We start from the raw sequence: 72,089 nt of genomic DNA, 5'->3' as shown, positions 1-72,089 counted from the left end.
CCATTATTACAATCGCGTCCTATTTTGAACCTACTGAATTCACCATGATACTTAGATACGGTGTCTGAAAATGTTGCTATACCTTGTAGTACAGTTACACAAGCTCGTCCTATTGTGAACTCATTGAATTCACCTGAAATTTTGAGTCCATTCGTGAAAATTTTTCTATATCCTAAAAAGTCCACTTAATACTCTTGCGACATACTGGGAAGTAACTGAATTCAGCAAGTAATTGAGATTCAGCAGGGAAAATTTTGATAAATCTTTAAAAGTATACTTCTTACTGCTAATGGGAACTACCTGAATTCACAAAGTTTCACTTTGTTAAAATGTTGATATATCTTGAATGGTACCATTATTCTTTTTTTTGGTTCTTTTTTTCGGAGCTGGGGACCGGACCTTGTGCTTCCTAGGTAAGCGCTCTACCACTGAGCTAAATCCCCAGCCCCGAATGGTACCATTATTATAAGCTCATCCTATTTTGAACGTACTGAATACTTATGTTGTATTTACCTCCAAGTTCTGGGAGCCGGGTGACTATATCTGGTGAAGGACTCACGTTGCCCCCTAACATGGCAGAAAAACAAAAGGGCAAATGGGCACAGATCCAAAAGACAACACAGCCTGCTCTTGTGGCACCAAATGGAAACATCACGCTTTTTACCGCAAGTTTTCATGGGTACAAGATTTATTCAAACCACTGAGCACAACTTCCTCACTGAAGTAATTCTTCTTATTCTATGGGGTCCATCCAAGTAAAGGTGGTTGCTATAGCGACAATGTCCCTGTAACCTCAATCGGGCAAGCATCATAGTTTTGTAATCTTTGCATTCAATCAGAACAGGGCATTTGTCCTGGTCACAGTTTCATGTCTTTGAATATATGTGTTTTTAGAAAGTCGGTATACATCGTGATCTCATGTTCATGCCCTTGTCCCAGTTTCTCCTCATTGTTTTATAATAATTTATATCACCGAGCCCTTTTCCATATATCACCAAACATTTTACTTTGCTATTTGTCAGTGGATGGACTGCCAGACTGAAGGCCGTCATGAGAGAACTGTGCTGCTGTGAACGTCTGTATATGGGCGTATAGAAGATTTCACACAGGCATAGTTTTTAACTGTCTTGAGTACATGTGGGCATTGGCATCTGCTCAGCATCTGCTAGGGCCTCTGTGCTGGGTCCAGACATGGCTCCGTTTCACTCGTGGGTGCCCCTTTAATACCCGAACAATATATTACATATTGTCTCCTTACTAATCTCGCTGCACTTGCCCAAAATTCTCCTCCTGAGACTTAACCAGAGAACAGAGTTTCTGCTGGGCTTTTCTGAGACGTCCTTTGTCTCTGCAATGAATCTGAGTCTTCACCTTAGCCTCAGGCAGACTCTTGAGACAGGGGCAAAAAGCAGCCACATTCTTCACCAAAACACCACAAAAACAATCTCCGGGCCACACCCTGAAATTATTCTCCCTGAAGCCTCCTGAGCCAGGTCTATGCAATTAAATTCACTCAGCCACAAAGTCTTCCTGCCAGGATGGCTCATTGGGCCCCACTCAAACCATTTCGTGGCTTTCCAAATCCAAAGTCCCAAAATTCACGTTCTTCCAAACAAAAATATGGTCAGGCTTATCAGTAATACCCAGGCCTTAGTATCAACTTCTGACTTACTCAGGGTTTTACTGCTGCGGACAGACAGTGTGACCGAGGAAGCTCTCACAGGGACATGTGACTGGGGCTGGCTTACAGGGTCAGAAGTTACCTGAGTGCCCCTGAGGGCTTCAACTGATAATAAAGAGTTGCCATAGCCAATGCCATAGCTGAGCAGAAAGACAGAAAGACAGGTCATGGGATTGGGAGAGAGGAGAGGATGAAGAGAGTCACCATGATCCAGAGTTAGAAGGATCAGATTTAAGAGCTACAGGAGAGAAAGCAGCCTATGATGTAGGTAGAAGGGAATAGGACCCTATTGGGGGAGTGGGGTGTTTCCCAGAAGGTAACAGGGCAGCAAAGATAAAACATAGATTTAAAGGTGTGAAACCTGGGATGCTGGGTGGAAGGGAGATGTATGGTAGCTGTCAGGAGAATTAGAAATGTGTCTTTCATTCTCAAAACCAGAGAACTCTTGGGCAGGTGCCATGACTGTACTAAGAAGCCAAAGTTGTTTAATTAATTCACTGCTACAGTCTGGTACATTGAGGTCCCAATTGAGTGTCGCATTACCCTGGACACAGGTTACACAGCCCTGTCAGCCAATGCACAGTTTATTCAGTTTCAACTTCTTTTAAATGCAAAGCAGGATAAAAGTTTCCCACCATTTCTAGTTCTCACCAGCTGCTATTTCTCTAGGAATAGCCATCTTGGATCAAAGTGACCCAAACCTCCTTGGAGACTGAGAAATCTGTCAGCAGTCCAACTCTTAGACGTGTTAGAGGTGCTGCTGTCTAGTTAAGCTATAAACAAAGTTACTTTCTCATGAGAAAATGACCATGAAGTCCACGTCCTCAGGTTCACAGCTTATTTGGGAGACAGAGCACCAGGATCCTCTGCTTGAGGAAGTTGCCTCCTCTGTATCTCAGTGTGCTGAGAGTGACTGAACCATCCTAGGGTGCCCTGCAGCTGGCAAGCTAGGAGCAGTTGCCTCATGACATTTCTCTAAATTAAAGAAAAATAGTGTCAACCCTAATCCCTAGAGAATGGCTAAGCAGACAGAGGGACCTGTGGCCCTGAATAGCCAGAGAAATGCTGCCCTCTGTGGATTGGCTGCCTACCTTTGGGCTATCACAGGCAAGGGAAAACTCTCAATATTTGCACCAGATCCAGTCTTTTCCAATAGTTTGGCCTGTGCCCCAATTAACTTAAAAACACTTAATAATTTTAGTATTAATAATTTATTCCACATTTCAGCTACATAAGTCAGTCTGGGCCTAAAATGGGAAAAATGAAAGGAAGTAAATTCTTAGTAATCTCAGATGTAAGAGTCAGGGACTTTAGAGAATTATACAGCCTTTGTTGTATAACTAAACCGTCAAGAAGTTCCTCTTAAACCTTGAGTGTAACCAAGCAAGACTGAGCCAGAAAGCAACATTCTGGTTCACTTTTATACTAGACTCAAGGATAATCATATACATACACACATCAATCACATACACATAATACATACACACATCAATCACAGACATTTTTTTGTCCTTTCCTGCTTACATGGAAAGCAATGGAGCCAGAAACTCAGATGATAAACTTCAGTCCAAACACAAGAAGCCAATTAAAATAACAACAACAATAAAGAAACCTGGTTTGATGGCACACACTTTTGCTGGGGGGACAGAGACTCCATATCCTCCCTACCCAGCTAGCCGGGCTAGGTATTAAGACAGATTAATATTCCTAGTCAAATGAAAGCTCCCATTTTATAAAAACTGGTGAATGGCACCTGAAGAGTAAACCCCAAGGTTGTCCTCTGCCCTGCACACATGCAAGCTCACATATGCAGAGCCACAGGACCAAATTAGCCTGTAAAAGGTTTTTCATGAGTCAAGAAGATAGCTCAATGGGTAAAGATTCTTGTGTGGCCAAGCCTGACATAATCAGTTCAGTACCTGGGACCTACACAGAAACCTGACTCCTACCAGATGGCCCTGACCTCCATGCTCTGAGGTTTGGTCTGTTGCTCTGTATTGTAATGCTAACTGCAGGCCTCCATGGCCTGATTGTCCCAGAGACAAGAGAGTCCACATGTAGACCCAAGTGATACTACGTAAACTTGTGTCCCCAAATTATTTCTGATAAGTGAATAAGGATTCCAACAGTCAACAGCTGCGCGCAGGCAGGGTTTAGCATCCCAGGACTTCAGGCATCCAAGAAGAACCATGAGTAATAAAGAAGGTGAAGGGAGGAGGAAGCCACCATGGGTCAGGTGGGTTGGTTAATTGGAGTTAAGAGCAACCCAGATGAAACAAAGCAAATTATATAGTGGGATTATTATCAGGGAGGGAGACACAACAGCCAGAGGATCCATATCTGCCCACCTCCTGTGCTGATTAAGGCTTAATGTAAATATGAACCTTGTGGGTGTCTTTTATCTGGGAACTAAGTGGTCAGAGGCAGGGGAGAAAACCTGGGTTGGGATTAAATAATTTCTACCACATCTACACTCACAATTCCTGCCCCTCTACACACACACACACACACACACACACACACACACACACACACACAAATAAATGTAATTTTAAAAAGGAGGATAAGTAACTTGTCATCAACCATGGAGATCCAAGTTCTATTACTAAAACCCGTGTGGTAGGAGGATGATCTCACTCATTGTCCTCTGACCTCCATATATGCACACTAACACATATGTGCATATGCACACAGAATATGATAATGTACCAATTAACGGATTAATAAATTAATTAAAAGTTTTTCAAATCATCTGTTCTTGGCCCCCGCTCACTTCTGTCTTTGGTTTACACAGCTCACTTTCCCACATCTGCCTCTCCTTCTCGCATGCCTTTCATGCTTGCATGTGTGTTTCTCCTCTCTTAGTGTCCATGTTTAAATCTATATTCACTTGTTTATAAACTACAGATCTGGTGGCTAGACACATGGTTTCCTGGTTAAAAGAACTTGCTGTGTGATCATAAGGCTTGGAGTCCAAATCCCATCATCCTGCAAACACCAGCCACTACATCTGCCAGGAATCAGACAACATCCTCTTGGGCAGAAATAATGAAATACTGCCAGTAATTTGGAGGAACACACACTTACAAATATATGGCAAAAATGCAAAATTTGGGCAGCAGCTCTCTGCTCCCAAACCCCATGGGAGAGAGACCTCACCGCCTGATCAGGTGGGCACTCCTGAGGCTGCAGAGCGGAGACCACCAACACTGCCCACCCCTGCCCACATCCCTGGCCCAAGAGGCAACTGTATAAGGCCTCTGGGTTCCCGTAGGGGAGGGCCCAGGAGCGGCAGGACCCCTGCGCCTGAGACACCGCCGGAACCTGAAGGAAACAGACCGGATAAACAGTTCTCTGCACCCAAATCCCGTGGGAGGGAGAGCTAAACCTTCAGAGAGGCAGACACGCCTGGGAAACCAGAAGAGACTGCACTCTGTGCACATCCAGTCGCCAGAGGAAAACACCCAACGTCATCTGGAACCCTGGTGCACGGAGGCTCCCAGAAAGAGCGGCGCAGATCTTCCCAGTTGCTGCTGCCTCGGAGAGGACTTAGGCAGTACCCCACGAGCAAACTTGAGCCGTGGAACCACAGGTAGGACCAACTTTTCCCCTGCAAGAAACCTGCCTGGTAAACTCAAGACACAGGCCCACAGGAACAGCTGAAGACCTGTAGAGAGGAAAAACTACACGCCCGAAAGCAGAACACTCTGTCCCCATAACTGGCTGAAAGAAAACAGGAAAACAGGTCTACAGCACTCCTGACACACAGGCTTATAGGACAGTCTAGCCACGGTCAGAAATAGCAGAACAAAGTAACACTAGAGACAATCTGATGGCGAGAGGCAAGCGCAGGAACCCAAGCAACAGAAACCAAGATTACATGGCATCATCGGAGCCCAATTCTCCCACCAAAGCAAACACGGAATATCCAAATACACCAGAAAAGCAAGATCTAGTTTCAAAATCATATTTGATCATGATGATGGAGGACTTCAAGAAAGACATAAAGAACTCCCTTAGAGAACAAGTAGAAGCCTACAGAGAGGAATCGCAAAAATCCCTGAAGGAATTCCAGGAAAACACAATCAAACAGTTGAAGGAATTAAAAATGGAAATAGAAGCAATCAAGAAAGAACACATGGAAACAACCCTGGACATAGAAAATCAAAAGAAAAGACAAGGAGCTGTAGATACAAGCTTCACCAACAGAATACAAGAGATGGAAGAGAGAATCTCGGGAGCAGAAGATTCCATAGAAATCATTGACTCAACTGTCAAAGATAATGTAAAGCAGAAAAAGCTACTGGTCCAAAACATACAGGAAATCCAGGACTCAATGAGAAGATCAAACCTAAGGATAATAGGTATAGAAGAGAGTGAAGACTCCCAGCTCAAAGGACCAGTAAATATCTTCAACAAAATCATAGAAGAAAACTTCCCTAACCTAGAAAAGGAGATACCCATAGGCGTACAAGAAGCCTACAGAACTCCAAATAGATTGGACCAGAAAAGAAACACCTCCCGTCACATAATTGTCAAAACACCAAACGCACAAAATAAAGAAAGACTATTAAAAGCAGTAAGGGAAAAAGGTCAAGTAACATATAAAGGCAGACCTATCAGAATCACACCAGACTTTTCGCCAGAAACTATGAAGGCCAGAAGATCCTGGACAGATGTCATACAGACCCTAAGAGAACACAAATGCCAGCCCAGGTTACTGTATCCTGCAAAACTCTCAATTACCATAGATGGAGAAACCAAGATATTCCATGACAAAACCAAATTTACACAATATCTTTCTACAAATCCAGCACTACAAAGGATAATAAAGGGTAAAGCCCAACATAAGGAGGCAAGCTATACCCTAGAAGAAGCAAGAAACTAATCATCTTGGCAACAAAACAAAGAGAAGAAAAGCACACAAACATAACCTCACATCCAAATATGAATATAACAGGAAGCAATAATCACTATTCCTTAATATCTCTCAACATCAATGGCCTCAACTCCCCAATAAAAAGACATAGATTAACAAACTGGATACGCAATGAGGACCCTGCATTCTGCTGCCTACAGGAAACACACCTCAGAGACAAAGACAGACACTACCTCAGAGTGAAAGGCTGGAAAACAATTTTCCAAGCAAATGGTCAGAAGAAGCAAGCTGGAGTAGCCATTCTAATATCAAATAAAATCAATTTTCAATTAAAAGTCATCAAAAAAGATAAGGAAGGACACTTCATATTCATCAAAGGAAAAATCCACCAAGATGAACTCTCAATCCTCATCTTTGGTTGGTTTATATACAAGTGTGCAATTTCTAGGCTTGAAAGTAAAATGATGCTATCTGGTGCTGGATAGAGGAGCCTTATTTTTTATTATGGCAGCTTGCTATTTTTGTAACATGGTGATTTGGTTGAACACAATAAAGTACAGTAGTAACTGATCTCCCCTTCTTCCTGGATGAGTGAGGAGATGATTAAATGTCGATGTCAGCATCCTTGAGCATATTCAGATGAGCTTCTGCTTCTGTTGAAAAGGATGCTGTGTTTGATTGTGGTCCGAAGCTTTGAAGCACTACTTGGCATCTCCTTCCTTGGAGGTCTCACTGTTTAAACATAACAGATTTGATAGCTTGTTGGTAAGGTGAGGTCCAGCTTGTCTCCACTAGGTCATCTTCATGTGAATCCGGTGGTTATACGGTTTTGTTCTAGGGATATTTCATTTTTTTAATAACGGTTTTAGCTGACATTCATGGAGAGAATGAATCCTTAGAAGTGTGCCACTAGTGAAAGGAAATCCTGTCTAGAGTATGTTTCTTTACAAAGCTGTGTCACACCATCCTTTGGGCCCTCTGCTGGAAAAGTAGAATCAAGTCTCAAATAATGCCTTTTAAATTGTATCCTCTAGTATTATAGATGTAGGACAGTACTGTATCATACCTCTGTGGATGTAAAATAGCTTGTACCTGCTTTATGATACGTAGTAGTGACCGTGCTTTATCAGAGCTGTTTTTAATGATGTTGCTCAGAATGTTTTCTTTCCAGATGATGATTGAGAAGCTAATTAAAAAAAATGGTGCCAGGTACCACAAGAGTAACAGAACTGTGCTGTTTTCTCAGGTTTTGTTTTTTTACTTTTTTTTTTTAATGGCGTGTGCTGGATGTCTCTACAGTTTTGTTCAGATGACTGCAGAACCTGGAAAAGCTGTTGCTGCTGTTGATGCATAACACACTGCTATTATTGGTCTTTTTATATAAATATAAATATATATATATACAGATATATAATTTGAATTTTTTGAAACTTTACCTGTGCTGTCAACTTTGGAAAAAAGTATCCCCGTTTATTGTGTTGAGTTGGCACTGTACAGAAATTAACAGCCATATTGGTCTAGAAATGTTGAACTTAAGTTTTTTCCATTTGTACAGGGGTAACACACTGTATTAAATATGTAAGGTCTTATCTACGTGGGTTTGATTACAAAAACTAATAAAGTATTCTCTAAATTTAAAAAAAATGTAAAATTTGTCCTTTTAAAATGTAGCTCACAAAAGTGTTAGGACCTGGGTTAGGAATCAAAGGGAAGTAAAAATTCTGGTTCCTTTTATACCATGTGAGCCAACCAAGTATTGTTATCTCTGTAAACCTGTTCCTTTGTCTGTACGCAAAATTTAAATAGTGCTTTGGGATATTAAATGGGAAACCACTTAGCAAAGAGTTCTGGAGCATAGTGCATACTATGGAATTCACCAATTATTATTAAGTTTTGGAACAAATGTTAAAAAACAAGTAGGGTTTCATGTTCATTTTTAAGTGTCAGGCACAAGGCTCACAATCCTATGATATAAGGTTGAGACTAAAAGGAATTACAAAACATTATTTGCCAAGGACAAATGCTAAGTAAAAATACGCTCCAACTTGAGAACCAAAATGCAAGGAAAGCTCCTTGTACAAAATGGTAGAAAACATCACACTAAAGATAATAAGACACCTCTCCTTCCTGAACACTAAAAGAAACAGAATTCCCTGAGATCTTCTAGGGTTTTCCTGTCTGGATAAAGGAAGCCCCAGTAAGTTCTCTCATCACCACAATCGTATTTCCAGTAGAACATCAAAGCAAAACCTAGGAAAGTCATCTGTAGCTTTCCCATTCTCAGCAATTCATTTTTATTTCATTCTAGACTTACCGATAAACTACTTAGAAAGGCAATCAAATTTTGGTAGGCAGCAAAATTTCACTCAAAAAATAAATAAAAATGAATTCTATTTTATCTTTTGACAACAATGAAAAGTGTCAGAGAACAAGAAACGGTAACACACCTTTAATCCCAGCACTCTGGAGACAGAGGTAGGTAGGCAGATCACTTGACTTTGAAACCAGGCTGATCTATAGGCTACTCAGGAAAAGTTTGTGCATCACTGAAAAAAATCCAGCCTCCAACAAAAGGAGAGAGAGAGAGAGAGAGAGAGAGAGAGAGAGAGAGAGAGAGGAAGAACCGATTTTATTAAAAAGTTTGGATTATCTGTTTATGTTTCTTTGCTTGGGGACTGGAGTGCGGAGGGTTTTCTAGCAAAATAAAGCAACCAGAATGTACTTACGAAGCCTGCAGGCTCATTTCCCACAGCAGTACTATCCACCCCACTGCTAAACTCTGCAGAGCATGGACGGAGTGGGTATGAGCCTTCTCTAGTTTTCCTTCAAGCTGTAACCTGCAGGCCAGTAGCATCCTCAACGCTGCCTCCCAAAGTGGCATCTTCATCTTATACCATCTCATCCCATGTGGTTGGGGGAATGAGAAGGACACGCAGGCTCTGCATTTTGGTTCTCAAGTTGGAGCGTATTTTTACTTAGCATTTGTCCTTGGCAAATAATGTTTTGTAATTCCTTTTAGTCTCAACCTTATATCATAGGATTGTGAGCCTTGTGCCTGACACTTAAAAATGAACATGAAACCCTACTTGTTTACTTTCCAAATGCTTTTATATCCTTGCTGTTTTCATGTTCCCCTTATAACAAAAGCCTCTGTGGCACTATTTCTATGTAATTGTCTCTAGCTTGTCACTACATGAGTACCTGGTGTCCAGACTCTGCTGACTTTAATAGATACCAGAGAAAATTCGAGATCCACACCCCAGACCCCTCTGCCTTTATCTTGCTAGTTTCCACCCCAACTCAGTAGTGCACTGTGAGGGGATTCTCACAGAGGTGTGTGGACAGTCTAGTTTCTGATGAACAAGCTCTGTCTACATCACTTCCTCAATGACAACTCCTCAAACCCTAGGATATGCATCCTAGTAATGTGAGGCAGCCAGTATGAAGCCCCTGACCTTTGCTTAGGGCAAACATTTAAGCAGGGCATACCCTGATCTCAGGTGCAGGGAAGTTTGTCTGCCTGACAGGTGGCTTACGGAGGTGAGTAATCCCTACTTAAAGGTGGACTTGTCACAAGAAAGACCAGAGCTGAGTCTTACATTCTTAGAACTTCATATCTTATCAATTACACTTCTGGGCTGCATGCTTTCAGTTGCCACATATTCAAGTCACCAGTTTTGTCTGTTTATTTGTTTGTTTTTTCCAGTATTGGACAGAGAGAGGTAGCAGTGTTCTGTGTTTCAGACATATGACTGAATGGTTGCCTTTCTGTCTCTACTTCTGCAGTTAGACCATCAGGCTGGCTTAGTAAATTGGAATCCTCATTTTGTAGTTCAAAAGTGATTTTTTCCCACTTCTAATTGTAGCATCAGCATCTCAGTACAAGTTTAGTTTATACATAGTCTAGGATTTCTTAACAGAAAACATATTGATACCCTCAGCTTTAGAACTGAGACAGAAAGCTTGGCTAATTTTCAGTTCCTGTTCTTGAGGCCATTGTATTTGGGGAACATCATGTGATTAGTAATTGCACGTCAACTTGGTCAGGCATGGGATGGCCAGGAGCTGACTAAATAGTATGTCTTACCATATCTGGAAGAGTGTTCTAAAGAGCTTAGCATCCACACTGGTGGACTAAAGGACATAACTGCTCCTCTCTCTCTCTCTCTCTCTCTCTCTCTCTCTCTCTCTCTCTGTGTGTGTGTGTGTGTATGTGTGTGTGTGTGTGTGTGTATGTGTGTGTATGTATGTGTGTATGTGTGTATGTATGTGTGACATCTGGCCAGTTGCTGGCTGAATAGAAAGAGGAATATAGGTGAAGGTTGATTCCTAGCTTGATTTGGGGGATTGATCTGTCAGTGACATTTTTAATTCTTAGGCTGTCAGGCTGACTAGATCTCGACTGTGAGCTCTACTGTTTTGAGATTTCTTTCAAACATAACACTGGCTTTACAAGTAGACACACATAGAGAGCCACATGTAAGTCAAGGGCTGGAATACAGACTGAGAAAACTGTTCCTAGGCAGTTTTGTAGCTTGAGTGTGAAATACACTATTGAAAAAAAACATTGTGCATCATATGACTGTGTATACAGAACACACATACAGAAAGAGACATATACAATTGGTTCTATTTCTTTCATTTCTTTGAAGAACTCTGACTAATACTTAGTACTTGAAATCTGAAATTCATAGTTTTCTTTATGGATCTGTAAGTCAGAGGCTTTGGAAGGCAAGTTACTTGCTGTAGGTCATTCTTCAAAGGAAGGCAAAGATAAACATGAAGGAAAGGAGAATGTCATGGAGGATGTTAACACTGGGCTTGCATAGTTCCATTGGCAGGACTCGTGTCTTTCAAAACACTCAGTCTTTACTTCCTGATTTCTACACATGTCTAAATGTTTTCAAAGGGAGTTCTAAGAACTCCATCTGTGCCTGGTAGTAAACTAGACAAGGCTCACACCATTCACTGTAGCAAACAGAAGTCACTGAAACCTGGAGATTAGATTTAAAGGATGTGCACTGTCATCCACACAGTCCACAGAGTCCTGTGAAGTTTCTATGTTGCTGGCTATTGGATGTTTGCTATCCTCCAGCACCATCAGTCACTATCCTTGGTTCTTGTTTTGAGCCTGTACCTCATTGAGGACCTCTTAGAACGGCAGTCTGAGTAGATCTCTGGTCATAGAGGATAGCAAGAAAGATGAGAACCATGAAGGTAACCTAAAACTCACGAAGGACTGAAGCCTTTGAGGATACACTGGATGTGCACATGTCTTACCGTCTCCAGCCTTAGTAGCACCAGTATCCTGCAGAGGAGCTCAATGATCTGAAAATGTACATGACTTGAGACTTGAAGAACCATTGGTGGAGACCAAGGAGTTCCAAGTGCAGATGATGTCCTATGCAGCAGGATGAGCCAGCAGGTCAGGGGGAGTGTGGGATGCCACCAGCATGCCCAGAGACTTGCATTTTGTTCTTAGAGTAGGGACACAATGATGATGCTTCTCTGCTGCCTTTCAGATGACAGGCAACATGACACTTGCTCAATCGCAAGCGAGTGCTTGTCACAAGGATTCTGGACGGTATTTTCTTCTCCTCTGGAAGATACAGGAAACTCTATCATTTAGCCCCTCCAAGGCTTCAGGCATCTGCATGGAAGGCACAGCCAGAGGAGAGACAGTGTCAGTGCATCCACTGCTCCACCACAGTCTGCTTTCTCATTAGGAAAACAAAAGGCCTCCCAGGAATTCTGAGACCTGCAAAGAAGGAGGTAGAAACAGCTTTCGAATGACTCAAAAGCATTTTTAAAAAAAAATCTATTGAGTGAGTTCCCATTTGAAGTTCATAGAACACTCACTTCCTAGTTTGAAAATTGGTATTTGAGGAGCAAATTAAACATCCAAACTTCGTAAAATCTTCCTAAAAATGTATCTTAAGGAAACCAAATAGGTCCAAATGATGACTGTTCTACTGTATAGAAGACTGTTAATTAAGAATATGGAAAGCAATACAGAATCAGAAAAACCCACATTCTGTAATTTCTATTAAATTTAGCAATTTAGTTACTATGTTGAATTCTAATTAAAATGTTTAGCTGTTGGGACCTAAGAAAGTCACATAGGACCAAAAGTAACCCTGCAGAGATTGCTTTCTTGTGGCTGATGGGGAAAGAGGGGCTAAGGGTTCAGTGAAAGCTCAGACTGGACCAACAAGCTCAACAGGTAAAGAAACTTGCTACCAAGTTTGGTGACTTGAGTGTGATCTCTGGAATCAGGTCCAAAGGACAGAACTCCTCCCAAAAGTTATCCACTGGTGCCACACAGTGCACAGTGGAATTCATGTGCACAAGTGCACACACACACACACACACACACACACACACACACACACACACACACACACAAAGAGAGGGGGGCATAAATAAACATAATATATTTTGCAAAGGCTCAAATGTCACTGTGCCTAAGAATGAATCTTAGCATCCAGTCAGTGTTGCAGAACAGAAGGCAGAAGCAGGCCAAGTCTTCAGCAAGCTAGCAAGTTTCTAAGAATGTGGATCCTGAGGCAAAACAAGGTTTGGAACCAGGGTGTGTCCAAACAGATGGACCATAAAAGGATTTTTTGAGAACTTGATGCAGACATTTGCACTTGCACCAGAATTATTGTTAATGTTGGCATTCATTCTACACTCCACTGAGCCAAGCTCCCTGGGCAAGCCATCCCCAAATAGGACTTGGAAGTGCCATTTCCACATTTAGCTACTAGGATAATGAGTCCCACCTCTAAATCCCCTGCCTGTGAGTTCAGAGCATTCCAGGGGTATCTGAAAAGATCTTCCCAGTACAGGCCCAATACCTCTGAGACCGTCTCATGCTCTTCCTACCCCAGCTTTAGTCTCCTTGATGGTGACCTGGGCCCTTGAAAACAAAAGAAGTAAAAAGTTCTTAAGAAGCCGTTGCTTTTTGTTTAGCTTCTGGTTCTTAGTGGCTTTGATGAAAAGCTGAATTATAGGAAAAAAGATTTTGCACCTGAATTTGGGATCATAGAATTCACATCCAACAAACTGGGGAGACTGGGCTCAGAGCTGGAGAGGGGAGACTCAGATGGAGCTTGAGAACTGTGCAAAGCTACATCCCATTTCCCTTTGCAACTGCAAGAGCGGGAGAGACCGATTTCTGAGTTGTGCTGATTTGTGCTATACTAGGCTTGGTAATGAGAAAGCACAGTGCCTCCCTTTGTAGCCTCAAACTCCAGGCTCTCCTGTCTCAGTTCCCCAAGCATCAGGAGGGCAGGTGTGCGCTGCCACAGCGCTAGCAGGAACAGGGAGATTTCTGTGTTCTATCATCTTCTTCATGGGCTGAGGCTGAGCCTGGGGTCTCCATGTCAGTAGCATCTTTCAAGGCTGTTCCTCTGCAGCTCTGAAACCTTTTTTTTTTTAAAATATAAACCAAGTTTATTTTGCCTTTTAAGTAGTGTTCATATAGCACTACAGGTAGGTGAATTAGTATACGTCATCTCAAAAGCCAGAGTTTTGTTATTGTTGTTGCCATTTTTTAATGAGTTGTGAAAATGGTGCAGCCTATTCTAACAGAATAAATATTTTTAACCCTTTCACTTTGAGTTAATGAAGGCTCACAAATGAGCAACATTCCCCATTGAGGAAAACAGAAAGCTGTTCTCAACAAGGGACAACTCACACACACAAGCAAAAAGAACTGTGTAAAAATAACTAACTGTTCCAATATTAATCCTTGACCACTGGGGAGATGCCTCGGGAGGTTCACTGTCAGATTATTCAAGCACTTGGGCACCCTCTAGAGGAACAACTTGAAAACCTTCAAAACTTCATTTGGAAATAAGAAAAATCTGATTTTACCTAAGCTATGAAATTTTAAGCTCAGAGGTACCACTTGGACATTTTTATTTGGAAACCTCTTCAGAAGGTGTCTTGCTCTAAAGCACCCATGAAATGGGTGCAGCCACTGTCTTTGCTACTGTTCCAGTCCTTTCTGTACAGCAACACAGGGACAATCATCTCCAGTTTCTGAACTGCAGTAAACTGTAAGCACTGCTACAGTGTGGGACAGCTAGCTTTCCTCCAGTTCTTAGGGATAGCATTCTTAACATTTGAATGCCTGTAGCATCGCTCATCTTTGGCCCTTCTTCCTCCCTCCTTCCTGTCCTTCTATTTGTCTGTGCTAGACAAGGTTCTGCCATTAGACTGTCACCCAATATCTGAGTTTCTTTTCATAGGATTAAATCACCAAATCATATAAAGTGATATCCCCTGAGATGACAGCTTGTTTCCTTGTCACTTCCTTATGTCTGTTCTTTTGAGAAAGGCTCTCAATGCACAGCCCAGACTTAACACAACCTAGCGATCGTCCTGCCTCTGACTCCCAGTCCACATCGCTTTCATCTGAAATGAGATTAAAAGCTCAAGTTTCAACTTTTGTCCCTAGTACTGGGATTTCTCGGTTGAAGATGCTCTGATAATTTAGTGGGCCAGCACTGATTTGAATCAGTTTGACTTTGGGTTGATAAAAATTTTCACTGAGTTCATGGACTTCATTTCTTCTCTTTGAGAGTCTCTGAGAACCTGGTTCTTATTTTATTTTTCAAGGCCCAAGAGTCCAGAGATTAGAAATATACCAAAGGTGAAGATTCTAGTAAGAAACCTTGTCCCATACACTCAGGCCTTAAAGAGAAGGCTAAGGATGACTTAGAAGTAAAGGCAATGTATTTTTACACTCTGTTCATGGGGAGAATAAAAATCAGTAAGATAGATGGAAAGAGGACACTAAAGAAAACAGAGACCTGCCCATGAGGTATCTGTTGGTTGGGGTTCTCTGTGACCTTGTAGCCCCAACATCATCTCACCTGGATGTTCTACTAACATCATGCCTGGTTGAGTTTACAATTGTTTAAGATCAGACATATTACCAGTGTCGTAGTCAATGTTCTATTGTTATGAAGAGACACCATGACCCTGACAACTGTTACAGAGGAAAATTTTTAATTGGGACTGGTTTAACATTTTCAGAGGTGTAGTCTATTATTGTCATGGGGGGGGGTGGGAACACAGGAAGCCATGGTACTAGAGAGATAGCTGAGACTTGTACATTCCAATCAGCAGGTAGCAGGAAGGGAGCAAAGACATTGGGCCTAGCTTGACCATTGTTAGATTCTCTTTTTGATCACCAAGAAACAAATAGATTTAGGTCTGTGGAGATTTCCAGGCAAATGTGGTGGTTAGGCCCTGTAATTCTAACAACTTGGAGACAGAGAATAAGTCATGGTGAAGACCAACTTCAGCCCAGAGTGAGACCCTGTCTCAAAAAAAAAAACCCATAAAGAAAAACAAAAAACAAACAAACAAACAAACAAAAAAACAAAAACAAGAGCCTAAAGAAATGTACCACATCTTGATTACATAACCTTCTGGATACCCTGAGAGATTACTGGGGTCAGGCTAGTTGGACAATAAATCTTAACAGTGAACAGCACTGATCAATCAATAGGCCTTGACTGTATATAAAGAGAAAGGGAGTGGAGCATAAGTATTCATTGCTCTCTGCGTTCTCAGAGAGGATAATATATAGACAGCTGCTCAACCTGCCATGGTGGACTGTGGCCTCCAATTGTTGGCCAACATACACCCATTCATTAAGTTGATTCTTGGGCATGTGATTTAGTAATGGGGAAGGAACTCATGTGGTAGGACATCTACAAATTCATGTGAACAGGCAGGCATTTTAAAAATAGGGAAAGGGTCCAGAGGAAGCTTCATAAACAAGAAAATCTCCAAATTGCAGTCTTTAAGTATACTTTATGTACAACACCAACATTAACATGTAAAACATATCCAGATTTCAAGGAGAGACATTCTAGTCATGGTGGCACATGTTTGTAATCCTGGCACTGGGAAGATGAAGCAGGAGGATCTCTGTGAGTTTGGGTCAGCCAGGACTACATAGTCAGTACAAAGCCACCTCATAGTTTGTCTAAAAAGAATTTTTTTCAGTGAGATAACAAGTCCAGAATAGAGAAACAGAAAAGTTCAACAATAGAAGTGTTACTGAGGACGAAGACTGATAGGGGGCACCCAAAATCCTGGGATGTGGTGTAAGTTGGAAAACATTTTTATGCCAATAAAACTAGGTGTGCACACACCCTGTGATCGTGAAGGCACTTGCCTGTGTACACTGCATTAGAGGATCTGCCTTCTCAGATCTAAATTCTCCATTTCAAGATGCAAGAAGCAGAGCCACACTGACTGCTGGGTGAGTCTGCAGGGTGAGTCCGAAGCCATAAGTGCTGTGGACCTCCCTCAGTCCTGCAGTTCTTGAGGGAACCAGCTACCAATGGTCCTGATTTGGCTCCTCAACACTTGGGTAAATTGTTAGTGAGAGCAGGGTATGTAGTCTCTGGGGCCTGAAAAACATTTGACTGTCATTCTTGGAATTAATCTACTGTGCATGACTAAAGGAATCTGCACCCAGGAACTACTAGCTGGTAGCTTGGTGACATTAAACATGTACCCTTTCCCTGGAGATGCCCCGGAGTGACCTTAGATTGGTCCCATTTCTAGCTGATAGAATTGGAGGTAGCACTTAGATTGGCTATGAGCTCCCTCCTTCTGATCTTTTGGATTATCAGGGTTTAATGTCTTTCCTACAAAAAAAAGACAACATAAGAAAAGTACAATTTATTGAGGGTGGAAGCCCACTGTGCCTGGCATCATTACCATGACATCATTCTGTGAATAGCATATGAAACTGGGCTCTAGCATTCATGTGGTAATTTGTGCCAAAACAAGTTTGCTGCATGATCAAGACAAGAGAGGTGAAGTAATAGAAAATATTTGGTAACTTAAGAACATACGATTTTAAAGTTTTAAGCTTAGAAAGTTGTTATAATCATACAAATATAATTTTAAAATGTTTTATGTGTTCAAACATGTATGGCTTAATTAAATGATTAATGGAACATATAAATCTAAAGAAAATGAGAAAACTATCATTATAAGAACTGTGTCTGTTTTATCTTTAGTGGGTTAGAGACTCTGGTGATGACCTATATTCTGTATCCCCGTTTAGCAGGGTGTGGTGACACTGGGTGCTGAGGACCACAATGTATGGGTTTTCACCATTGTTTCCAAGCTCTGTGTCAGGATCCTCTCTGTCCACATAAGGTTTCCACTCTGGAACTTTTGGTCAAGCTCAGACATGAGCAAGGGCTCAGCCTTGTGAATAGTCCTCTGGATCTGTTGCAGGGTCTTTAAGAATGTGACAGGGGAATGGCTAGTAACTTTTGCCTAGTGAACATCTCAATATGGGTGGCATCTGACCCTTAGGGCAAAAAGTAGGAGGTTAGTCCAATTTTCATGGCTTTCATTGACACATTTATTTTACCCTTCCTGATTTTTGCAGCCTCTATGCACAATGTAATTTTAGATGAACATATAGGGCCGTTGCCAGATTTAGGGGAGAGTTTGATCATGAAGGTGAGGGCATTGTCAAATCTCAGAGGTAGAGGCAACCCATATACAGAATTTTTTGTCTTGTGATAACAGCAGAGAGTATGGGTCTCTTGCTCAACAAGAACTGCCATCCATTTGCCTCCTGTTTCTTTTTGTCACTTGGTTTCTTCCTGTGTTCTTTCTGTCAAGGTGAGGAGTCCCCTCTCTCTAAAGAGGGCCTATGGACACTGGCATTGGCAAATGCATGTCAACTGTTTGCAGTATGCATGTCTTTGCCTTTTCCCCAGCAAAATGAATGGGATAAAGCCAGAAGGTCAGCCCTTTGTGTTGAAGTCCATTGGCTGAGGGACTGGGCCTATATCATTCTGGGTGGTGACCACTGCAACCTAGTGTACCTGATTTCATGTTGAACAAAGCTGCTCCATATAAAACCTCTTCATGTCTGTAGGAAGTGCTGAGTGCAGCTGCAGTGGAGCCCAGAGTGGAAGCCAGAGGCTTCCAGCCAGCCCCAGAGCAGAGCAGGATGCAGCAGCCACAACTGCAGAGGTAGCAGCAATCAGGCCTGGGTTCCTGCTTAAGACGGGAGATGAAGCTGATCACATCCACCTTCTACCACAGCTATGGTTGTTTCTGTATTGTCAGACCCTGCCTGCAGGATCTGAGCTTTGAGCTCCTGTTGATCAGAACTGGAGGAGCCAGAGACTGGGCAGTTCCTGGAGTACATTTCCCCTTATGAGGATTGTTATGGGGCCTCTCCACATCCACGGCTATGTCTCTCCTCTGTTCGGGGGAGTCTGATGACCTGAACTTGGCTGCTGTCTTGGAGTGGCTCCTTTGGGTTATTATCTGGTAGTGGGCTGGGTGGGCTGACGGCTATTGTTTTATTAAGTCAGATATGGGTCTGGCCCAGAAGACGTGCCTCATAATGGGTTATTTCAATGTTATGCATCCACCTACTGCAGTTCCCCTCAGGAGGTCCATTACAATGATGGAGATGTAAGTTAATAACAGTTCCTGGCACAAAGTCAATGTATTTATTAGTATGGTTGTAGCAGCAACTGATCACAAAAAAGCAGGCCAAACAAGATCAACTCTTTTGGATAAATAGGCCACTAGCCTCCTCCAGGGTCACAGTGCCTGAGACATCCATCAGAGCCATCCTACTCCACAAAACTCCTTCTGGGCCTGTGTCCACCACCCACAATACTACTCAGGAGCCCCTACTGCTAGCATCACCATAGTAACAGTAGCACTAACTTGCAGCCACAGTTGCTGCCAGAAGAGGGGTGCAGCATGGATGAGCCAGCATGACCTATGAGCCTATGGGAAGTTGTGTATCATCCCAGGGGAAGCAGTAGCTGTTGTCCCAGGAGGGCTCACTTCCCTTCTCTTTTAGATCTTTGACTCCAATCAATAGAAGTGACAGAAATATACAGAGAGATAAATACATAGAGAAAATTATCAGGGTCCCAACCATACATTCATGCACCTGAAGAGACCATATGGACTCCAGTCATAGATCCTCACCACCTGCAATTCATTGGCATCCTAAACAGAAGGTGCCTTAACCAAACTTAACTCTAGAGGTGACAAACCAGGCAACTTTCAATTTTGATCCATTTTTGGGGTGGAGGTGTCAGATTCCTTTAAAGCATTGGCCATCAAAGAGATTTCATGAGGAACATCTCAGGTTGTACAACTCTCAGAGTTCTTGACCATTACACTTTCCATCTCCAGGAAACTCCAAGACCACCAGTGTTTCAAGGTCTGGACCCGAGATGGAGGTATGTTACTGGGAGTGGATTTTGAGGTTGCAAAGGCCCCCACCATTCCCAGTTAGCATTTGTTTTCTTCTACTTCATCAACATCGGAGCTCTCAGCTGTTCATGACACATGTTCTTGCTCTAAAACTCTGAAATTGCAAGTCCACAATTAAATATGTTGTTCTATATGTCGCCTGGGTCACCTGTTTAGTCCTTCTTAGTTCTAGCATTCTGTTAATAGAAATAACAACAAAAATCAAGCTTTCTGATTTTGTAGATTCTTTGCCAGGGCATGGTAAGATCTACCTACCTTCATTATGATGATTTTCAAGACTATACTGATTTCTAAATCTTGCTTTTCTCAAAGACTGGAATGGTTCCCTTGTCAATAACAGATGGGGCCTGCTGATTTCTTTTTACTAAGTCAGGTAATAGTGAAGGGCAGGAAAAGGAAGCTCCAAACACCCAACTGCAATTTGCTGTGAACTTAGCTTTGCTGCACATGGAGGCCATTCTGGGAAGAGAAAGCCATCCATTCCAGGAAGTCCAATGAGAGGAAGTGATTGGCTTCATCCAGAGAATAGGTTGAGTAGAGTTAAAATTTGCATTTCTGATAATTTCCAAGGTAGTGAAGCTACTGGTGCTTGTCCAGGTCACAGTTTCAGAAGTGTTGTCTAGCATGCCTGACTGGTAAGTGAGGAGGTTGTTCAGGTTTTGATATTTATGAAATTTCTACTTTCCAGAACTTTCTAGGAATACATGGCAAGTAGGCTTGAGTCTAAATGAATAAGTTGTCTTCATAGTTTGCATGGTGGGTAATGTTTGTTGATCATCAACTTGACAGCATCTGGAATCTCACTGGAGACACACCTCTAGGCACCCAAGTGGAAGATCATTTGATTATTAGCTCTACTATATAAGGCATTGCTAGATTTAGGTTAGCCTCTGGACATGCCTATGCAGAACTATTTTGATTAGACTAATTGAAGTGGGAAAACCCACCCTCTATGGTTGACTGGGATAGTGGACTGGATATGGTAGATGAAGTGATTTGAATACCAGCATCTCCCTCTGATCTCTGCTTGCAGTCAGTACAAGAGCTCTCAAGCTCCTGCTGTCTTGACTTTCCACTATGGTGCATCTTGCAACTATAAAACAAAGTAAACTTCTCTCCCTTCACTGTTGCTTTTGTACACATATTTAATCAGAGCAACAGAGAAGTGACAAAGCCAATCAACTTTCACTTAAGCTCCTGAAAATCCACAGGAATCTCAGCCAGGAGTCATAACCTATTCTCCAGGAAAACTGGAAATTTAGGAGGAAGAGACACTCTTTCACAGTGCTTCTCCATTCACAAGCATTTTATGGGAACACAGACAATCAAGAGACAGAAAGTGGTCAACTGCAATGGAACTGAAAGGACACAGACCCCAATCACATGGTGGATCCCATGAGTCACATAGTGGATCCCATGAGTCAGAGGGTAGATCCCATTAGCTCTGCTTCCTAAGCCACCGTGTACTTTTTCCCTGCTACCTGACTCCAGCTCCATTTTGCCTGAATCTTTCTGCCATGTGTCATGGTATTACCACTTTGATTTCCCATGATTCTGTGCTTTTCCCTTTGTATTCTGATGGCCATGGTGCCTGTTCAAAAAAACACCATGCTGTGATGGATTTACTCCTGGTAATATCCTATAGCCACATAGTTGAATTCAATCATTAACCTTAGTGGTTTGAATTCTGCTGTGCCTAACACTAGTTTTTGTTCACATTTAGAGGACAGAAACTTTGACTTCTTTTTATCTTTGAGGGGAGTCTTTCGACTAGGCTTCTCTGCCCCTGCACATAGAGTCTCTATGTCCCCTTTCAAGTACATAAATCATAAAATACCCCTCCCTCTGATTCGGTTGGTTTCATAGCATGAAAAACCAGGGCCAGGCTCTTTACAGATTCATTGCTTCCTTACCTTGTCAAGTACAAAGACTGCGGCACTGTATTAGGTGTGACACATACTCTCATGTTCCCTGGTGCCCCTGCCCTCCCCGGTCAGAGTCCACATCCCTGGGTGAGCCCCCAACTCCATCCTATCCCTAGCCTGAGCCCGAGTCCTAGCCTGAGACCAAGCCCATGCCTTAGCCTGAGCCTGAGACCGAGCCCATGCCTTAGCCTGAGCCCAAGCCCTGGCTGTGACCCAAGCTTGAGCCCTAGACCAAGACCTAGCCCTAGACTTGGCCCTAGAACTAACCCTAGTCTGAGCACAAGCCCGAGCTCTGGAACTGGTCCGAGTCGGAGACCAAGCCCTATCCTGAGCCAGAGCACAAACCCTATCCCTATCCCTGGCCCAAGACCTCGCCCAAACCTGAACCCTAGCCCTAGCCTGAGCTTGAGCCCGAGTCTAAGCCTGAGCCCGAGTTCGAGTCTGAGCCCGTGCCCTAGCCGTAGGGTCAACTAAAATACAATTTTATTAGTCTGGTCTCTTAGTCTGCAGCACATCTATCTAGGCTTTTATGACTCTTAGAGTCTCTAGGGAGAAGTAGTGTGTAATTCTTATAGGAGGACTGCATTTATATGTTACTAGTCCTTTTCCCCTTGCAGCTTTTATTACACTTTATTTGTTCTCCATGCTTACTGGCTTAGGTAATATATGCCCAGGGGTATTCTTTTTCAGCTCCAGGCAATTTCATACTCTGTTTGCTCCTTTCACTTTGATAAGTCTCTTATTTAAGTTAAGGACATTTTCTTCTGTATTTTTGTTGAGAATATTTTTTCTTTGTTTTGTTTTTTGGGTTTTTTGCTTTTGACCCGAGTTTCTTTTCCTCCTTCTTATATACTTTATTGTCTTTATCATTTTATTATTATATTTGTTATTTTGTAGAAAAGCCCTATCTATTTCTTGGATGTTTTCTTACAGGATTGACTTTCTTTCTTTACTTTTCCTTCCTTCCTTCCTTCCTCCCTCCCTTCCTTCCTTCCTTCCTTCCTTCCTTCTTTCTTTCTTTCTTTTTTTTCTTTTTTTTTGGAGCGGGGGACTGAACCCAGGGCCTTGCATTTGCTAGGCAAAGGCTCTACCACTGAGCTAAATATCCACCCCCCTCTTTCTTCCTTCCTTCCTCCCTCCCTTTCTTTCTTTCTCTCTTTCTTTCTTTCTTTCTTTCTTTCTTTCTTTCTTTCTTTCTTTCCATTTCCTTTCTTCCTTTTCCCCCTCTACTCTTTTCCTCCTTTTGGATTTAACATATTCCTCTATCTATGCATCCATTCCTCCTATCATCTCTTCAATGCCTAAGATTCTCTATTCAATCTGTTGTAGTCTGTTATTAAAATCTGCATCTGAGAGATTATTTGAGTTCCTACATTTTACTCATCCACATCTCCCTGTTTAGGTTTTCTTTATTCGTTTCCTTCTACAGTTAGGGTTTTCACAGATTTCTTTATTTTTCTCTTTAAAGACCTCTATCATATGTGCAAATGCTGTTTTACACTCTTTTTTTATTCTTGTTCTTCAGTCATGTTGACATATTCAGGGCCTTCTGTGATAGTGTTGATGGTCTCTAATAGACATTTGAATGCCCTGGCTGTTACTGGTTGTGTTTTTATACTAGTCTGTAGGTATCTGGGATTGGGAAGATTGTAATTCTAGGTGCTGGAGTCTGGTTTTGTGTGATAGAAAGTATTTGATCTCAACCATGAATTTCTACCCATCCTTTGTCCAATTAGTTTCTGGATAAAAGATGCATACAAGCTTTATATTTATGATAATCCTTAATTAGCACATGAACTGTGCAGATAGCTATCCTGTACACTATTATGCATATTTCTCAGCCAATAATTTCATTACATAATTTGCCATGGTTTTGTCTGGACTGCTTTTAACCCCAATTAGCCAATTCACATGACCATTATCTAAAGATTCTTACCTCATGGTAGCTTCTCCTCTGCTCTGTTTACCTTCTTCTATCTGCCCCTGTCATGGTCTCCTCCCACTCCAAGCTGGGAACACCAGGGAACACCGATCTCAGTTCTGCACAGCTTTTGAGTGTAGGCATTTTTATTTACAATTCAGAAATAACTTAGGGGTGAGTTCACTTAAGAGTATGGATTAGTGTTTTCTTTCTTTTGTTTTGTTGTTGTTGTTTTTCATTTGGCTTTGTCTGTCTGTTTGTTTGGTTAGTTGGTTTTTGAGACAGTGTTTCTCTATTAGTATTTTCAAAAGCCAATTGTTTGATTAAGATATCTGGGGTCAGAGAAAGGACCACCCATTTCCTTAAATCTTGTTTATGGTAATCAAGAAATTCTACTAAAACTTCTGAAGGGCCCTGTTACCCTTCAGCCCCAGGGTATATAGGTACCTCTGGATATTCTCTAATTTACTTTATTGATCAGGATGGTCTTAAGCTCAGAGATCTGCCTGCCTTTGTCTCCCGAATGGTAGAATTAGAGGCGTGTGCGAGCATGCCAGGCTAGTGCCCTGAATAATTGCAAGAACTGAGTAGTCTCTCCCTGCTAAGAAAGATTTTGATATGCATGCTGTGCAGACATTTTCAGGGAGTCATGAAATCAGTATATCTTGCTGACTCATGCCTGCTGAGGCCTGCCTGGCTCTGCCAGGTAGTCCCAAAGCTGTTTACTATCCAGAGTCTACCGAACTGGATCGCTGATGTATCTGTGAAGGGTTTGTGAGTAGATCAAGCTGCTGCTGCTGACCTGTGAACTGAACTGCCGATTTTCCGTCTGAAAAAACAGATGGGAGTTGCTCTAAAGAACCATTTCTAAACAAGTCCACTTCCCCATATCCTTTCTTTCCCACTACCTCTGGTAAAAATGGCTAAAAGGAAAGTTAAAATACTTAAGAACCATCATTAAAAATAGGTTTTAAAAAGTTGCAGTTATACTCCTGCTTTTTAGTTCCTGAGAAACATCCCTGGCTCTTCTGCAACTTGGTGTGTAGACCAGGGTGGCTTAAAACTTACAGAAATATGTCTGTCTTTGCCTCCTGAGTGCTGGGATTAAAGGCGTGTACCACCACTCCATCCAGTCAACAGCTCTTGAAAAGTTTCACTCACACATGTCATGGTGCTGTTTCTACCACATGAGTCACTAAGAGATAATGACACTCTTACCTTCCCACTCGAGTGGTTCTGTTCAGTACCTCTATTCCAACGCACATGATCCAAATTATTCTTCTGCCCCAAATGTTGCAATTTGGAAGTTAGTGTTGAAATTAAAAGCTTAAAAAGTCAATAAATAAATCACAAAAGTTAAAACATGCACATGAACGATAATCAATACTTTACATGGCACAATGGCCAAGTTATTTCTAAATTTAGAAAAATATGAGGGACATCTATCATGTTAAAGAAACACAAAAGTTATCTCTGATACTTCTTCAGTTACCTACTCTAATAGGAACTAAGGTTGAAAGCACCATTAGGAAATCTGTACTTTCCTGACAAAGACCAGCTTTGGCATCCATCTGGTGTGTAAACTGAGGCAGGCAGCCATTAGGGGTCAGTGCTTAGAGCTTCTGATGGTTGGATCCAGATACCAAAAGATGCTGCTGCCAAAGGAAGCCAGAAATCAGAGAAGTTACTCAGCAGACCTTTTTATGAGGGAACAATGCTTAAATTACTGGGGCTGGAACTCCCTGAGGGTACTGGAAAAACTATGAACTTTTTCTAACTCCTTGGGGCCAGCAAGAAAGAGAAGGAAAGAGAGAAAATTTTCTCTCTCTCTCTCTCTCTCTCTCTCTCTCTCTCTCTCTCTCTTTACACACACATACACAAACACACACACATACAAACACAAATACACACACGAACACACAGAGGCAGGAACACTCGCACTGAGTGGATGAAACAAAAGACAAAGTCCAATAATTTCATATACACTAATATATGCATACAAACACACAGACGTATATGCATAGAGACCTATAGACAGACATATGTACATTCACACATAGATTAGTTAATGCAGACCTTCAGCAAGCAGGCTTCAAATATTTTATACCTGGATGCATAAGTACACACAATAGGTGGCCTGAGAAAGCAACACACACCCAGAAAGGCAACAACCTTTACACATATACCTACATACATACACATTGTTGATGGGTGAAAGGAACAATATTCCAAACTACCATAGACACAAACATTACACATACACATATGTGGTGAATGAGGGTGGAAGCTCCAACCCTCATTCATGCAAACTCTGCACATATACATATATACATACATGCATACATGCATACATGCATACATGCATACATGCATACATGCATACATGCATACATGCATACATGCATGCATACAAGCACACACAATTGATAGATAAAAGAATAATGCTCTAACCATCACACACACAACCCTTACACATATTCACACATACCCCATAGTTTATGTTAGAAGAAATAATGCTGCAGCCCACCACACATAAACCTCAACAGAGACACATAGTTGGTGGATGCTCCAATCCCCACAATTTATTCTTCATTTCATCCAATATATATCCCAGCCAAATCTTTCATGCAGTATTAAGTTACAATGTGTTTCTGTTTTAGTTTTATTGTAGTGAATGGTTAGTGAATGATGTGTTTTTCAATACCTTATAAGAAATAATATTACAAGTACAGGTAAAGAACAAAAATTAGTACCAAAAACCCATGAACATTCATAACAAAGCAACTTATCATAGATTAACAAAACTGAAGCAAGCAAGAGGGTTTTCTCAGCCGGTTTCTCTTACTGGCAGGCAGAAATTAGCAGTTACAAAGAAATGAGTAATTATTTTCTTATTTTTCTTAAAAGTAATCTTTTAAGAATCTTAAAAGAATCACACTAAACTTTTATATGAAAATCAGTCATATCTTCCTTAAGTCCTCAGAATGCATATTGACTTATCAGAAATTCGTAGTAAGTCTTATCAGGATGCTGAGGGGAAAATGGGTGTAAGAAATCAATTATCACCAGTCCAGCCTGAGTGAGAGTCATGTCAGCTACTAGTGCCATTGTACTTATTTCCTGATCATAAAGATCCTAGCTTAACCCATACGAGTGTGCCTTTCTGAACTTCAAATTATTTCCTAAGATTTTCTACATCATAGGCAATAGTAGAAAACATCTCAGCCTAGCTTCACTAACAACTTTTATTCCCAATATTTTGTAAGGGTGGAGGTCATTGCTGACAATCTAAGTTCTTCACAGGTCCAAAGGCTTTTCCTCCTATTGATGCTGGACAGTGCCATCCTCTGTCACATATGTGACTAGAGTCATGGGTCCCTCCTTATGTACTCATTGGTTGGGGGTTTAGTGCCTGGGAGGTCTAGTGGGGTTCGATTGGTTTATATTGTTGTTCTACCTATGGTGTTGCAAACCTTTTCTGCTCTTTCAGTCTTTTCTCTATCCTCTCCATTGGGGTCCCCTTGTTCAGTCCAATGGTTATCTGCAACCATCCTAATCTGTATAGTAGGGCTCTGGCAGAGCTTCTCAGGAGATACCCTTTATCTGGCTCCTGTCAGCAAGCACTTCTTGGCATCAGCAATAGTGACTGGTTTGGTTGCTGTTTATGGAATAGATCCCGAGGTGGGTCAGTCTCTGGGTGACTGTTTCTTCAGTCTATGCTCCATTCTTTGTCCCTGTATTTCCTCCCATGAGTATTTTGTTCTCCCTTCTAAGAAGAAATGACACATCCACATTTTGGTCTTCCTTCTTCTTGGGCTTTTGGTCTGAATGCTCTCTGAGTCCAGGGAAACCAAGGATGGGGATTGGAGCTAACTTCAGAGAGTTCTCTATTCTAGGTTTAGAGTGGCTCTTGCACCTTACCACCACCCTAGACCCTTAGCGCATCCCCTGACTCACATGATAATGACTTCAAAACCAAGTGGACAGGTGCTTGAGAACAGCTATCTCAGTTCCTGAAAGATCACCCTGTGGCATCGCTCCTTGGGTGCTGATAACAGAGTCCAGGGACTTTGGACTCAGCCCAAAAGTAACGGGAAACTAAAAAAGAATAACCAGGGAACTTTCCTACCTCAGGAAGGGTAGGAAGGAGAGCCTGGTGCACATGCAGAGGCCTGCAAGGACCTGTCCTACCCAGTCTTTGTGCCCTTCCCCTTTTCAGCTTGTCAGCGGGGTTGCCAATGTCCAAGTGACCTAGCCAGGTACCTCTTTTTTTTCTTAAATTTCTTTTTTTTCTTTACATTTCAAATGCTATCCCCTTTCCTGGTTTCCCCTCCATACTCCCCCTATCCCATCTCCACTCCCCCTGCTTCTTTGAGGGTGTCCCCCAACCATCCACTCACTACTTTCTCCCTCCCTGCCCTGATATTCCCTTGCACTCCAGGGGCCCATCCTTGGCAGGACCTAGGGCTTCTCCTCCCATTGGTGTTCAAAAAGGCTATCCTCTGCTACTTATGCAGCTGAAGCCATGGGTCTGTCCATGTATACTTTTTGGATGGTAGTTTAGTCCCTGGGAGATCTGGTTGGTTGGTATTGTTGTTCTTATGGGGTTGCAAACCCCTTGAGCTCCTTGAATCCTTTCTCTAAATCTTCCAATGGGGACCCCATTCTCTGTTCCAGTTGCCAACCTCTGTTATTTGTCAGGCTCTGGAAGAGCCTTTCAGGAGACAGCTATATCAGGCTCCTTCTTGGCATCAGCAATATTGTCTGGCTTTGGTAGCTGTATATGGGCTGAATCCCCAGGTGGGGCAGTCTCTGGATGGTCTTCCCTTCAGTCTTTGCTCTAAACTTTGCCTCTGTATTTCCTGCTGTGAGTATTTTTGTTCCTCCTTCTAAGAAGGACTGAAGCATCCACACTTTAGTCGTTCTTCTTCTCGAACTTCATGTGTTCTGTGGATTCAATGTTGGGTAATCCAAGCTTTTGGACTAAACTCTTCAGGGCTCTCTCTCTCTCTCCTCAGATTTACCCTCAGTCTGTGTCATCTCTGGGTTGTCCCACTTCAATTGTAGCTGCTCTTCTGTACATACTGGAAACTAGTGCTTATTCCTTGTGAAGATGAATTTTTTTCATCTTGTGTGTGGAGGGGTCTGTGCTTATGTGTAAGGAATTGCTGACTGGCTATGCACATGAATGGATAGCTAGTGCCCATAGACTGCAACCTGCTCCATCTTCCCCACCCTTGCCTGAGGAAGCTCGCTAGGGATCCTGGCTTCTGAGGGAACACGTCTTTCCCCTCCATTCACTCTACACTTGTTCCTGTTCTTTCAATTTTTTTTAGTGAAGCTGAAAGTGCAGTTCAGTAACAGATTCCTACCTAATGCTGTCGGAGTCTGCGGAGTTAGAACTTGTTTATTCTTGGCAGGAAGGCTGCTCCTGTGCCCTGGGAAAGGGCAAGGCCTTTTCTAAAAGAATACAATGTAACATTCTTTTGGAAGTTACTCAGGACCTGCTTAGCTACTGCAAAAACACCCTAGAAAAACTGACAGGTGTAAATGTAAAGTGGATCTAAAACTTCATAATGAAAATTTCCTTAATTTTACCAGAGTTTGGGGTTAAAGGACAAAATGAAACATAGGGAAAATGCACTTGGGTGCTGGGAGCTCTGCAGCAGCCTGGGAGGGAAATAGGAGGGAGGGGCCACAGTGGGTGTGATTCAGATATAGGTGTGAGGCCATGTGCTTTCCCATTGTTTACCTGCCATTGTTCACCCCACCGCTCACTTTGGACAAACTTCCAAAGAGGTGACACAGGTCAAAAAGAGTCATATTAACCAAGACAAGTAAGTGTCCCTACAACAATACAGAAAAAATAATTCAAAGAAGGCATTCTTAACTCTCATTCTTAACTCTTGATCTGGAATAAAATAAGAAGCAAATGGAAATGTTTATTGGAGACAAATATTTGGCACTTTTGCAAATAATTAATAGGTGATGCCTAAATGTTGGATATGGAATTTAGTGAAAATGCTTCTGTTGATATTATATATAATAGCAGAAATCAATTGGCAATAGTATGAGATTAACAGGCAGGCGAATTTTAGCAGGGTTTGTTGAGGATGCTTCTAAAACATGTCATACTTGCCAGTGACACAATCCTGGTGGAAACCACTTAGGCAGGACATGTGTGAGCATCAAGTCTCAAGGCCCTCTGAATACTCAGATGGATTTTATACTGGTGCTGCTTCAACTCTACATGTTCTGCACAAGACAAAGGCAACATATTACTAAAAAATATTTAATAGCCTCCTCTCCTCTCTTTTTCAGGCCCTTCTTGTTAGTTTGCACCTCTGAGTGCAAACATTAAATCAACTATAAGGCATATTGTCTGGAGACATTATTGAAGATTTGTGCCTCTGAAAAAAGTTGATTTTCAAACGGGGGTTTCCCAAACAGCACAAAATAAGACAGAGACATTAAATAATCACTGCAATACTTAGTTTAAAAAATAGAATGATGGCAACGCAAACCTGATGGATTCTGTTGTAATGTGGGAGATGTAAACATAGAGTGAGCAGTCTGAGAGCAAGAGAAGCCCACAGTGTTTGAGATGTCTGAAGGAATACACCATGGAAGGTCTACAGAGTTCTTAGTTCTTGGAGTATTCATTCTGTATGATACTAAAAAATATACAAGTATTGTGCTGGGTATTTTGGCACCTAATCCTTCTAAATTCCTTACAGACTAATACTATTCTGGCACAGGAGTACATTTAATTAATTACTCAATTGGTACAAATAATGAGCACATTTTAAATACTGTCCAGCAAAAATCTTTTGCTAAGTATCCAAACATGTTGATCATAGCCCAAATATAGAGGTTGGAATTCTGTCAAGCTTGTGGCCTGGTAAAACTCTTTTTCAATATTCCCGTGAAGCTTCAGTAGACTTACTCAGTAAGCTGACACATTGGGTAAATACATATGACAAATCAGCTCCCATCTGAAGTTCCACTTCCTTGGCTCTGGCAACAGGCACCCCAGATTTATTGATTACAACCATTGTTTCTATGACTGTTGGAATCCTTAAAGGGGAGCCACATTTTTAGGACGGAACTTCTCCAGAACACCTTCTTTCTCCACAAGAGCAGTGTTGTAGGTTGCTTCACATACTCTTCCTATTAGGGTAACGCCATAACTGTTAACTTCCTCTATACAGTTGTTTTTAGGTTGCATTGGTTGCATTGTGCGTAATAAGAAATCTCATGTTCTTGTATGTGACTTCTACAAGAGCAAGGCGTTTCATTCAAGCCATATGAATTTAGTTTTTTAAAGAAACATGGAATAGGGCTATGAAAGAATAAAAAAAATTGAATACAGAAATGATTCCAAGCAAAAACCAAAACCAGCAGCGGGGGGTGGGGGGGGAGAGAAACTGAAATCTGCTTCAATATTTATATACTCCACTTAAAAGTTTAAATGGTTGAGGACAGGAAATCAATGTATTTGTCCATTGGCACAAAAGATGTGGTATAGTGAGTGGTGAACAGAATGCATTCTATGACTATTGGGTTACAATGATTTTGGGAACTGCGTTGTAACGTGTGTATTTTTCTGTCTCACAAATAATGTTTTGTCATTTGTCTTAGTGAAAATAACTGCTGTGCAAATAGATTAAAAAAAATTAAACATTCCCCCAAACTTCAGTTCCTTTTTTCCCCCACAGTGGCATTTCAGGACAGGGCCTCCTGGGGGTGCAGCTAGCGAGGAGCTCTGTCTGTAGCTCCTGAAATAAAGCTGAATCTATCTTTTCATCTTTTCAGATGTGTGTCCAGAGAAACATGCAACTTTCTAGGGGTAGGAATGGAATGCTGAAGTTGAATTCATAAAGGAGAGCGAGAAAGAGGGAGAGAGAGGGCGATTTTTATTTGAATATCTGTCTTTCTGGGGGGAAAGCACAGGTTTGCAAAGTCAGTTTTAAATAGTACTGATTGTTTCTTGAGTTTGCAAACTCTTTTCAAATGTGTAAGGTGGGGGAACGAAAGTGTTGAACTTCAGGAGAGGAGTTGTCTGGCTTCATGTTTGAGTATTTTGACAATAAGGACTATTGTAATAGTTTGTAATATTCATCCAGTTTGCCAGGTCACAGGTAGGCTGAAGGGTGGGGAATGGTGCTAAGCTGAGCTTATTGGTGCATCCACTCTTCCACCTTTTGCAGATCATGGCAGGGGCACCCATGGCCCACACCAAGGTTCTCCAGCTTCCTCTCTCTGCTCATCCCCCATGTACCCGCTTCTCCCTCCATCTTGCTCTTAAGCATCCTGGAGTCAGTTTCTGGAGACAATGTTTAACAAACTCCCTTTTCCTTCTTACTTATCTGTCCTGTTTCCTATGCAGGTCACCTGTCCCCTGTGATGCTACAGATGCTCCGTTCACACTTGTGTGTACTGTTAAAATAGCAGTCAGTCTGGGCAGACTGAGAGCAGAAGTTGTAGCTGTCTGGAAGCACATTCTTCTGTGTGTCTGGTTTGGAAAGCCGACCATCCTGTAGGAAGTTCCTTAATTGTTTACAAAACTGTACAGTTGGGGCTGGGGATTTAGCTCAGTGGTAGAGCGCTTACCTAGGAAGTGCAAGGCCCTGGGTTCGGTCCCCAGCTCCGAAAAAAAGAACCAAAAAAAAAAAAAAACAAAAACAACAACAACAACAAAAAAAACTGTACAGTTGATGCAGGTCTAGGACTTTGCTGTTTTTCCTGGGCAAGTTGTAACCTAGAATTACCATTCTATGAGTCTGCTTTCTCACACCGACTGAGCTTTGCCCTGGGAAATCCTGCTACAATACCCTTTGTGCCCTTTCAGTGCTGCAGTTCGGACACTTGGAAACTTATCTGAAGCTCTCCGTCCAGAATTCAGTTGACCTGAGTGCACTCAGCTTACTAATTAGCCTAGTTATTGGCCATTTTTCCTGAATTACTCTGTTTTCTTGTTTGTGTCACTATGTACAACATTGTGTTTCACTATGTGAAACTTTACTTCTTTTTATGATGAGTAGCTGTTCATATTTTAAAAGTTGGGATTCACTTTGAATTAATTGCTATGTTGTCTCAGGTAGAAAAATACTAATTTTCAAAGATAATATATTTAAATATATACCTCCATTCCCTTATCCCCAATTAACAACTAATAAACTACATAGGAAAACAACCTCTTCTCGACAACCAATCACTGTTTTGTGTTTGTTTGTTTGTTTGTTTTTTGACATCTGACAGGGATCCTTTAATGACTGACAGTGATGAGGCAGAGCCACACTTGACAAAAGCTCACATGGATGGGACCATGCAAATGAACCTCATGAGTATTCATGACAAACTAATGAGGGGAGAAACAGGGCTGTGATGAAGGCAAGGCTTGAGGTGGAAGTAATGAGTTCACTAGGCACATAGACAGTAACTATGATGTCTGAGGCCGGCCTGGGCAGCGAGTGATTGATAGGGGAGCCATGGCTGGCACTGATCCACCTTCAATGACTGACAGTGGGGGCTGTGATACACTTGATGGATGGTTCCCATGGGCGGAGTCTCTGGGTGTGTGGAGGGTAATGATGACACCTGTAGCCATTCCTCAGGCAGGGCCGGGACTTCACATAGTCAAGAAGTGTGTGTGTGTGGGTGCATATAACATCACCAGCAGCGGAGGCCGAGCCCCAGTGTGCATTTGACATCAGGATTGCCCCACAGTCATGTACACAGACCTGCCCAATGCTTTCACCATTTAGTGTGATATTTTCTACCATTTTGTACAAGGAGTTTTCCTACATGTTGTATTCTGGTTCTCAAGTTGGAGGGTATTTTTACTTAGCATTTGTCCTTGGCAAATGGCGTTTTGTAATTCCTTCTATATATCAGTTTCAACCTTAAGTCATAGGATTGTAAGTCTTGTGCCTGATACTTAAAAATGAACATGAAACACTACTTGTTTTTTAACATTTGTTCCAAAATTTAATAATAATTGGTAAATTCCTGTGTATGTCCTATGCTATAAGACTCTTTGTTAAGTGGTTTCCCATTTAATATTCCAAAGGTCTATTTAAATTCAGCATACTGAGAAAGGAACAGGTTTACAGAGATAACAATACTTGGTTGGCTCACATGGTATAAAAGGAACCAAGATTTTTACTTTCTTTTGATTCATGACCCAGGTGCTAATTCTTTTGTGAGCTACATTTTAAAAGGACAAAATTTTGCATTTTTGCCATATATTTGTAAGTGTGTTTTACTCAAAATTACTGGCAATATTTTGTTATTTCTGCTCAAGAGGATGTTGTCTGATTCCTGGCAGCTGTAGTGACTGGTGTTTGCAGGATGCTGAGATTTGGACTGTAGGCCTCATGATCGCACCGCAAGTTCTTTTAACCTGGGAACCATCTGTCTAGTAACCAGAGCTGTAGTTTTTAAAAAGGTGAATGCAGATTTAAACATGGACACTAAGGGAGGATAAACACACATGCAAGCATGACAGGCATGAGAGAAAGAAAGGCAGATGTGGGGAAGCGAGCTGTGTAATCCAAAGACAGAAGTAAGCTGAGGCCAAGAACAGATGATTTGAAACACCTATAATTAATTAATTATATTAATTATATTATTATTAATATAATTATATATTATATTAATTATATATTATATTAATTATATATTATAACAATATATTAATATAAGTATATTAATTATATTAATTATATTAATTATATTAATATTAATTATATAATTAATTAATTAATACATTAGTGTATTCTGTGTGAAAATGTCTATGTGTGTCAGTGCGAATATATGGAGTTCAGAGGACAATGAGTCATCCTCCTACCACATGGGATAGAACTTGGATCCTCATGATTGATGACAAGTTGCTTAACCCCCTTTTGAAAATTACATTTTTATTATTTTTTATTAGATACATTTCTTTATTTCTCCATCTTTATTAAATTGGGTATTTCTTATTTACATTTCAACTGTTATTTCCTTTCCCAGTTTCCGGCCAATATCCCCCTAACCCCTCACCCTCCCCTTCTATATGGGCTTCCCCTCCCCATCCTCCCCCCATTAGAACCCTCCCCCCAAAAATCACATTCACTGGGGGTTCAGTCTTGGCAGGACGAAGGGCTTCCCCTTCCACTGGTGCACTTAATAGGCTACTGATTGCTACCTATGAGGTTGGAGCCCAGGGTCAGTCCATGTATAGTCTTTGGGTAGTGGCTTAGTCCCTGGAAGCTCTGGTTGGTTGGCATTGTTATTCATATGGGGTCTCAAGCCCCTTCAAGTTCTTCCAGTCCTTTCTCTGATTCCTTCAACGGGGGTCCGTTTCTCAGTTCAGTGGTTTGCTGCTGGCATTCGCCTATGTATTTGCTGTATTCTGGGTGTGTCTCTCAGGAGAGATCTACATCCGGTTCCTGTCAGCCGGAACTTCTTTGATTCATCCATCTTATCTAGTTTGCTGGTTTTATATATATATATGGGCCACATGTGGGGCAGGCTCTGAATGGGTGTTCCTTCTGCATCTGTTCTAAACTTCGCCTCCCTATTCCCTCCCAAGTATATTCTTGTTCCCCTTTTAAAGGAGTGAAGCATTTGCATTTTAGTCATCTGTCTTGAGTTTCATGTGTTCTGTGCATCTAGGGCAATTCGAGCATTTGGGCTAATATCCACTTATCAGTGAGTGCATAACATGTATGTTTTTCTGTGATTGGGTTACCTCACTCAGGATGATATTTTCCAGTTCCATCATTTGCCTATGAATTTCATGAAGTCATTGTTTTTGATAGCTGAGTAGTATTCCATTGTATAGATGTACCACATTTTCTGTATCCATTCCTCTGTTGAAGGGCATCTGGGTTCTTTCCAGCTTCTGGCTATTATAGACAAGGCTGCTATGAACATAGTGGAGCACATGTCTTTGTTATATGTAGGGACATCTTTTGGGTATATGCCCAAGAGAGGTATAGCTGGGTCCTCAGGTAGTTCAATGTCCAATTATCTGAGGAATCTCCAGACTGATTTCCAGAATGGTTGTACCAGTCTGCAAACCCACCAACAATGGAGGGTTTCGCCAACATTTGCTGTCACCTGAGTTTTTGATCTTAGCTATTCTCACTGATGTGAGGTGAAAATCTCAGGGTTGTTTTGATTTGCATTTCCCTCATGACTAAAGATGTTGAACATTTCTTTAGGTATTTCTCAGCCATTTGGCATTCCTCAGCTGTGAATTCTTGTTTAGCTCTCAACCCCATTTTTTAATAGGGTTATTTGTCTCCCTGGGGTCTAACTTCTTGAGTTCTTTGTATATTTTGGATATAAGCCCTCTATCAGTTGTAGTATTGGTAAACATCTTTTCCCAATCTGTTGGTTATCACTTTGTCCTAACCACAGTGTCCTTTGCCTTACAGAAGCTTTGAAGTTTTGTGAGATCCCATTTTTCAATTCTTGATCTTAGAGCATAAGCCATTGGTGTTTTGTTCAGGAAATTTTCTCCAGTGCCCATGTGTTCGAGATGCTTCCCCAATTTTTCTTCTATTAATTTGAGTGTATCTGGTTTGATGTGGAGGTCCTTGATCCACTTGGACTTAAGCTTTGTACAGGGTGATAAGCATGGATTGATCTGCATTCTTCTACATGCTGACCTTCAGTTGAACCAGCACCATTTGCTGAAAATGCTATCTTTTCTTCATTGGATGGTTTTGGCTCTTTTGTCAAAAATCAAGTGACCATAGGTGTGTGGGTTCATTTCTGGGTCTTCAGTTCTACTTCACTTGTCTATCTGTCTGTCTCTGTACCAATACCATGCAGTTTTTATCACTATTGCTCTGTAATACTGCTTGAGTTCAGGGATAGTGATTCCCCCAGAAGTCCTTTTATGGTTGAGGATATTTTTAGCTCTCCTGGGTTTTTTCTTATTCCAGATGAATTTGCAATTTTATCTGTCTAACTCTCTGAAGAATTGGATTAGTATTTTGATGGGATTGCATTGAATCTGTAGATTGCTTTTGGTAAAATGGCCATTTTTACTATATTAATCCTGCCAATCCATGAGCATGGGAGATCTTTCCATCTTCTGAGGTCTTCCTCAATTTCTTTCTTAAGAGGCTTGAAGTTCTTATCATATAGATCTTTCACTTGCTTGGTTAAAGTCACACTGAGGTATTTTATATTATTTGGGACTATTATGAAGGGTGTCGTTTCCCTAATTTCTTTCTCGGTTTGTTTCTCTTTTGTGTAGATGAAGGCTACTGATTTATTTGAGTAATTTTATACCAAGCCACTTTGCTGAAGGTGTTTATCAGGTTTAGTAGTTCTCTGGTGAAACTTTTGGGATCACTTAAATATACTATCATATTAATTGGCTATTCTCCCAAGTTTGGCATCACATTGCCCTGGCGCATCTTTCAGGGAGGACAAATTGTGGTTCAAAGGATTTTTGGCTACGTTGGTACTCTTGTGTCAGTTTTGGTACCCTGCAGAGTACCTCCCTGTACCAAAGAGGCTAGAATGTAGGAATTTAGAATGAAGGAAAACATGCACGACTTGACCTTTATGAACTTTGTAGATGCTGTCGTTGGCAACGAGGTCATGTTGTCAGTTTGTGGAGGGCATCCTCTTGTTCTGTCATGATCTTGGGTTGTTTGCAGATCCCTGTAGCCAAGTTTAGCCACTGTAAGTCTTCTTTGGCTATAAGACATGGCCAAGTCAGAGTTTGTACTCTACGAAACTTGAAGCCTTCACTAGAAGTTTCCTCTGAATGAGATTTCTACACCACAACTGTATATGCATCCAATTCCAATTATCTTAATCCTATCTTTCACTTCATCACTCCCCATGAACTCGACCCCACCTATTCCCATCCCACACTCCCTTAATTCACCCAAAAAACTATCCTTTTCCCCCTGCCCAAGGAGATCCATGATTCCTATATCTATTTCTTTATCTAACCTTTCTATGTCTATGAATTGTAACTTATTATTTACTTAGCAGTTAATATGCATGTATGGTTGAATATATATTATATTGTTCTTCTAGGTCTTGATTACCTGCCTCAAGATTTTTTTTTCTGGTCACATACATTTTTTCCACAAATTTCATAATGCCATTGTTTATATCAGTTGAATCATACTCCATTATACAAATCTACCACACTTTATTAATTTTTGGTTGAGGAATATCCACATGGTTTCAAGTTTATGGATATTATGAGTAAAGCCACGATGAATATAATTTAACAGGTGTCCTTGTGGTAGAATGAAGCATCCTATGGGTATATGCCTAAGAATAGTATGGTTGGGTCTTTTAGAAGATTGATTCCTAACTTTCTGAGAAACTGCTATATTCATTTCCATTGGAGCTGTAGAAGTTTGCACTCCCACCAACAAGAAGTTCCCCCTTGCACCACATTCTCACTAGCATGAACTGTCACTTTTACTATTACTCTTAGTCATTCTGATAGTTATAAAATAGTATTTCATGGTAGTTTTCATTTCATTTCTTTGTTGGCTAAGGAGGTTCAACGTTTCTTTATGTGTTTCTCAGCAACTCAGGATTGCTTTGTTGTAAAGTCTCTTTAGATGTGCACCCCATTTTGTAATTGGAATATTTTACTGACATCTAATTTCTTAAGTTCTTTATATATTATGGATATTAGCCCTCTGTCAGATGGGGAGTTGGTGAAAATCTTTTCCAATTCTATAAACTTCCATTTCCTCCTACTGACAGTGTACTTTGCCTTACGGAAGATTTTCAGTTTCATGAGGTAACATTTTTTCAATTATTGATCATATTGCTGGTCTTATTAGTATTCTGTTGAGGAAATTTTCTCCTGTGCTAATGCATTCGAGACTATTTCCCACTTTTTCTTCTATAAAGTTCAGTATGTTGGGTTTTATGTTGAGCTCTTTCATCAACTGGGACTTGAGTTTTGCACAGGATGATAGATACAGTTCTATTTCTTCTTCTACATGTAAAAATCCAGTTAGAACATAAATATTGTTGAAGATGCTTTCTTTTTCCACTGTGTATTTCTAGCTTCTTCATCAAAAATAATGTGTTCATAAGTATGTAGATTTATGTCTGGGTCTTAGACTGGATTTCATTGATCAAACTGTATGCTTTAGTGCCCATAACCTGTGTCTTTTTAAAATTTATATTTATTTTTACAGTCCAGATTTTATTCAGCTCCCAGTCCACCCTCTTGACTGTACCACATCCCATACCTCCTCTCTGCTCTCCCTGCCTCCAGGAAGATGTCCCCACCCCACCCATCCCACCAGATCTCTAATGTTCCTGGGTCCTCCAGTCTCTTGAGCGTTAGGTGCATCTTCTCTGATTGAACCCAGACCTGGTATTTCTGTGCTGTATATGTGTTGGGGGTCTCATATCAGCTGGTGTATGCTGCCTACTTGGTCATCCAGTGTGCGAGAGATCTCGGGGATCCAGCTTAATTGGGACTGCTGGTCTTCCTACAAGGTCACCTTCTCACCTTCTTCCTCAACTTCTAGCTTTTCCCTAATTCAACCAGAGGGGTCAGAAGCTTCTGTTCATTGGTTGGGCACACATATCTGCATCTGACTCTTATTATTAGAACTCTGTAATAGATCTTGAAATCAGGGATTGTAATAGGTTTGGATTTTCTTTTATTGTACTGAATCATTTTAGCTATCTGGACATGATGCTTTTCCATATGAAATTACATATTGTTCTTTTTTTTTTTGGTTCTTTTTTTCGGAGCTGGGGACCGAACCCAGGGCCTTGCGCTTCCTAGGTAAGCGCTCTACCACTGAGCTAAATCCTCAGCCCCATATTGTTCTTTTAAGGTCTGTAAAGAATTATGTTGCAATTTTTATGGAGATTTCATTAAATCTGTAGATTCTTTTAAGTAGGATGGCTATTTTTGCTATATTAATCTTACTGGTAGTATAAGCCTAGGGCATCTTTCCATCTTCTAATATTTTCTTCAGTTTCTTTCTTCAAAGATTTGAAGTTTTATTATTTTATATTATTTGTCTTAGTTAGGGTTCTATTGCTGTGAAGAAATACAGGGACCATAGCAACTCTTTTAATGGGAAACATTTATTTAGGGCTGGCTTACAGTTCAGAAGTTTAATCCATTATCATCGAGGCTAAAAACTTGGTAGTGAGCTGGCTGGAGAGATAGCTTAGAATTCTATATCCAGATTCCAAGGCAGCAAAACTTAAAAGTGACATTTGGCATGGCTTGCGCTTCTTAAAGTTCAAAGTTCCTCACCCCTCTCTGCCAGAATAAAACACTTCTTGCAAAAGAGAGAGCCACACTTGCTCTAGCAAAACCAGACTTCCTCATATTGACACTCCAGAGGACCATTTTCATTCACACTCACACATTTTATTCTGTGGCCCCCATAGTCCAGCTTCAAGGGTCTAACATAGTGTCTGCACTGTTCGAAAGTTCCAAGTCTCTTCTGAGGCTCATGCAATCTCCTTACTGTAATCCTCTGTAAAATCCACATGAAAATGCGGATCGCTTACTTTCAACACACAGTGACACAAAATATACATTACCATTCCAAATGGGAGAAAAGGGGACATATATGGAAATACTAGATGAAAGTAAGACTAAAACCCAGCTAGACAAACTCTAAATTCTGAATCTCCATGTTTAATTTCAAAGCATTCTTTGGATCTCCAACTCTTTTCAAATTTATTGACTACAAAACTCATCTTTCTTTTGAGCTGTGTTTATTCCCCATTAGCAGCATGCTTTGGCAAGCGTACAAGACTACTTTGACATTATCAACATCTTAGAGTCTCCAAGGCAATCTAGGCTTCATCCTCACAGCTTAATACAATGACCTCTATGGATCTTCGTTCAGGGTTATGTCTGCCATAACCTAGGGGTTATTTACTTGTTTAAGTCACAGAGGGAGATTCCATAACCCTATTCTTGCATATTTATCTCTAAAGTTATAAGCATATACCCAATGTTGTCAAGATTTGTTGGTTTCCAGTATTGGGACATGGATTATTGTTCAAGTACAGTTTTACCAGCCTTTTGCTTTTGATGGTTTCCTTCAATGTTTAATCTTGGCTGTACTTCAGTTGGCTCTGTAGACCAGGCTGGCCTTAAAATCACTCTGCTACCTCCTCAACTCAAGGGCTGGTATAAAATGCATGTAGCAATACAGCTATTTTAAAGTTTTTAAAAATTCTTTTTCAAAAGTTGGAAGATGAACTGGGTGGGGTCTTGCCCTGAGGTTACCACACCCTTTCCATGAAATTTTTCAATTTTCTCCTCCTTCTTCTCTTCCTCCTCTTCTTCCTCCTCCAATTCTTCCTCCTCCTCCTCCTCATTATTATTATTTACTATTATTGTTGTTGTTGATTTAGGCTTGTTTTATATACAGTCCAGTCATTATCCTCCTCCCGGTCCACTCTCCAATGGTTCCTCATCCAATTCCTCCTACTCTGTCTCCAAAAGAAGGCTTACATACCCCTGTCCACCAGAGCTTTTCTAAGGAACCTCCAGACTGATTTCCAGAGTGGGTGTACCATCTTAAAATCCCACAAACAATGGAAGAGTGTTCTACTATCTCTACATCCTCACCAGCATCTGCCTTTAACTGAAATTTTTATCTTAGCCATTCTAACTGGTATTAGGTGGAATCTCAGGATTGTTTTGATTTGCATTTCCCAGATAACTTGGGATGTTGACCACTTCTTTAGGTAATTCTTTGCTATTCCATATTCCTCAGCTGAGAATTCTTTGTTTAGCTCTGTATCCCATTTTTAATAGGGTTATTTGATTTTTCTGGAGTCTAACTTCTTGAGTTATTTGTATGTATTGGACATTAGTCTTCTATCAGATGTAGGATTGGTAAATATCTTCTCCCAATCTGTTGGTGGACATTTTGTCTTAAGGACAGTGTCCATTGTCTTACAGAAGCTTTGCAATTTTACGAGGTCCCATTTGTCGACTCTTGATCTTAGAACAGTCTTAAGAAATGATCTTGAAATTAGTCTGTCATTTCCTCAGAAAATTAGATACAGTTCTATCTGAGGACCCAGCTATACAACTCCTTGGCATATACCCAAAAGATGCTCCAACATATAACAAGGAAACATGCTCCACTATGCTCATATCAGCCTTATTCATAATATCCAGAAGCTGGGAAAAAACCTACATGTCACTCAACAAAGGAATGGATACAGAAACTGTGGTATATTTGGACAATGAATAATTACTCAGCTATTGAAAACAATGACTTCATGAAAGTTTTAGGAAAATGAATGGAAGTAAAAAATATCATCCTGAATGAGGTAACCCAATCAGAAAAGAACACACACGATATGTACTCACTGAGAAGTGGTATTAATTTTAAAACTTGGCATACCCAAGATACAATTTACAGACTACATGAAGCTCAAGAAGAAAGACAAAAGTGTGGATGTTTCAGTTCTTCTTAGAAGAGGGAACAAAATAATCACAGAAGAAAATACGGACACAAAGTGTGGAGCAGAGACTGAAGGGAAGGCCATCCAGAGACTGCCACACATGGTGATCCATCCTACATGCAGTCATCAAAACCTAATCACTATTGGGAATGCCAAGAGTTGCATGCTGACAGAAGCTGTCTCCAGATAGGCTCTGTCAGAGCCTGAGAAATTCAGAGGCAAGTCCTTGCAGCCAAACCCTGGACTGAGAATGGGGTCCCCATTGGAGGAGTTAGAGAAAGGACTGAGGTATGTGAGGGGATTTGGAACCTCATAAGAAGAATAGGATCAACCTACTAGATACCCCAAAGCTCCCAGGAACTAAACCACCAACCAAAGAATACACATGGAGTGACCCAAGTCTCCAGTCGCATATGTAACAGAGGACAGCCTTGTTGGGCGGTAATAGGAGAGGTCCTTGCTCCTATGAAGGCTTGATGCTTCATTATAGTAGAATGCCAGTTTGGGGAGGTAGGAGGGAGTGGGTAGGTAGGTTGCGGGAGCACCCTCATGGAGGCAGGGGTGTGGGGATGGAATAGGTTTTTTTTTGGGAGGAGAAACCAGGAAAGGGGATAATATTTGAAATGTAGATAAAGAGAATGTCCAAGGGGAAAAAAAAAGAAATGGTCATTCTACCAAAAGTATTCATTAGATTCAGTGTGAGCCCCATCAAAATTCCGGTACAGTTCACAGATCTTGAATGGACTAATCTCAACTTCAAATGAAAGTAGAAACACACACACACACACACACACACACACACACACACACACACACACACACAGAGACACACAGAGAGAGACAGACAGAGAGACAGACAGACAGACAGAGAGAGACAGAGGGAGACACACACACACAGAGAGAGAGAGAGAGAGAGAGAGAGAGAGAGAGAGAGAGAGTGAGAGAGAGAGAGAGAGAGGTAGATATCTAAAACACTGTGATATAATAAAAGTATGGTATTGGCACAAAACAGGCACAGTGATAAAAAGAATTGACCTGATAAGCCAGAAACAAATTTACATACCTATGGTAGTTTTCATCAAATGTCTGCATGCAGGAGAATTAAAATAGATTTATACTTATCACCCTGTACAAAACTCAACTACAAATGCAACAAAACTACAACAATAAGTCAGATATACTCAATATGATACGAGAGTATGTAATGAATAACCTTGAACTCACTGACAGAAGAGAATACTTTCTGAACAAGACTCTATTAGTGAAAGTGCTAACACCAAAATTTAATAAAAATGGGGCCACCTTAAACCAAGAAGCTATACATGCCAAAAGACACTGTCATTAGGCAAATCAAGAGCCTACAGAATGGGAAAAGATATTTAACCAACAATACATTCTATAGAGGACAAATGTACTAAGTACATAAAAATAAAAAAAATTGGTTTTCAATAAAAATATGCAAACTTTTTCATTCTCTATGAAAATCAGTATGGAGGTTCCTCAGAAAGTTGGAAATCAATTTATCTCAAGATCTAGCTATACCACACTTCAACATAAACCCAAAGCATATTTCATCATATCAGAGAGAGACTTTCCCTACTATATTTAATGCTGCTCTATTCCCAATTACCAGAAAGTGGAAATGAGCTAGATGCCTCTCTAAAGAAGAATGGATGAATAAAATTTGATACTTTACATATTCCAACATTACACAGTTGTTAAAGAAAATGGCATCATGTAATTTGCAGGCAAATGATGGAACTGGAAAATTAACATCCCAAGTGAGGTATCCTCGACCCAGAAAGACAAGTATGTCCTATATCACCTACACATGGATATTAGCTGTTAAGCAAATGATAACCAAGCTTCACTGAATGTATAGAATAGAAACAATTAGACTTTTAAAACATGGAGATAATTTCTATATGGGAAAATATGATTTATCTTTTGCAGGGCAGAGATTTTCCTACTTACTGAAAAATTAGGTTAAATCTGGACTTTAAATAATGTTGTTTTGAAAGGGATTGATCTCTAAGAGGTAATCCAAAGCTTGATAGAAAAGAAAATATAGAATTAAACATAGGTTCTTACATTTAACCAGAAGCACCATATCATGGAAGACATATTCCATTGAACTTCTCATACAAAATCAGATTAATAAAGCTGACTATATCATCACTTAACTGTTTTTTCTCTTGATATAATCATTATCAACACCATACTCCAGAATGTTCTTCTATATGCCTGATGTGCCAGTTATGGCAGGATTACTGAATTTATGAAACTTTATAGTATTTTATTAGGTGAAGCTTCAGTTAATTACAAAAGTACAAAATTATAATTAATTTAAATTACTTTTAAGATATGTTACCATATTCTATGACTAAGGGAGTGCTAATATTTTTATAAATTATTTTAATTTTTATATAAAGTGTGGCACACATGGAGCTCTCTATGAAGACCAAAAGAGGATGCAGGGTGAGTTGAAGATAGGGTTGTAAGATGTGTGAGCCACCAAAAGTCAACAATAGGAACCAAATCTAAGTCCTTTGGACAGGCAGAAAAATGCCTAGACAAGATAACCTATGGATATCTTTGGACACAAACTAGGAAAATCAAGTTTCCTGAGAATTTCAAAAGTGTATGTTGGTCTTGTATTTCTTCTGGTTTTTTTTTTTTACTGTGTTTTGTTTTAAAAAAAAACTTGACTAAGACCAAACAAATTGGGTATAAGTTCAAATACTTTGTTATTTAGTAATAATAATTTAACTAATTTAATAGGTAATAATTTTAATTTACAAATTAATTAGATTAATCTAGGCTTTACTCTATAAATATAGAGAAAATATAAATATATACTTACTATATATTGATAGCTGTGTGTCCTCCTCTGTATCCTTCAAAGATGTCTGGCTTCACAGAAGTGTGTGAAGGTTTCTGATTCTATGTCAGGAAATCACATTACAATTTAAAGTTCCTTGTGATTTTGTGTCTATTCAGTTCTAAGGTTCTCAGTGTTAAAGAAGTCTCCATGCTACCTTTTCCATAAGGAACCTTATGTTGAAAAAATAAAAATTGACAATTTTTGAAGATTCATATGCATTTCACAATATTTTAAACCAATATCTTCTTATACACATGTCTGTCTATCCATCTATCTGCCTGTCTATCTGTCATCCATCCATCCATCCCTCTCTATCTTTCTATCTATCTATCTATCTATCTATCTATCTATCTATCTATCTATCCATCCATCCATGTATCTGTCTTCTATCTCATCTATATCATAAAGGTATATCTACATCTATATGTGTATTTATAGTTGTGAAAATGTTATTCATTGCAAACACTTGTGGTTCCACCTGTGTACAAAAATTATGTTTTAAAGCCACAAGGAGAGTAAATGAAATGCACGTGTCACTTTGCCAGATGACATGTGCCTTAGAATATTCACATCACAATAGTCCTTCAGCCTGACAACTACAGAATCCTTAGACCTCAGTAGTTTTCTAGCCACTATAGTCACCAGTTTGGTGTCTAGAGGCAGGAAGGCAAACGAAAATTTCACATTGTTTGATAAGTTCTTCATCGCAGGCTCTACTAAAACGGAATATATTTATATAATGTGATTCTCATGATAGACTTATGGTATCATGAAGTGTTCTGTCTTGATTATTCAAGATCATATGAAATAACTCAACTCAGCAGTGGTTTCTTGATAGGGTAATCATTGTAGCAATATTCAGTACCAATCTTCTATAGAAACAAAGTTATCACATGGAGAGGGGTATATTTTGTGCTACACAGGAGAATAATTTTTGTAAAGTTTTAAAAACTGTACAAGTTAGAAGTGAGGATTATTTTATGCTCAATCCAATTACTTTACCCCCCATGGTTGTAGATTTTTATTTTAAGAAACTGGTAAATCTAACCCACAATCTAAGAATTCTCTGGTTTTTAAGAAATTGTTATTGTTTCCAACACACATTGTGCTCTTTGGAATCTAATGCTCAGAATTTAATACTGACTCAGATGAGACATGCACAACTTTCATGACATGGTCATTAACTTAAAATTTTGTTCATGAAGCTGAGGTACTACTATTTTTTAAACATATCTTTACAATATTGATTGATGTGTGTGATGGCAACTATTGTCTGTTCTCCTTTTGATTCATGTGAGTCTTAAGTCCTTTCTAAGTGAAAGCTATGACATTTCTGTACATATTCTTTGAAAGATGTAACATATATTGTGGGATGAATTATAGTCACTTGAGTAACTATATATTTTAAATATCCAAACTGAAAGAGCAGGGCACAATAAAGAAACCACCAAAACAGAAGCCACTCCCTTATTATAGGGAAAAATTTTATTATGAATAAGAGAGAAAAATGTTCAGAGGCACATGGAAAATTTCAGAATATAGAAAACAGAAACAGGCTTGACCAAGTCTTGGAAAAGACAAGGAAGACTATCAGAAGAGAGAAGGAGATAGCTTGATCACGGAAAAGGACTCACAAAGAGAGGAAGGGGATTCTAGCACATGTTAGGAGTTAGTATAATGAAGAAGGGGATGAGGATGTTGGAAAATGTCTGTAACCTAGATGTGGGATTTTAAATTTATACCAAGTATGATTACCCCCTTCAAGAATAAAGAAGGTCAGAATGGAAATTGATATCCTAATATGAACAAGTCAATGGAGAGCCATATGTCCCTTTTGCCACAGTCAGGGGAAATGTCTACCTTTGCTAGACAAGACCAATTTCACAAAATTTTTGATGAATGCTTGTATTTTTTCATTTTTCCTTTTATTGTTCTTGTTGTTTTTTTGTTTGTAACTATCAGGAATCTTTCTTTCTTGTATCTTGAACTGGACCAAGCCTGGCATTTGAGAGACTCTCCCAGAGACCTAATTGGTTTAAATCAAGATAACCTGATTATTTTTAGCACATCTACTGTTGGGAGCGGCTAAAGATGGCACTGACATCTAGTGGTCATTTGTGGTATACAACCATTATAACCTGGCCTTCCTCTGGCATTTACAAGGCCAGGGTGATATGCATGCTAATAAGGTATCTCATACTCCACCAATCCCCAGAGGACAAGTTTACAGCCACTGTCTGTCTTGTATTTAAGGCAAGTGCCTTTGTTCCTCGGGGTCCCCATATCAACAATTAGGTGTTCCTGCAATAAAGGCTGTTGAGAAAAATCTGACGGTGTTGCGTCTTCCTTGCTGGTCAGGGTGGGCACAACAATCTACGATGTTAGCTCACAAAGGTTTAGTTATAGCATTTTCTCAGAGTATCATATCTGATATGTGACATAATATATATCTACATTATGATTTATAAAAGTTTCAAAAAATCAGTTATAAAGTAGCAATGCAACAATTTTATTGGAGGGTATCACTACAAGTTTAGGAACTGCATTAAAGTGTTGTAGCATTTAGAGTTTGAGAACCATTGCTCTATATCCTACCAACTACACTTCTTCAAACTATTCCCATGACACTTCTGAAAAGGGTCCCACTTCTGAAAAGATTCTACTTCTTCAATACGTTCCCAATAGTTCCCTTCATCCATGACATAGTTTCTGTTACATTTTAAAGCTGTCTATAGCTCAACAGAATCATGCTTGGAAAACTGAGTCTGCATTTTAACTCTGTTCACCCTTTGAAATACAGTATTAACACTGGTTTTTAACTTATCCACTGAACACTTGTTCTCTAGGTGGAGCTCTGCATCAGGAGAATTTTTTTTTTTCCAATATGGACACAACTAAGGAGGAAGATGTAGGAGAAGAAAATCGAACCGTGGTTTGCCAAGGTGCTGTGGTTATCCGAAGAGGGTGGAAAAGAAAGAAACGATATCTGACCTTGTTCAATGACATTTTGGTGGTATCCAGTAAACTGTAAGTATACGCATCATGCTTTCCTTACTATAAGAGGCTACTCAGTGGAAAGGCCTTAAGGTACAAAACTGTTTATAACTTCCTTTATTTTTGAGATTATAATTACTTTACATTCTCCTTTTTCCTCTTCCATGTCCTTCCACATCCTTCCATATACCCCTCCTTGTTCTCTTTTGAAATCATGGCTTTCTGGTTTTTTTTTATTACTCATTCTTACTCATTATTTTATATGTAAGCTAACATAAGATACACATATATAATAGCTATTCATGGATACATATATATGTACAGTTTCTAAGTACTTAAATATAACCTACTCAGTCAGTATAATATTGCTTGTATTTGTGTTTTCAGGAATGTGTATTTGGTATTAGATAGGCAATCTAATTGACAATCCTAGGGGAGATTTCTCTTAAGATTTCTTTTAAATTATTTATTTAAAAGAAATAAACTGATCATTTGCCATATAAGTGTAGTTGATGGAAGGAAGTAAACTTAACTTTGTGCTGAGAATAAAGGAAACAGAAATGGTTCTACTTAGTGGCATATACTTCTTTGAGTAGGGTTGATGCTTACTGGACTATTCCTATATATTTCTCAATTTGTTTTGACACGTTCTTTGGGCACATTTAAAAAATTAATTAAGGTACTACTCTGCTGTTTGAATCTGGTGAAAGATTAGAGACAAGCTACCAAGGAGTCAGTTATGCAGGCATGTGCCCACATTTCTAGCATTTTTTTAAAACTAACTTAGGAGTATTACAACTGGTAATGAGAGCCCTGTGAACTATATAGTGACACATTTCTCTAAATAAAATATTAAACTCCTGATAAGCAGGAGCCTTCTTGCTTGGTGTTTACAAATAGATTACAGAAGCAAGATTGTTGGTCGTAAGGAGCTACACATGTAAGCCTCCTGACCTCGTAGCTTCCAGATTAGCATGAAGAGACAGGAAGCAGCTTCTGTCTCTCCATTATCAAGGGAAACTGCTGGCACTAAGTCTTGCTTGGTGATTCTGCAGACACTAAAGAAAACTGTTGTGATTGAATGAAACTGTGTACTTGGTTATATTAGAATTTATGACCATAGAGATGTTTTCTGGGACCACATCATATATAATCTCCACTACTTATGATCACAGCCTTCTAGAATATGTGATGCTGGTATTGATACTATCAAGTAAATATCTTAAGTGGTGTTCTCATAAGTACATAAATTTATCAGACAGACATCAATAAAATAGTCTATTCCATTTGGGGGGGGCAGGGTTTAAATTTTCTGATCATCAGTGAATCATTTTCCAGAAGATCCATTTCACAGATTGTGAGAAAAATAAAATATTCAGGTGAGAGTTCTTCTATACATTATAAATACACCAACTGGGTATGTTTTTCTTGCAACCCTGATCAGTCGTGTAAGCTCCTTCACAGAAAATGGCAGGCTGAAAATAAAAGAATGGACTGGATGTCTGTCAATCTGTCCATCTTTCTTGTTTTTTTTTTTTTTTTTTGGTACAGAGCTCCCTTTCTTTCCACAGTGGGAAATCTTCACACTTTATATTAAACGATAGTAATCAACTCATCAGAAATGTAAAAAGAAATAAACTGATCATTTGCCATATAAGTGTAGTTGATGGAAGGAAGTAAACTTAACTTTGTGCCGAGAATAAAGGAAACGGAAATGGTTGGTTTCTTAAAGGCAGTACATATGGTCCCTTCTGTCATGTTGCAATTGTAATTAAAACTATTTTTAGATTCTCATTCACATTATGGAAAGAAGTTTATCAAGTTTATAAGGAGTAATTATTGTTATTTCCATTTTCAAGGAAGATTATCTCTTATCAGACATTGGAATTAGAAGTTTCAGGTTCAAGCATTTCTTGGGAATTTTGATATATATAATATATATTATATATATGTTTAAATGGTGAATATAAAATGTAAATATAAACATCTCATTATTGAGACATGTGTGTATGTATATCTTGAAGTACATGTTGCATGATGGCTTATATTTTAACTATAGTATGTTACATTAGATTATATGAGGAATCTTTCTTTGTAGTGCAATTAGTCTTCCCATGTTTTAAATATTAAAGGTTTATATACAGGATTTTTGAAACATGATTTATTCTTGTGATATTCTGTCCCCTGAATTTGAGAGGGAGTCATTATCTTCAGTTATCTAGCCATATATTAGCTCACGAGTATCAGAAGGAAAGTTCAATACCTAGGTTTACACAGCAAATGCACCATCCATCATTAAAAAATTACAAAAAAAATCATGAGTGTGGGGAGGAGATCTGTCAGGAAATAGAATGGAAGGAGAAAGTGACAAAAACAATCATCGAATACATTGTATTTTAATGTAGAATTCTCGAAGAGCAAATTACTCAGAAAAAGAATGACAAAAGGAGAAAATTTATGCTTCAAAGATTATTGTTTCTTTTTTTTATTAACTTGAGTATTTTTTTTATATATATTTTTTTTATTAACTTGAGTATTTCTTATATACATTTCAAGTGTTATTCCCTTTCCCGGTATCCGGGCAAACATCCCCCTCCCCCCTCCCCTTCCTTATGGGTGTTCCCCTCCCAACCCTTCCCCCATTGCCGCCCTCCCCCCACCAGTCTAGTTCACTGGGGGTTCAGTCTTAGCAGGACCCAGGGCTTCCCCTTCCACTGGTGCTCTTACTAGGATATGCATTGCTACCTATGAGGTCAGAGTCCAGGGTCAGTCCATGTATAGTCTTTGGGTAGGGGCTTAGTTCCTGGAAGCTCTGGTTGCTTGGCATTGTTGTACATATGGAGTCTCGAGCCCCTTCAAGCTCTTCCAGTTCTTTCTCTGATTCCTTCAACGGGGGTCCTATTCTCAGTTCAGTGGTTTGCTGCTGGCATTCGCCTCTGTATTTGCTGTATTCTGGCTGTGTCTCTTAGGAGCGATCTACATCCGGCTCCTGTCGGTCTGCACTTCTTTGCTTTATCCATCTTGTCTAATTGGGTGGCTATATATGTATGGGCCACATGTGGGGCAGACTCTGAATGGGTGTTCCTTCAGTCTCTGTTTTAATCTTTGCCTCTCCCTTCCCTGCCAAGGGTATTCTTGTTCCCCTTTTAAAGAAGGAGTGAAGTATTCACATTTTGATCATCCGTCTTGAGTTTCATTTGCTCTAGGCATCTAGGGTAATTCAAGCATTTGGGCTAATAGCCACTTATCAATGAGTGCATACCATGTATGTCTTTCTGTGATTGGGTTAGCTCACTCAGGATGATATTTTCCAGTTCCAACCATTTGCCTACGAATTTCATAAACTCGTTGTTTTTGATAGCTGAGTAATATTCCATTGTGTAGATGTACCACATTTTCTGTATCCATTCCTCTGTTGAAGGGCATCTGGGTTCTTTCCAGCTTCTGGCTATTATAAATAAGGCTGCAATGAACATAGTGGAGCACGTGTCTTTTTTATATGTTGGGGCATCTTTTGGGTATATGCCCAAGAGAGGTATAGCTGGATCCTCAGGCAGTTCAATGTCCAATTTTCTGAGGATTCTCCAGACTGATTTCCAGAATAGTTGTACCAGTTTGCAATCCCACCAACAATGGAGGAGTGTTCCTCTTCCTCCACATCCTCGCCAGCATCTGTTGTCCCCTGAGTTTTTGATCTTAGCCATTCTCACTGGTGTGAGGTGAAATCTCAGGGTTGTTTTGATTTGCATTTCCCTTATGACGAAAGATGTTGAACATTTCTTTAGGTGTTTCTCAGCCATTCGGCATTCCTCAGCTGTGAATTCTTTGTTTAGCTCTGAACCCCATTTTTTAATAGGGTTATTTGTTTCCCTGCGGTCTAACTTCTTGAGTTCTTTGTATATTTTGGATATAAGGCCTCTATCTGTTGTAGGATTGGTAAAGATCTTTTCCCAATCTCTTGGTTGCCGTTTTGTCCTAACCACCGTGTCCTTTGCCTTACAGAAGCTTTGTAGTTTTATGAGATCCCATTTGTCGATTCTTGATCTTAGAGCGTAAGCCATTGGTGTTTTGTTTAGGAAATTTTTTCCAGTGCCCATGTGTTCCAGATGCTTCCCTAGTTTTTCTTCTATTAGTTTGAGTGTGTCTGGTTTGATGTGGAGGTCCTTGATCCACTTGGACTTAAGCTTTGTACAGAGTGATAAGCATGGATCGATCTGCATTCTTCTATATGTTGACCTCCAGTTGAACCAGCACCATTTGCTGAAAATGCTATCTTTTTTCCATTGGATGGTTTTGGCTCCTTTGTCAAAAATCAAGTGACCATAGGTGTGTGGGTTCATTTCTGGGTCTTCAATTCTATTCCATTGGTCTATCTGTCTGTCTCTGTACCAATACCATGCAGTTTTTATCACTATTGCTCTGTAATACTGCTTGAGTTCAGGGATAGTGATTCCCCCTGAAGTCCTTTTATTGTTGAGGATAGCTTTAGCTATCCTGGGTTTTTTGTTATTCCAGATGAATTTGCAAATTGTTCTGTCTAACTCTTTGAAGAATTGGATTGGTATTTTGATGGGGATTGCATTGAATCTGTAGATTGCTTTTGGTAAAATGGCCATTTTTACTATATTAATCCTGCCAATCCATGAGCATGGGAGATCTTTCCATCTTCTGAGGTTTTCGTCAATTTCCTTCTTCAGTGTCTTGTAGTTCTTATTGTACAGATCTTTTACTTGCTTGGTTAAAGTCACACCGAGGTACTTTATATTATTTGGGTCTATTATGAAGGGTGTCGTTTCCCTAATTTCTTTCTCGGCTTGTTTCTCTTTTGTGTAGAGGAAGGCTACTGATTTATTTGAGTTAATTTTATACCCAGCCACTTTGCTGAAGTTGTTTATCAGCTTTAGTAGTTCTCTGGTGGAACTTTTGGGATCACTTAAATACACTATCACATCATCTGCAAACTGATATTTTGACTTCTTCTTTTCCGATCTGTATCCCCTTGACCTCCTTTTGTTGTCTGATTGCTCTGGCTAGAACTTCAAGAACTATATTGAATAAGTAGGGAGAGAGTGGGCAGCCTTGTCTAGTCCCTGATTTTAGTGGGATTGCTTCGAGTTTCTCTCCATTTAGTTTAATGTTAGCAACTGGTTTGCTGTATATGGCTTTTACTATGTTCAGGTATGGGCCTTGAATTCCTATTCTCTCCAGGACTTTTATCATGAAGGGGTGTTGAATTTTGTCAAATGCTTTCTCAGCGTCTAATGAAATGATCATGTGGTTTTGTTCTTTCAGTTTGTTTATATAATGGATCACGTTGATGGTTTTCCGTATATTAAACCATCCCTGCATGCCTGGGATGAAGCCTACTTGGTCATGGTGGATGATTGTTTTGATGTGCTCTTGGATTCGGTTTGCCAGAATTTTGTTGAGTATTTTTGCATCGATATTCATAAGGGAAATTTGTCTGAAGTTCTCTTTCTTTGTTGTGTCTTTGTGTGGTTTAGGTATAAGAGTAATTGTGGCTTCGTAGAAGGTATTCGGTAGTGATCCATCTGTTTCAATTTTGTGGAATAGTTTGGATAATATTGGTATGAGGTCTTCTATGAAGGTTTGGTAGAATTCTGCACTAAACCCGTCTGGACCTGGGCTCTTTTTGGTTGGGAGACCTTTAATGACTGCTTCTATTTCCTTAGGAGTTATGGGGTTGTTTAACTGGTTTATCTGTTCCTCATTTAACTTTGATACCTGGTATCTGTCTAGGAAATTGTCCATTTTCTGGAGATTTTCAAATTTTGTTGCATATAGGTTTTTATAGTAAGATCTGATGATTTTTTGAATTTCCTCTGAATCTGTAGTTATGTCTCCCTTTTCATTTCTGATTTTGTTAATTTGGACGCACTCTCTGTGTCCTCTCGTTAGTCTGGCTAAGGGTTTATCTATCTTGTTGATTTTCTCAAAGAACCAACTTTTGGTTCTGTTGATTCTTTCTATGGTCCTTTTTGTTTCTACTTGGTTGATTTCAGCTCTGAGTTTGATTATTTCCTGCCTTCTACTCCTCCTGGGTGTATTTGCTTCTTTTTGTTCTAGAGCTTTTAGGTGTGCTGTCAAGCTGCTGACATATGCTCTTTCCTGTTTCTTTCTGCAGGCACTCAGCGCTATGAGTTTTCCTCTTAGCACAGCTTTCATTGTGTCCCATAAGTTTGGGTATGTTGTACCTTCATTTTCATTAAATTCTAAAAAGTTTTTAATTTCTTTCTTTATTTATTCCTTGACCAGGTTATCATTGAGTAGAGCATTGTTCAATTTCCAAGTATATGTGGGCATTCTTCCTTGATTGTTATTGAAGACCAGTTTTAGGCCCTGGTGGTCCGATAGCACGCATGGGATTATTTCTATCTTTCTGTACCTGTTGAGGCCCGTTTTTTGACCAATTATATGGTCAATTTTGGAGAAAGTACCATGAGGAGCTGAGAAGAAGGTATATCCTTTTGCTTTAGGATAGAATGTTCTATAAATATCCGTTAAGTCCATTTGGCTCATGACTTCTCTTAGTCTGTCTACATCTCTGTTCAATTTCTGTTTCCATGATCTGTCCATTGATGAGAGTGGGGTGTTGAAATCTCCCACTATTATTGTGTGAGGTGCAATGTGTGTTTTGAGCTTTAGTAAGGTTTCTTTTATGTATGTAGGTGCCCTTGTATTTGGGGCATAGATATTTAGGATTGAGAGTTCATCTTGGTTGATTTTTCCTTTGATGAATATGAAGTGTCCTTCCTTATCTTTTTTGATGACTTTTAATTGAAAATTGATTTTATTTGATATTAGAATGGCTACTCCAGCTTGCTTCTTCTGACCATTTGCTTGGAAAATTGTTTTCCAGCCTTTCACTCTGAGGTAATGTCTGTCTTTGTCTCTGAGGTGTGTTTCCTGTAGGCAGCAGAATGCAGGGTCCTCGTTGCGTATCCAGTTTGTTAATCTATGTCTTTTTATTGGGGAGTTGAGGCCATTGATGTTGAGAGATATTAAGGAATAGTGATTATTGCTTCCCGTTATATTCATATTTGGATGTGAGGTTATGTTTGTGTGCTTTCATTCTCTTTGTTTTGTTGCCAAGACGATTAGTTTCTTGCTTCTTCTAGGTTATAGCTTGCCTCCTTATGTTGGGCTTTACCATTTATTATCCTTTGTAGTGCTGGATTTGTAGAAAGATATTGTGTAAATTTGGTTTTGTCATGGAATATCTTGGTTTCTCCATCTATGGTAATTGAGAGTTTTGCAGGATACAGTAACCTGGGCTGGCATTTGTGTTCTCTTAGGGTCTGTATGACATCAGTCCAGGATCTTCTGGCCTTCATAGTTTCTGGCGAGAAGTCTGGTGTGATTCTGATAGGTCTGCCTTTATATGTTACTTGACCTTTTTCCCTTACTGCTTTTAATATTCTTTCTTTATTTTGTGCGTTTGGTGTTTTGACTATTATGTGACGGGAGGTGTTTCTTTTCTGGTCCAATCTATTTGGAGTTCTGTATGCTTCTTGTATGCCTATGGGTATCTCTTTTTTTAGATTAGGGAAGTTTTCTTCTATGATTTTGTTGAAGATATTTACTGGTCCTTTGAGCTGGGAGTCTTCACTCTCTTCTATACCTATTATCCTTAGGTTTGATCTTCTCATTGAGTCCTGGATTTCCTGTATGTTTTGGACCAGTAGCTTTTTCCGCTTTACATTATCTTTGACAGTTGAGTCAATGATTTCTATGGAATCTTCTGCTCCTGATATTCTCTCTTCCATCTCTTGTATTCTGTTGGTGAAGCTTGTATCTACAGCTCCTTGTCTCTTCTTTTTGTTTTCTATATCCAGGGTTGTTTCCATGTGTTCTTTCTTGATTGCTTCTATTTCCATTTTTAATTCCTTCAACTGTTTGATTGTGTTTTCCTGGAATTCTTTCAGGGATTTTTGCGATTCCTCTCTGTAGGCTTCTACTTGTTTATTAATGTTTTCCTGTGTTTCCCTAAGGGAGTTCTTCACATCTTTCTTGAAGTCCTCCAGCATCATGATCAAATACGATTTTGAAACTAGATCTTGCTTTTCTGGTGTGTTTGGATATTCCATGTTTGTTTTGGTCGGAGAATTGGGCTCCGATGATGCCAAGTAGTCTTGGTTTCTGTTGCTTGGGTTCCTGTGCTTGCCTCTCGCCATCAGATTATCTCTAGTGTTACTTTGTTCTGCTATTTCTGACAGTGGCTAGACTGTCCTATAAGCCTGTGTGTCAGGAGTGCTGTAGACCTGTTTTCCTGTTTTCTTTCAGCCAGTTATGGGAACAGAGTGTTCTGCTTTCGGGCGTGTAGTTTTTCCTCTCTACAGGTCTTCAGCTGTTCCTGTGGGCCGGTGTCTTGAGTTCACCAGGCAGCTTTCTTGCAGCAGAAAAGTTGGTCTTACATGTGGTCCCGAGGCTCACGTTCGCTCGTGGGGTGCTGCCCACAGGCTCTCTGCAGCGGCAGCAACCAGGAAGACCTGTGCCGCCCCTTCCGCGAGCTTCAGTGCACCAGGGTTCCAGATGGTCTTTGGCTTTTTCCTCTGGCATCCGAGATGTATGTGCAGAGAGCAGTCTCTTCTGGTTTCCCAGGCTTGTCTGCCTCTCTGAAGGTTTAGCTCTCCCTCCCACGGGATTTGGGTGCAGAGAACTGTTTATCCGGTCTGTTTCCTTCAGGGTCCGGCGGTGTCTCTGGCAGGGGTCCTGCCGCTCCTGGGCCCTCCCCCACGGGAGCCCAGAGGCCTTATACAGTTTCCTCTTGGGCCAGGGATGTGGGCAGGGGTGAGCAGTGTTGGTGGTCTCTTCCGCTCTGCAGCCTCAGGAGTGCCCACCTGACCAGGCGGTTGGGTCTCTCTCTCACAGGGTCTTGAGTATTTCTTTTTTTTTTTAATTTAGAGAATACTTTATTAGTTTTTGTAATCAAACCCACGTATATAAGACCTTACATATTTAATACAGTGTGTTACCCCTGTACAAATGGAAAAAACTTAAGTTCAACATTTCTAGACCAATATGGCTGTTAATTTCTGTACAGTGCCAACTCAACACAGTAAACGGGGATACTTTTTTCGAAAGTTGACAGCACAAGTAACGTTTCAAAAAATTCAAATTATATGTCTGTATATATATATTTATATTTATATAAAAAGACCAATAATAGCAGTGTGTTATGCATCAACAGCAGCAACAGCTTTTCCAGGTTCTGCAGTCATCTGAACAAAACTGTAGAGACATCCAGCACACTCCATTAAAAAAAAAAAAGTAAAAAACAAAACCCGAGAAAACAGCACAGTTCTGTTACTCTTGTGGTACCTGGCACCATTTTTTTTTAAATTAGCTTCTCAATCATCATCTGGAAAGAAAACATTCTGAGCAACATCATTAAAAACAGCTCTGATAAAGCACGGTCACTACTACGTATCATAAAGCAGGTACAAGCTATTTTACATCCACAGAGGTATGATACAGTACTGTCCTACATCTATAATACTAGAGGATACAATTTAAAAGGCATTATTTGAGACTTGATTCTACTTTTCCAGCAGAGGGCCCAAAGGATGGTGTGACACAGCTTTGTAAAGAAACATACTCTAGACAGGATTTCCTTTCACTAGTGGCACACTTCTAAGGATTCATTCTCTCCATGAATGTCAGCTAAAACCGTTATTAAAAAAATGAAATATCCCTAGAACAAAACCGTATAACCACCGGATTCACATGAAGATGACCTAGTGGAGACAAGCTGGACCTCACCTTACCAACAAGCTATCAAATCTGTTATGTTTAAACAGTGAGACCTCCAAGGAAGGAGATGCCAAGTAGTGCTTCAAAGCTTCGGACCACAATCAAACACAGCATCCTTTTCAACAGAAGCAGAAGCTCATCTGAATATGCTCATGGATGCTGACATCAACATTTAATCATCTCCTCACTCATCCAGGAAGAGGGGGAGATCAGTTACTACTGTACTTTATTGTGTTCAACCAAATCACCATGTTACAAAAATAGCAAGCTGCCATAATAAAAAATAAGGCTCCTCTATCCAGCACCAGATAGCATCATTTTACTTTCAAGCCTAGAAATTGCACACTTGTATATAAACCAATCGAAGATGAGGATTGAGAGTTCATCTTGGTGGATTTTTCCTTTGATGAATATGAAGTGTCCTTCCTTATCTTTTTTGATGACTTTTAATTGAAAATTGATTTTATTTGATATTAGAATGGCTACTCCAGCTTGCTTCTTCTGACCATTTGCTTGGAAAATTGTTTTCCAGCCTTTCACTCTGAGGTAGTGTCTGTCTTTGTCTCTGAGGTGTGTTTCCTGTAGGCAGCAGAATGCAGGGTCCTCGTTGCGTATCCAGTTTGTTAATCTATGTCTTTTTATTGGGGAGTTGAGGCCATTGATGTTGAGAGATATTAAGGAATAGTGATTATTGCTTCCCGTTATATTCATATTTGGATGTGAGGTTATGTTTGTGTGCTTTCATTCTCTTTGTTTTGTTGCCAAGACGATTAGTTTCTTGCTTCTTCTAGGGTATAGCTTGCCTCCTTATGTTGGGCTTTACCATTTATTATCCTTTGTAGTGCTGGATTTGTAGAAAGATATTGTGTAAATTTGGTTTTGTCATGGAATATCTTGGTTTCTCCATCAATGTTAATTGAGAGATTTGCTGGATACAGTAACCTGGGCTGGCATTTGTGTTCTCTTAGGGTCTGTATGACATCAGTCCAGGATCTTCTGGCCTTCATAGTTTCTGGCGAGAAGTCTGGTGTGATTCTGATAGGTCTGCCTTTATATGTTACTTGACCTTTTTCCCTTACTGCTTTTAATATTCTTTCTTTATTTTGTGGGTTTGGTGTTTTGACAATTATGTGACGGGAGGTGTTTCTTTTCTGGTCCAATCTATTTGGAGTTCTGTATGCTTCTTGTATGCCTATGGGTATCTCTTTTTTTAGATTAGGGAAGTTTTCTTCTATGATTTTGTTGAAGATATTTACTGGTCCTTTGAGCTGGGAGTCTTCACTCTCTTCTATACCTATTATCCTTAGGTTTGATCTTCTCATTGAGTCCTGGATTTCCTGTATGTTTTGGACCAGTAGCTTTTTCCGCTTTACATTATCTTTGACAGTTGAGTCAATGATTTCTATGGAATCTTCTGCTCCCGAGATTCTCTCTTCCATCTCTTGTATTCTGTTGGTGAAGCTTGTATCTACAGCTCCTTGTCTCTTCTTTTGGTTTTCTATATCCAGGGTTGTTTCCATGTGCTCTTTCTTGATTGCTTCTATTTCCATTTTTAATTCCTTCAACTGTTTGATTGTGTTTTCCTGGAATTCATTCAGGGATTTTTGTGTCTCCTCTCTATGGGCTTCTACTTGTTTATTTATGTTTTCCTGGAATTCTTTCAGGGATTTTTGTGTCTCCTCTCTATGGGCTTCTACTTGTTTATTTATGTTTTCCTGGAATTCTTTCAGGGATTTTTGCGATTCTTTCAGGCATTTTTGCGATTCCTCTCTGTAGGCTTCTACTTTTTCTCTAAGGGAGTTCTTCACGTCTTTCTTGAAGTCCTCCAGCATCATGATCAAAAATGATTTTGAAACTAGATCTTGCTTTTCTGGTGTGTTTGGATATTCCATGTTTGTTTTGATGGGAGAATTGGGCTCCGTTGGTGCCATGTAGTCTTGGTTTCTGTTGCTTGGGTTCCTGTGCTTGCCTCTCGCCATCAGATTATCTCTAGTGTTACTTTGTTCTGCCATTTCTGACAGTGGCTAGACTGTCCTATAAGCCTGTGTGTCAGGAGTGCTGTAGACCTGTTTTCCTCTCTTTCAGTCAGTTATGGGGACAGAGTGTTCTGCTTTCGGGCGTGTAGTTTTTCCTCTCTACAGGTCTTTAGCTGTTCCTGTGGGCCTGTTCTTGAGTTCACCAGGCAGCTTTCTTGCAGCAGAAAAGTTGGTCTTACCTGTGGTCCCAGGGCTCAAGTTCGCTCGTGGGGTGCTGCTCACGGGCTCTCTGCAGCAGCAGCAACCAGGAAGACCTGTGCCGCCCCTTCTGGGAGCTTCAGTGCACCAGGGTTCCAGATGGTCTTTGGCTTTTTCCTCTGGCGTCCGAGATGTGTGTGCAGAGAGCAGTCTCTTCTGGTTTCCCAGGCTTGTCTGCCTCTCTGAAGGTTCAGCTCTCCCTCCCACGGGATTTGGGTGCAGAGAACTGTATCCGGTCTGTTTCCTTCAGGTTCCGGTGGTGTCTCAGGCAGGGGTCCTGCCGCTCCTGGGCCCTCCCCCACGGGAGCCCAGAGGCCTTATACAGTTTCCTCTTGGGCCAGGGATGTGGGCAGGCGTGAGCAGTGTTGGTGGTCTCTTCCGCTCTGCAGCCTCAGGAGTGCCCACCTGACCAGGCGGTTGGGTCTCTCTCTCACAGGGTCTGATTATTGTTTCTTAAAAACACTTCTAATAATACCAGAATGCTTGATAGGAAGACATTATTCTAATTATTTGGCTAAATTATTGGAAAAAGGATCGCCTTTTTGGTTACTTGTGTGATATATAATTTGCAGGTTTTCTACAGGAGCTACTAGAATGAGGTTATTGAATATTTTAGTACAGGGAGATAGATAACAGAAAATTTTACTAAGTCAAACAATATTTTTGTTTATATTCTGGAAAAATTTTTCCATGTAATTAATTAAAATAAAAAATCTTGAAATAATTTCCTTTGTGTATTATGGGAAAAAAACAAAGCAAAATAGTTACTCCTTAACTAAATCCAGGTAAGAAATATTGATACAGGTGGCTTTCTGTAAGTGTTACTGTGCTTAGATTTAGCAATGGATGTGTCATTTTTTGCTCTGGGGCAGGAAGAACTTGGTTTTACCACAACACCAACTACAATGCAAATTAAACTAACAGATATTTGATTCTCTTTATAGAAATAAGAAATTTAAGATAAACATGTCATTCCATTGGCTTACCTGTGGATTGGTGATGAAGTGGATGCATTCAGGTCAGACAACACTGTTGCTTCCAAGTCCATTTACCTATACTGGCCGATGGGATATGTTGTTGCCACCTTTCGGTAAGACCTAGAGTTCGGACCTGTGATCACAAGATGATAACTTCAGAAATTGTGGGTCAAATTAATGGAGTGTAATTCACCAGTGAATGAGTATATTCATTCTAATATTCTCCAATTAGAAAACAAAAATCAGAGTATGGTTATTGGTGACCATTGAAGAGTGTGTATCTATCTAGTAACTCCTTTCACCAAATGCTTTCATCATCCCAAAATGTTTGCAAAAATAGAGTCAATTTTAGTCTAATTGTATACAGAATGCCAACTCAACTTTCCCCCTTCTATGATGATCCTAGATTTTTCTATACTCTTCATTATATCCATTTCCACATGTAGGTAGGTGCTTTATGGTTTTTTGTTTTGTTTTTGCTTTTTGTTTTGTTGTTTGTTTGGGTTTTTTTCTTCTCCTTATATTTTTATTTGTTCAGGTTAGAGATTGCAGTTTAATTTCTGCTTGTCATTTCCTTAAGATCTACAAATTCTGCTCCCATATTAGTCCAGAACCTATCATCGTCTCCCACCAGGAAAGAGAGCATTCTTCTTCAAAAGGAGGGAGGGCAAGGCCAGGCAGTTCCCCAGAAAGCAAGAGCGGGTAACTCCCCACAAGGGAGAGGGCATGAGGACTAGCTTGACGGTTCTACTCCAAGGAAAACCCAGATAAACACTGGCAAATGCAGGACGCTGGGGTATTCTCAAGTTGTCCCCACTTCCTGTTTAGCATTGTAGGGTTTGGAAGCCTGCAGGATATACAGAACCAGTACAACACTGAACAGAATCTGATGGCAGCATGAAGAAGCCAAGAAAGGCGCTGCATGGCAGTCCTCAGGCCTCCTTGACTCCCGCACAACAGGTTCTGTGTCCAGGTGTGCCTCCATGATCATACAGGTTATGCAGAAGGTTACTAAGCATCGAAAGGAGAGCCATTTGCGTCACAGGACTGCAGAACGAAGTTCCCAAGAACAATATGACTAAAATACGAGGACCTGTTGTGCTCAAGCAGGTCCTAAGAGGCAGACCCCAAGGTCTGCAAGCTGTCTTGGACATCAGTGCTATCTTTGCCATTACTGCCACTGTCATCTCCAGCCAGGTTCTCCTGCTGATAGGCCTCTTCAGAACCAGGAAGTGTGCTATCCTGATTCTCCTTGGAACCAAAAACGACATATCTGCCTTTCTTCAGCTCCAGTTGCCTTTTCAGCTCATCTGCCATCCGTGAGAGATCTCGCTTCAGAGCATACGCATCTTCGCCATCTGCATAGTACTTGGGCTCCACCTCACTAACCTGCAAGTTCAGGGTGTTGGAACAGAGGTGCAAGGCTGCTCGGTTGCTCTTCCTGGCATGCAGGGAGACATACTTTGCACTGAAGTTCTCTATCATGGCCTGGGAGGCCTGGTCCATTAGCTTCCTGGCCAGGCCAAAGCTTAGGTGGCAGCGCTTCACAGCCAGTGGGGTGATGTGTCCATGATGGACATTATCAGGATACTCTTCCATTTTGGCCAGAACATAACCCACAATCTTCCCAACAATCTTCTCAGCAATGTAGGAGAGCTGGGCCACGAGAGGCCATGATAGCAGTACTTCATCTGGTAGTTCTCGGGCAGGCAGAGCAGGTTGCAGTGTTGTATGTTCATCAGGTCATATGGCCAAGCCCAGCAGATGTTCATGTTGGCGGCAGAAAAGCCTATCAGACTCGGGAGAATCAGAGAGGATGCCACAGAGCACAAGCGACACCAGCACCGTTTGCTTTAAGACACCTGGGTTATCCAAACGGAACTCATACAAGTTGAGGAAGATCTCTCACTATCTTCCATTTCGTCTCGGCGATTCTGTACAGAACTTTGTATATCTTCATGCAAGTGGGGTCCTAGTCATGTCCGAAGTAAATGATGACCATGCAGTCCTCCTCTGAAAGGATTGGCCGGTCTACCTGCCAGCCATTGTGTAGATGCGGAAGCATGTACAACATTTTGGACGCGCTTGCACAGCATGACCTTGCGAGTTACCTCTAACCTCGTGTGAGCCCACAGAGCCGGACCAATGGGCCCTCCATCCAGCACCAGTGTGATTTATGTTTTGATCTGCGATGTTCAAGACTCCACAAGATCCATGGGGCAGGACAGAGGTGCATTGTCCTAGAAGAATGTGGACAAGACAAGATCTTATTTATCCTAGACATTCTTCTTCCCAAAATGATCTGATTTTATCTGTGTCTTAAAAGTACACAGATCTATCTCTTCCCAATAATATTGTGTAGTATAATTAAATTTGAAAAATACTTTATATACTCCCACATATTCTTAAAAATTAGTATTTAATTGAATGATGAAAAGTTACTCATGCAATACTCATGTATTTGAATGTCTCTGCAGAAGAATATCACTGGTTTTTATAGTCAATTAAAAAGGACTGGTGTCACAAGACCATCAGAGTCAGGTATAATTTTTAGAGTTCAGGAAAATTTCAAATTTGCATTCTAATCTTTCATGAGAAGATGTGCTCATGGCATATTGATATTATATTGAGTGTAGTTGATGGAATCACAGGGATTGTGTGGCATGTGCCTTCTACTCTAATCAAACATACACCAAATTCAATTTTTTTCCACATGAAAACTTCATGCATACTCCATATTTGAGCTCTTTTCATTCTTTTATCCAAATTCTTAGTGTCATCACACAGTTGACTCAAATAACACAAACACAAGTTTTATGAGCATTCTAGGCTCTATGACTTTGCTCTTTACATGGAAAAGCATTTGTCATAGACTCTGACAAAAGAGAAGATCACCTTTTGTTCTCTGAATGTTTTCTATTCCTCTGGTAAAATCTCAAAAATTTGTTATTTAATACTTAGGGTTTCTCTCTTATCAAATATGAGAAATATTATATTTAGGGATGTAAAGTGTCACATGACAGCACGGTAGTACAAAAATTAGGTCATTTAGAGGTGGAATCATGTAGAGACTGCCAAATATACCTATACCATAATTGATGACCACAGACGTAAGATATTCTTATGCATAATAACCTTAAAAATCTTACCATTTATCATGACTCTAATATTTTTCAATTTCACAGTTCCATGGAACAGACCATTTGGTGGTATATCTTTCTACAAAGGTATTTTACTTTTGTTAATATTTTAATTCCTTGGTGATATAGGAATGGTAGTATGTGCTTCGATATATATATATATATATATATATATATATATATATATATATATACACACACACATTTGATATTCTGTCTCGAAATCAGTTGTTAATTAGATGGTCAATGGAAAATGTTTTGCATTCTCCTGTCCATTCCTTATTTTATTTAATTTGGTGGAAGTTCTGCATTTATTATTTCCTCTTTGTATTAGAGTAAACAGTACTCTCAAGTCTTATTTTAAGTTCCACTAAGTAGATGTCACTCTATCATACACTCCAATCATCTGCTGCTTCCTCCTTTGAGGTCAAGCAAATTTCTATTCTTCTGTTTGTTTCAGGCACATCATTTTGAGGACTGGCTATACTACTTAGGTCACTGTGTTATTACCTGACTATATCTGTTTCTGAAACATTTTTGAGTATTCACCAGTCAAATATTGAATATTGCTGAACTTATTTTCTTATATTGAAAGCTAAGATGATTCTGAAAAAATATTAGCAGGGATTAGCTTGAAATATGCTCCTAATTAATCTTGCTGTATTGTATATTTTTGTTGCATTTCACAGATCCATTCGTGAAGCCAAGAAACACAACAAAATGGAACTTCCCGTGCGGATATTCACTGAGGACATTGCAGGCTGTGACACTGTATGTGAATACAAAACCAAAATAATATTCCATATTCATGACTAGGAGAGAGACAGTCTGTAAAGTAATGGAAGATGGAGACATAAGAAGAGCATGGATGGGGAGAGCGGGACAAAGGAGGGGAGGGACAGAGGGACAGAGAAACTGAGGGAGAGAATTTAGACAGTATTATGTGGAAATTATATCTGTAGTCAATGCAGACATAGGACTCTCATATGTGATGTGTAGAGAGCAACATGAGACAAGACTGATTCATGTACTAGAGATCCAAAAAGAGGAAATACTTTTTGTTATATCATTGAAAATTGAACCAAATATTTCCAACAGCATATATTTCCAAGTGGAGTATTATTAGTACAATTAAACTGCCCCCTCCCGAGTCCTTATTGCTTATATATAAACTTGTGTGTTGTTTCCTCTATTCCTTATTCATTTTAAAATATTTATGTCTAGTAAATAATTTTTATTATATAATATTATCATAAAGCATTATTGATATACCTAAGTGTTATAACCATAACACTCCATACCTAAGTGTACAATGATATATTAGCTCTTTATCTCCATTCCTAAGTGTTCAATGATATATTAGTTCTTTATCTCCATTCTGTGCTCTTTCTCTAAGTCTCTTACTATGCACCCTTATACCTTCCTCTGAATACCAGCTACAAAGTCATGGCTTTCATTCTCATGTTTATTTGAATAATCTAGTCATGAGGGTATCTTTGCATGTGACTTCTGTTCAGAAATTACCTTTATAAATTTAACAGTGTTATGTGTGTGTGTGTGTGTGTGTGTGTGTGTGTTCATCTTTGTGTATGGTGTTTAGGATAAAACTCACAACCTCACAATACTATACAGTAGTTCTATCATTGAGATAAACATAAATATCTATTGAATAATTGTCTATTTTTCTCAGGCTTATATTATTGTTCACTTTCCAGTATTGGGTTTAGTGCAGATCAAAAATTTAACTACTATGTAACATGTAGAGCATTGAAGACATTTCCTACTGTAAAGCAGAAGAGACTGTGACTCAGGGATCACCAACTCTCTGCCTTTCATAAATGCTAATGGGTACACCTAGAGTCAGTGTTCTAACATGCCACTGTGGACACTGCACTAGACTTACAAAGGGGACTATAATGAAGATATTTTAGATCACCAAGCAATTTCTTACTCATACCAGGTCCACATTACACAAAACAGTAACTAAAAATAGTATAAAATAGATTTTGAGTCAGTGACATAAATCAGGGAACACTCATTAGCTTGGCTGAACCATATGTGTCCTCAGGACAGAGAAGAGCAGAAGAGCAGAACCTCCCATAGGGAAATGTTCTCTTGCCTCTGCTGTTTGACTTTAGCTGTGGCAAATGCTCAGCATTGTACACTTTTGTGACTTAGATCCATTTGCTTTAACATGAACATTTATACTAATTCTCTCCCATGACTCTAGTGCTTTAATATTTTATCCTACCATAATTATTAAAAACCTTTCGTGTAGTTCAGAAGATTGGTAATAGATAATTATAACTTTTATTCATGTTATATGTTTATATCCTTTTTGTCTTTGAAGAGATATTATCAGATCATCAAAACATTCTTCTACCTTTCTTAGATATCTTCCCTTATTTTCTTTCTTCATATTCTCTAGTCAGTATTCAGAAATAATTCTTCATATATATATTTTATATATATCAATTTTTTAGTAGTTTTTATTGATTTTTTTGTTTATACTTAGCCTTTTCTTTTATCGTTTTAAAATTCTTTGAATCATCAATGTATTTCATTACACTTAAAATAAACCTGTAAAGTTTTTCTATGAATAAATTAGGAAAATGTTTTAATCCTATTTTTCTTTTTTTCTTTTTTTTTATTTTTTTTTCTTCTCCCTTTTCACTTTTGGTTGTGAACCTAGCCTTTAACGGCTGAGCCATCTCTCCAGCCCTCCCTTTTCACTTTTGATTTTTTTTTATTTTATTTTATTTTTTTTTTATTATCTTGAATATTTCTAATATACATTTCAAGTGTTATTCCCTTTCCCGGTTTCCGGACAGACATCACCCTCCCCCCTCCCCTTCCTTGTGGGTGTTCCCCTCCCAAACCTCCCCCCATTGCCACCCTCCCCGCATAGTCTAGTTCACTGGGGGTTCAGTCTTAGCAGGACCCAGGGCTTCCCCTTCCACTGGTGCTCTTACTAGGATATTCATTGCTACCTATGGGGACAGAGTCCAGGGTCAGTCCATGTATAGTCTTTAGGTAGTGGCTTAGTCCCTGGAAGCTCTGGTTGCTTAACATTGTTGTACTTTTGGGGTCTCGAGCACCTTCAAGCTCTTCCAGTTCTTTCTCTGATTCCTTCAACGGGGGACCTATTCTCAGTTCAGTGGTTTGCTGCTGGCATTCGCCTCTGTATTTGCTGTATTCTGGCTGTGTCTCTCAGGAGCGATCTACATCCGGCTCCTGTCGGTCTGCACTTCTTTGCTTCATCCATCTTGTCTAATTGGGTGGCTGTATATGTATGGGCCACTTGTGGGGCAGGCTCTGAATGGGTGTTCCTTCAGTCTCTGTTTTAATCTTTGCCTCTCCCTTCCCTGCCAAGGGTATTCTTTTTCCTCATTTAAAGAAGGAGTGAAACATTCACATTTTGATCATCCGTCTTGCGTTTCCTTTGTTCTAGGGATCTAGGGTAATTCAAGCATTTGGGCTAATAGCCACTTATCAATGAGTGCATACCATGTATGTCTTTCTGTGAGTGGGTTAGCTCACTCAGGATGATATTTTCCAGTTCCAACCATTTGCCTACGAATTTCATAAACTCGTTGTTTTTGATAGCTGAGTAATATTCCATTGTGTAGATGTACCACATTTTCTGTATCCATTCCTCTGTTGAAGGGCATCTGGGTTCTTTCCAGTTTCTGGCTATTATAAATAAGGCTGCGATGAACATAGTGGAGCACGTGTCTCTTTTATATGTTGAGGCATCTTTTGGGTATATGCCCAAGAGAGGTATAGCTGGATCCTCAGGCAGTTCAATGTCCAACTTTCTGAGGAACCTCCAGACTGATTTCCAGAATGGTTTTACCAGTCTGCAATCCCACCAACAATGGAGGAGTGTTCCTCTTTCTCCACATCCTCGCCAGCATCTGCTGTCACCTGAGTTTTTGATCTTAGCCATTCTCACTGGTGTGAGGTGAAATCTCAGGGTTGTTTTGATTTGCATTTCCCTTATGACTAAAGATGTTAAACATTTCTTTAGGTGTTTCTCAGCCATTCGGCATTCCTCAGCTGTGAATTCTTTGTTCAGCTCTGAACCCCATTTTTTAATAGGGTTATTTGTTTCCCTGCGGTCTAACTTCTTGAGTTCTTTGTATATTTTGGATATAAGGCCTCTATCTGTTATAGGATTGGTAAAGATCTTTTCCCAATCTGTTGGTTGTCGTTTTGTCCTAACCACAGTGTCCTTTGCCTTACAGAAGCTTTGCAGTTTTATGAGATCCCATTTGTCGATTCTTGATCTTAGAGCATAAGCCATTGGTGTTTTGTTCAGGAAATTTTTTCCAGTGCCCATGTGTTCCAGATGCTTCCCTAGTTTTTCTTCTATTAGTTTGAGTGTGTCTGGTTTGATGTGGAGGTCCTTGATCCACTTGGACTTAAGCTTTGTACAGGGTGATAAGCATGGATCGATCTGCATTCTTCTACATGTTGCCCTCCAGTTGAACCAGCACCATTTGCTGAAAATGCTATCTTTTTTCCATTGGATGGTTTTGGCTCCTTTGTCAAAAATCAAGTGACCATAGGTGTGTGGGTTCATTTCTGGGTCTTCAATTCTATTCCATTGGTCTATCTGTCTGTCTCTGTACCAATACCATGCAGTTTTTATCACTATTGCTCTGTAATACTGCTTGAGTTCAGGGATAGTGATTCCCCCTGAAGTCCTCTTATTGTTGAGGATAGCTTTAGCTATCCTGGGTTTTTTGTTATTCCAGATGAATTTGCAAATTGTTCTGTCTAACTCTTTGAAGAATTGGATTGGTATTTTGATGGGGATTGCGTTGAATCTGTAGATTGCTTTTGGTAAAATGGCCATTTTTACTATATTAATCCTGCCAATCCATGAGCATGGGAGATCTTTCCATCTTCTGAGGTCTTCTTCAATTTCTTTCCTAAGTGTCTTGAAGTTCTTATTGTACAGATCTTTTACTTGCTTGGTTAAAGTCACACCGAGGTACTTTATATTATTTGGGTCTATTATGAAGGGTGTCGTTTCCCTAATTTCTTTCTCGGCTTGTTTCTCTTTTGTATAGAGGAAGGCAACTGATTTATTTGAGTTAATTTTATACCCAGCCACTTTGCTGAAGTTGTTTATCAGCTTTAGTAGTTCTCTGGTGGAACTTTTGGGATCACTTAAATATACTATCATGTCGTCTGCAAATAGTGATATTTTGACCTCTTCTTTTCCGATCTGTATCCCCTTGATCTCCTTTTGTTGTCTGATTGCTCTGGCTAGAACTTCAAGAACTATATTGAATAAGTAGGGAGAGAGTGGGCAGCCTTGTCTAGTCCCTGATTTTAGTGGGATTGCTTCAAGTTTCTCTCCATTTAATTTAATGTTAGCAACTGGTTTGCTGTATATGGCTTTTACTATGTTTAGGTATGGGCCTTGAATACCTATTCTTTCCAGGACTTTTATCATGAAGGGGTGTTGAATTTTGTCAAATGCTTTCTCAGCATCTAATGAAATGATCATGTGGTTCTGTTCTTTCAGTTTGTTTATATGATGGATCACGTTGATGGTTTTCCTTATATTAAACCATCCCTGCATGCCTGGGATGAAGCCTACTTGATCATGGTGGATGATTGTTTTGATGTGCTCTTGAATTCGGTTTGCCAGAATTTTATTGAGTATTTTTGCGTCGATATTCATAAGGGAAATTGGTCTGAAGTTCTCTTTCTTTGTTGGGTCTTTGTGTGGTTTAGGTATAAGAGTAATTGTGGCTTCATAGAAGGAATTCGGTAGGGCTCCATCTGTTTCAATTTTGTGGAATAGTTTGGATAATATTGGTATAAGGTCTTCTATGAAGGTTTGATAGAATTCTGCACTAAACCCGTCTGGACCTGGGCTCTTTTTGGTTGGGAGACCTTTAATGACTGCTTCTATTTCCTTAGGAGTTATGGGGTTGTTTAACTGGTTTATCTGTTCCTGATTTAACTTCGATACCTGGTATCTGTCTAGGAAATTGTCCATTTCCTGAAGATTTTCAAGTTTTGTTGAATATAGGTTTTTATAATAAGATCTGATGATTTTTTGAATTTCCTCTGAATCTGTAGTTATGTCTCCCTTTTCATTTCTGATTTTGTTAATTTGGACGCACTCTCTGTGTCCTCTCGTTAGTCTGGCTAAGGGTTTATCTATCTTGTTGATTTTCTCAAAGAACCAACTTTTGGTTCTGTTGATTCTTTCTATGGTCCTTTTTGTTTCTACTTGGTTGATTTCAGCTCTGAGTTTGATTATTTCCTGCCTTCTACTCCTCCTGGGTGTATTTGCTTCTTTTTGTTCTAGAGCTTTTAGGTGTGCTGTCAAGCTGCTGACATATGCTCTTTCCTGTTTCTTTCTGCAGGCACTCAGCGCTATGAGTTTTCCTCTTAGCACAGCTTTCATTGTGTCCCATAAGTTTGGGTATGTTGTACCTTCATTTTCATTAAATTCTAAAAAGTTTTTAATTTCTTTCTTTATTTATTCCTTGACCAGGTTATCATTGAGTAGAGCATTGTTCAATTTCCACGTATATGTGGGCATTCTTCCCTTATTGTTATTGAAGACCAGTTTTAGGCCGTGGTGGTCCGATAGCACGCATGGGATTATTTCTATCTTTCTGTACCTGTTGAGGCCCATTTTTTGACCAATTATATGGTCAATTTTGGAGAAAGTACCATGAGGAGCTGAGAAGAAGGTATATCCTTTTGCTTTAGGATAGAATGTTGTATAAATATCCGTTAAGTCCATTTGGCTCATGACTTCTCTTAGTCTGTCTACATCTCTGTTTAATTTCTGTTTCCATGATCTGTCCACTGATGAGAGTGGGGTGTTGAAATCTCCCACTATTATTGTGTGAGGTGCAATGTGTGTTTTGAGCTTTAGTAAGGTTTCTTTTACATATGTAGGTGCCCTTGTATTTGGGGCATAGATATTTAGGATTGAGAGTTCATCTTGGTGGATTTTTCCTTTGATGAATATGAAGTGTCCTTCCTTATCTTTTTTGATGACTTTTAGTTGAAAATTGATTTTATTTGATATTAGAATGGCTACTCCAGCTTGCTTCTTCTGACCATTTGCTTGGAAAATTGTTTTCCAGCCTTTCACTCTGAGGTAATGTCTGTCTTTGTCTCTGAGGTGTGTTTCCTGTAGGCAGCAGAATGCAGGGTCCTCGTTGCGTATCCAGTTTGTTAATCTATGTCTTTTTATTGGGGAGTTGAGGCCATTGATATTGAGAGATATTAAGGAATAGTGATTATTGCTTCCCGTTATATTCATATTTGGAAGTGAGGTTATGTTTGTGTGCTTTCATTCTCTTTGTTTTGTTGCCAAGATGATTAGTTTCTTGCTTCTAGGGTATAGCTTGCCTCCTTATGTTGGGCTTTACCCTTTATTATCCTTTGTAGTGCTGGACTTGTAGAAAGATATTGTGTAAATTTGGTTTTGTCATGGAATATCTTGGTTTCTCCATCAATGTTAATTGAGAGTTTTGCAGGATACAGTAACCTGGGCTGGCATTTGTGTTCTCTTAGGGTCTGTATGACATCTGTCCAGGATCTTCTGGCCTTCATAGTTTCTGGCGAAAAGTCTGGTGTGATTCTGATAGGTCTGCCTTTATATGTTACTTGACCTTTTTCCCTTACTGCTTTTAATATTCTTTCTTTATTTTGTGCATTTGGTGTTTTGACAATTATGTGACGGGAGGTGTTTCTTTTCTGGTCCAATCTATTTGGAGTTCTGTAGGCTTCTTGTATGCCTATGGGTATCTCTTTTTTTAGGTTAGGGAAGTTTTCTTCTATGATTTTGTTGAAGATATTTATTGGTCCTTTGAGCTGGGAGTCTTCACTCTCTTCTATACCTATTATCCTTAGGTTTGATCTTCTCATTGAGTCCT

The 72,089-nt window shown here is 39.9% G+C and overlaps 2 pseudogenes; both read right to left on the bottom strand.

Annotated features, from left to right (window-relative positions):
• Window positions 1-24,310: 24,310 nt before the first annotated feature.
• Window positions 24,311-64,313, bottom strand: LOC120095004 (uncharacterized; annotated as a pseudogene).
• On the bottom strand, window positions 62,910-63,101 carry Txnl4a-ps14 (thioredoxin-like 4A, pseudogene 14; annotated as a pseudogene).
• Window positions 64,314-72,089: the final 7,776 nt, after the last annotated feature.

Source organism: Rattus norvegicus, chromosome 10 (assembly GCF_036323735.1).
Source record: "Rattus norvegicus strain BN/NHsdMcwi chromosome 10, GRCr8, whole genome shotgun sequence".
Lineage (NCBI taxonomy): Eukaryota > Metazoa > Chordata > Mammalia > Rodentia > Muridae > Rattus > Rattus norvegicus.
Note: the sequence above shows the minus strand (reverse complement) of the source record. Positions and strands in the feature narration are given on the sequence as shown.